Source organism: Mytilus galloprovincialis, chromosome 13 (genome assembly GCF_965363235.1).
Source record: "Mytilus galloprovincialis chromosome 13, xbMytGall1.hap1.1, whole genome shotgun sequence".
Taxonomy (NCBI): domain Eukaryota; kingdom Metazoa; phylum Mollusca; class Bivalvia; order Mytilida; family Mytilidae; genus Mytilus; species Mytilus galloprovincialis.
In genome coordinates this window covers 17,962,305-18,023,252 of record NC_134850.1, presented here as the reverse complement: position 1 = coordinate 18,023,252, position 60,948 = coordinate 17,962,305, and the positions used below count along the sequence as shown (strand labels likewise).

General features: G+C 32.7%; 2 protein-coding genes across 2 annotated transcripts; one reads left to right on the top strand and one right to left on the bottom strand.

The window, feature by feature from the left end:
* Positions 1-20,526: 20,526 nt before the first annotated feature.
* LOC143056795 (membrane metallo-endopeptidase-like 1) lies at positions 20,527-45,989 on the top strand. The gene is made up of 21 exons (XM_076229960.1): positions 20,527-20,675; positions 22,100-22,132; positions 24,099-24,260; positions 25,487-25,570; positions 27,735-27,949; positions 28,419-28,598; positions 30,015-30,110; positions 32,108-32,253; positions 33,128-33,221; positions 33,659-33,787; positions 35,319-35,417; positions 36,102-36,179; positions 37,482-37,585; positions 40,064-40,122; positions 40,471-40,522; positions 41,562-41,629; positions 42,163-42,296; positions 43,718-43,783; positions 44,501-44,599; positions 45,085-45,161; positions 45,654-45,989. Exons 1-21 carry the CDS (start codon positions 20,531-20,533, stop codon positions 45,751-45,753), a joined length of 2,220 nt encoding a protein of 739 aa, XP_076086075.1. The 5' UTR covers positions 20,527-20,530; the 3' UTR covers positions 45,754-45,989.
* A 4,193-nt stretch (positions 45,990-50,182) lies between these two features.
* On the bottom strand, positions 50,183-54,271 carry LOC143057795 (uncharacterized). The gene is made up of 2 exons (XM_076231202.1): positions 54,184-54,271; positions 50,183-51,466 (listed from the first exon to the last, which is right to left on the bottom strand). The coding sequence occupies exon 2, from the start codon at positions 51,449-51,451 to the stop codon at positions 50,255-50,257; it is 1,197 nt and encodes a 398-aa protein (XP_076087317.1). The 5' UTR covers positions 51,452-51,466; positions 54,184-54,271; the 3' UTR covers positions 50,183-50,254.
* Between the last annotated feature and the right edge of the window lie 6,677 nt (positions 54,272-60,948).

Below are 60,948 nucleotides of genomic sequence, written 5' to 3'. Positions count from 1 at the left end.
ATTTAGGTACCTGTAATTTACCTATCATATTTAATTAGTATGATTGTTTTGATAAGCATGTACTTTTGTTGTGTTTAACAGTTCAGTTCCGTTTCTTGTATATTCCTCCATTAATTGTGGAGCACTACCTAAAGGGTATAGTTTTAGCAACTATGTACACCTTAAAACATAAGGAAACAATAAATTATATACAGATGACTGAATTTGGTTATAATAATCACTAAATGATAAATATCATAATTAATTCATAGGATTGTCATCATAAAGTTTTAAAAGATATATAATAATTCATATGTGCTGGGTTGTAAGAAAATGTTAAGAAACAACTGCATATATTTACAAATAAGAATTAAAATGGTCTCAAATTAAAATTACTTATAATTATTAGATAAGAGTGCTATACATACATCGGGAACTATAATGAAAAACTACTTGCACCTATTCCTCGAACACCAACATAATTTTACAGGTAAATTGTCGGTAGATCAACGGATGTTGGCATTCAAGGAATAAACATGTGTCATATATCCTGCATTAACATCCGTATAAAAATCAGTATGGCCTTCCGTAGAAAAAAAGAATCTTCCTTTTAAATTTATTCTTTTCGTTCCATACGGGAATTGAGCATTTCGTGCAAGTGCTGCTGTGGTCGGTTTTAATTGTATTATTTTAGAATTGTTATAGTTACAGTATGTTACAATTTAAAAAAAATACGGATAAATTAATTTGGATGTAACACGTCTTTTGATTGGCTGAAAGTCTTTCGTGTCTGCTTATATGCATACTTTTGTCACGTGACCGTAATGTGATCAACGTTTTTTTTTATGATTTACTCCTTAAAAAAGAATGTGTGTAGAATTACATTGTAAGAAATGACTTATATAAACCTACATAGTGTCAACCATTATGACTGTTAAATATAATTCTCAGGAATAAATTACCATAGCTATCTTTGGAAACATCGTACCTTATTCACCCTTTTTAAATTGTTCCGTACCAGGATTATAATTTGATATGCCAGACGCGCGTTTCGATTGCATAAAACTCATCAGTGACGCTCAGATCAAAATAGTTATAAAGCCAAACAAGTACAAAGTTAAAGAACATTGAGGACCCAAATTTCCAAAAAGTTGTGACAAATACGGCTAAGGTAATCTATACCTGGGATAAGAAATCCTTAGTTTTTTTCAAAAAATTCATAGTGTTGTAAACAGGAAATTTATAAAAATTAAAACCAAAAAAAAAAATGAACATATCATTGATATTCATGTCACCACCGAAGTGTAGACTACTGGGCTTGTGAAACCAGCAGTGTCCTCCACCCAGTGGTGTAAATAGTTATCAAAAGTACCAGGAATATAATTTAATACGCCAGACGTGCGTTTCGTCTACATAAGATTCATCAGTGACGCTCAGATCAAAATAAGTTATAAAGCAAAAAACAGTACAAAGTTGAAGAGCATTGATGACCCAAATTTCCAAAAAGTTGTGCCAAATACGGCTAAGGTAGTCTATACCTGGGAAAAGAAAATCCTTAGTTTTCTTTTAGAAAAGTTCAAAGTTTGTAAACAGGAAATTTATTTAAAAAAAAAAATGACTATATTATTGATATTCATGTCAACACCGAAGTGCTGACTTCTGGGCTGGTGATACCCTTGGGGACGAAACGTCCATCAGCACTTGGCATCGATCCAGTGGTGTAAATAGTTATCAAAGGTTCCATGATTATAATTTAATACGCCAGACGCGTCTCGTTTGCATAAGACTCATAAGTGACGCTCAGTTCAAAATATTTATAAAGCCAAACAATTACAAAGCTAAAGAGCATTGAGGACCAAACAAAAATTCCAAAAAAAGCTGTGCCCAATACGGCTGAGGTAATCTATACCTGGGATAAGTGTCATTGCTGAATCTTTTCTAGATAAACATTTGAAAGGCTGATATCTGTTTGATTGTTTATATACATCATTACAATGAAAGAAAATATAAGCCTGATAGAAACGCAGAGGTCGAACCATATACAGTTAGGGCAAATTTGGAGACAATATTCCAGCTTGATACTGTCTGAATTTGAATTCAAATTATTTTTTTTTGACATAATATAGGTGTCTGACACACAAAAATAGTGGTCAAAGATCTTAGAAATCTATTGCGAAAAACTGTGCAAATGCAGATTTCCTATTGAAGCTTTTAGAAACATTATTTTTAAATTTGATAAATTTTAAGGAAACAAATATGAATCCCTTACAAATGTGTCCCCCCCCTCCTCGAACGTTGAACCTTCCACCTTTTGGAGCAACTACTTAAAACCCAATTCCAGCTGTCTCTTTGTAGTATGGATCTTGTAGTACAATTTTACAATTTAAGGTGGTACCCAACATTTTCACTAAAATTAATTTGGCTCGTTTAATTTTCATAAAATTTTGTCGAAGTATTTACTTTGACCCTTTAACAAAAATATAAAAATTTGAAAAATTTTGAACCAAGAGTTTTGTCAGAAAAATTACACTGGTTATATAGCAATTTGACAAACACTAATTTTGATCATTGAGAAGCTTAATATTCCCTTAACAACACAACGTAATTAAAACGTTCTGCTGATTTTACAGAGTTATCTCCCTGTAGTGTTAGGTACCACCTTAAGAGAGATCCTAACACTTGAACACAAGTTATTGTCTGGAAACTTCACAAATGCTTGAGTTGGCCCTTTTTTTGTCCCTAATTCCTACACTGTTGGGACCATAGCCCCCTCAATCAATTCCAACCTTCTTTTAGAGGCATTTAACCTTCTTGTAAAATTTCATAGAGATGTATTCAGTAAAATTTAAGTTATTGTCTTGAAACCACATGTGTCTTCGGACGACGACGACGCAGACGACGACATCATACCATTATTCGAACCAAAAAAAAACATTTTGCGTTCGTTTAAGAATTGTTTCGGAATGGATTTATAAAAAACTTACAAACTTTAAAGATGAAAAGCCAATGCATTACAAACAATACAATCTTTAGTTTTCATTGAGTTGTTTCTTCGAACACGTTAAAAAAGAACTGTTTTAGATGAAATTGAATTATATTTAAACAGTTCAAAGTTAACTAATTTTGAAAGCAACCACAGTCATACTTAGTTTTAATTTAGAAAAAAATGACACACAGCTCATAAAATATCAAAACACAGACAGATGATAAATATATAAAAGATATAAAGAAAATTGATTTACTCCAGACAGACATACGAATCGTTTATCAACTAATTAACACTGACATATATATTCTACTTATCTAAGATGTGTTGTTAAACCTTTTCAGAAATTGTTTAATTCTGCTTAGTAAAATCACATTCACGGTAGTATTTATATTGATTACAAGAAGAATCCAAACTCATTAATAGAAGAGGTACCGACAAAATCATATGGCTTACAATATTAAAACGAAGATACGACTAACAAAACTACCAACCACGTAGTCTACATCAAAATCTAAGCAACACGTACTACACCAAAAAACGTTGACGATCTCTGCTGAGGCCCCTCATGGGTATGTCCAAGTTGTGCAAACTTAACCTACATCATACATTTTAGAACTAAACATTTTGTACAACCGTTGCTCTGTTCTGTTTAAGTGGATATAGGAAGATGAAGTGCCAATAAGACAACTTTCCATCCAAATAACAATTTTTAAGTAAACCATTATAGGTCAATGTACGGCCTTCAACACGGAGCCTTGGCTGTATGAATTTCAAGATTTTTATAGCTACAGTATATTCCTTTGAACAATTGATAATTTTGTTTTGAATTGATACATGTTGGCCCTCAATTTTCTTAACCTTGCAAAACCAAAAGGTTTTATTCTCCAAAAAAACAGAAATTATACGATATCATATTAGAAGTAATCGAAAATAGAAGGGCCAATTAAGATAATTCTACGTTTGGGCTGTTTTTCAAACAAAAACATAAACAGAGGGGGAAAAAAATCGGAGGGAGAAGAATTGTCATTGCTTGATTATTTATTTTTTAATGAATGGTACGAAATACTTCAAAACATGTATATCTTATTTCCATTTCTATGTTTAAATTTGTCGACTTCTAATTTTGGGTGTGGAGGGAATGTTGTGATAGGGTTTTGTTTGCACCCTCTATCTTTTTAATATCACTAGTTAAAAGACATTGTGTCGACTTAATAGGTTTGTGTTTAACGTCCAGTGGCAAATATCAAATGCATATAAGGACGAGAGCACGTTGATAAGATGCGTATATGAACCCTTCTTTTTGCTAGACTGACACGATGCGCCGCGGATGTTTAATCCTGTAGTTCACATGGTTACATGAATACAGGAAGACATGCCAACCCATCCTCTGAGCCGACAATTCTTCACGATTACCACTAAATACCGCGTGCTGGGAGCAGAAGCAACACATACATATGTCCAAAGTTTTTGATTGACCATGTGCAACGACCTCCACACTACGGGAGAGCATGCTACCACTAGACCATCAAGGTGATGTAACAAAATAGTTAGATGTTATTTGACGTCGTACGTTTACGTTCAAAACATTATTGTAATACTATTTCCGGAAATTCCATTTTGTAAGAATGTCATTTATTGTATATAGAGAAAAAACAAGTAAATGCAGTCTTAAAATGCCGTTGAAAGTTATTTTCCTGCAGGACAACATTAACGTTGACCAATAAGTGACCGTTGTGTGTAACTAAATGACAGTTGTTCTTCTAGAAATTATTATTGTCGAGTATCGAGAAAACATTTGCAAACAACTAAACAAAATATAGTATGGATACATACATTGTACGTACATGTTTGTATTTTGAGGTTGAATTTTCAATTGTTTTTGTTGACTGCTTGTGGCTTTTTCTATTTCATAACATACAAACATACCATACTATCAACAACTCAGTTACCATCAAATAAATCATTCAATTGACACTAAGCAATGCGGTAATATAAATAATAAGCGATTCTTACGAGCTGTAAGAGTAATTCATGAAGCACCATGCGTACTAAATAACGCGGGAAAAGGTGTCAAACTTAACATAACAAGCACAACTGATAAAAATTATCAGAAACTGTATCACGAAGATACCGTTGCAATCTGTTTACTATTAGTAAGTAATAAGAAATATGTTCAGGACGATTTAAAACAAAGCGGATCGTATTGAAGAACGCAGGTAGGCCAGTGTGTTAACTTTTTTTTATTTTTTATTTAGCACCAAGATGTAAAAGATTATAAATTATGATTTTTATCTTTTTATTTGTGAATGTTTCATATATCTTTAATTATATCCTATTATCTTAGATGCTCATAAAAAATAACAAGATTGTTATTGGCAGGAAATGGCCACAGCATTTATTAACAGATATGATATGTACTATTATTTGAAATACAATTTGTGATATGATATATGCACTATTATATGAAATGCAATTTGTGATATGATATATGTACTATTATATGAAATGCAATTTGTGATACATGTAGATCTTTGAACTAAAATTAACTGATAAAAATGCATATGTGTCTTTGAAAATGTTATATGATGATCGCCGAATATGTTTGAGGTGGCAGACCATATATGAAAAGGGGAAGTTCAAGATAAGCTATTAACCCTGGAAATCAGAGGCTAATGCTATCATACGATTACAATAAGTCTGTAAACTGCAAATATGTTATCTAAGCGCAGCGAAATCTGCCATAAATCAAGCGACTAACCCTGGATATCAGAAGTTATCGCTACCAACGCAAAGTTTACATGTTTGAATGTAGATTTCTTTCCAAGTTATCCATTCAATTTCTATAAGCATGCAAGTCCACTCCTCGCCCAGGATTCGTCTTTTTTCTTGAATGACCGTCTCGTCATTAAAACTTTTGTACATCTTTCCACATTGAGTGATGGTTTAATCGATGTAGACAATACAATTCTGAAATAAACAAACAAAACAAAACAGCAGTATCTTCCGTAGGTATTGCATTCTACTAATTTGAGGGAGGGTGGGCGGGTTTTAGAAGATAAATCTATGGCTAAAAATGCGTCTGTTTTTCCTAAATGTCGACGTCAAAAGGAGGATTATGGGTAAATCAATCACTTGCAAAGATCAATAATCCAACTAGAAACCAAATACTATTACTTGACGAAGTAGTATAACGACGGACAGTGGTATGAGCACTACCGATAACTGATTTAAAATTTAGATTTTAAATCCTATTATCTTAGATGCTCATAAAAAATAACAAGATTGTTATTGGCAGGAAATGGCCACAGCATTTATTAACAGATATGATATGTACTATTATTTGAAATACAATTTGTGATATGATATATGCACTATTATATGAAATGCAATTTGTGATATGATATATGTACTATTATATGAAATGCAATTTGTGATACATGTAGATCTTTGAACTAAAATTAACTGATAAAAATGCATATGTGTCTTTGAAAATGTTATATGATGATCGCCGAATATGTTTGAGGTGGCAGACCATATATGAAAAGGGGAAGTTCAAGATAAGCTATTAACCCTGGAAATCAGAGGCTAATGCTATCATACGATTACAATAAGTCTGTAAACTGCAAATATGTTATCTAAGCGCAGCGAAATCTGCCAAATTGGCGGTGCTGCGACAATTTTAGCCTACAGTTAAAATTTTCACAGAACCGTCAACCGCCAATAAAATTGGGGGTAGCTGCGCATAGCTGTGCCATTTCCAGCAAAATTTGATTAAAATAATTTCTGATAAATGAATATGCCATTATATGGAATAAATTGTAAATTAACAAGCAACTACTTGTATTATTTATAAAACAGCCCAATAACGCCGATGTTTCGTTTAACTGTTCACTAGGATCATATATAGGCATTTTTTTACTGACAACGAGTCAAAGCATGCAATAGTCGTCTGGAAAAGTAATGCTACCCGTCTTACTAGAAATTATTGTTTCTAGGGCTCCCTGTATTAAGTTCAGAAAAAAATGTTCTTCTCTTTGTAAAATACACCCCATCTTCTGCTAGAGACTCGTGTTTAGCTTTTATGTAGGGATATCGAATGTAACATCCATGCTTTGTCATGTGGACAACAATGGAGCTGTTTAACAGACGCCTGCACTTGTCCATACATTACAATTCCCATTGTTTGAAGACCGTCATTGCAGTCTGGGCAATAAAACTTGAGACCAAATCAAGTTGTATCAGGCAAATCAATATATAACTTTGACATAAATTGAACAAGCTAATAATGAAAGTAACCTAGTTTGATATTTTATATGTATCATTTCCCACTGTGCACTATAATATAGCTGAGAGGATCTTCAAATCTTCGCATTATATCAATGCGATTCTTCACCTTAGAGATAGTTAATCCATCGGTAAAAACAAACCTACCATCAAATGTTCGCTCTTCCCGGTCGTTGTCTTGCTTCCAAAACACATTCTTAATAATTGACGACCAAACAATCCAAACCCTTATAGGAGAAACAGCAACATACACACAATTAAATGGGAATTCGTATAATTATGTAACGCAAATATGCACCCGCTTTCAAAACGACCCAAATATTTTTATTGGATAATCCATCAACGACACATGCTATCTCCATATATATATATAGGAAGATGTGGTATGAGTGCCAAGAGACAAATCTCCATCCAAGTCACAATTTATAGAAGAAAACCATTATAGGTCCATACCTATGTTGAATGAGTTCGACGAACAACGAGAATATTTAATACCTAAAGCATGTATAGATATTTTGAGTATTGCAGAAAATTGGTATTTAGTCAAACTAGCTAACCATCAAAAGACAAAATAGCGGTCCACCTACTACAAGTCTATCTGGCAAATAGTAAAGCAATAAAAGCCACTGGACAAATTGCCTAAGTGCGCAGGAATGTGTATAGGTAACCTTCTACCAAACTGATCGGTCTTAGATGAAACCAAATGAATTTCTACATATTTCTTGTAAATTTTGACATCATTCTTGTTTAAAGCGTGATATGTAGAACATGCATTGCTCATATTTTGAACTGTTAACTCCCGAACCATGATAAAAATACCACGTCAAGCCAGTAAAAAACCGCCTGGAATAGCCTAGCTTTGTATGCAGAACTTCGTATACCTGATAATATTGACAAAATACGATGCAATATTTCTCTTAAACAGTCAGCCTAGTGTCCCTCTGAAGCAACCTTGAACGCTCAAAACCATTGCTTACTATTAATTTTTAGTAAAGTCTTCATAATCATTTAGCTTATTGTAAATGCTAAGCCCGAACAAGCCTGATCGATGTGTACGTATTGTTGAATAAGCAAACCTAATTTAACATATATGCAGTAAGAGCAACAATGTCCAGCAAGGAGCCATACTTTGGCAAGACCGAAATCTTTCCTGAAACTGTTTAACAAATTTAAAGCCCGGGTAGACTTTTCTGTACTATCACTACCGAATTGTTTATTTGAAAGCCTATTCCAGTTTCGAAATGACCATATGAAAGTTCATATTAGGAATGTCTGGTATAATAAATGCTTCCGGTCCCAATGAACGGGAACGGATCACCCGAAAAGGAGACAGAGAATCTGCACCTGCATTACTTGAGCCTGGAATATACAACGCTCGAATCTGAATATATTTACTCTTTAATAACAATACTAGAGGACGAATCAACATCCTTACTAACTTTGTTTTGATATTTGCTGTTAATTATCAAATATAGTGCTTGATTTTAATATATTCTTAATAAATAATAAAAAAAAAATGTTGCTAAATTGAGAGGATTAAATTAACATTTAACAATTTAATAAGATTAAAAGTATCCGATCCCAGCTCTTGATTGATTTTCACACAATACGAATTTCCGTGCTTAAGACATTAAATTTATTTGCGGTAGTTCATATGATAACCTTAAGCCAAAAGTAGACCCCTCAGCCGGAGCTAGGAATCTACACTTTTGTATAACCCCCAAGTTGCATTCTTTTAATTCAGTTGTGTTTAATAGAGTCCACCCTTTATCCAATAGATGATACATCAGTTTGGATTCGAAATCAATACAATCCAAATTCTATACAAAATTAAACATAAGATAAATGTCACAAACATTCTCAATTTGATATCTCTTTAAGATCAATTGTAATTGCATTTGCTAAAAATTCACTTCATATTTTGCCCAGTATACGAGTTCGTATTGATGGGATACTGCAACGAGTTGCATACACGAGCCTTAAATCTCGGTCTAAACTGAGGTCTAATTTGCTTCAATCTTACATTTGCCTGCCTTCAGGACAACAGTCTTGTCTGGGGCACTGAATCATAAGTGGGTGCTGATCAAAACATCTTAAACAAGAATGAGTATAAGCACCTGATTGATTCACGCATGAACTTTGTTAATTGAATGCGTAACATTTTAAGCAACCCATACTTATTGCCAATACCAATACTAGACAGAGGATACATATTGAGCAGCCATAAGTCAGGGTCAACGAAAGCCCAGGAACCAGCTGGATCCTGTGACATTCTGAGACAATATTGTTCATCGTACGACTTCCATCCTAGTGCGCACCGCTTAGCGCCTAGCCGTATACTATGCATGTACTTGAGTAAATCTTGAAAAACAGTCGAGTGAGCAGTAGTACAAAATATACTAAATTATAGACTAAAAAACGCATCTGTCCAGTTACACAATGTACCTATCTGTGTATATTCTGGGGGAGGGGGAAGTATAACTGTCTATCTTTTTGGGTATAACTGTGCCGACAGCACTTTCCAAATCATACCCTGATCTAACTAGAAAAAAAAACAAAATTGAAAAAAAATCACTTGTTCGATCTAGACATGCTTAGAATTCGAAAATGTATACCCTGTTCTAGACACACTCGGAAACTGTATACCTTGTTCTGGACAGAGACCTATATTTTCTAGACTAGTTCAGAAATATAAAAACCTGTCACCAAACAGTTTATTAAGTAAGCAAAAACATACTTGTGTCAATATCCAGTATCCAATCTGTCCTTTTTAAATCGATTGTTTAAAAATAAACCTGTTCCCGACAGCAGGGCATAAAAAAAAACAAAAAAACAACCCTGTTCTTATCAGCAAGACATGAAAATAACGGACCCTGTTTTTGCGTCACAATCGTACATACAAAAATATAGGGAGAACCCCCCCCCCCCCTTCCTTTCCGGGGTATCAAAAGTTCATGTGAAATAACTACTTTCTAATTATCCCCACAAGAGGCCTGTGAATAAACTAGTGGTAAGGTCAGATCAACATATTCTCCTGAAATGTTTTAACTTATCGACAATTCTTTCAAGCTCATCATTGTCCTTAATACTACACGGAGATGAGTTTTGAAAAACTGGAAAATTACCTGATTATCATCAGCTGAAGTAGAATTATCGGTCGTGAATACCGGAGCCATCGTCATAGACATAACCTCTGAACTGTGTAAAGTTGTTGCTACTAGACCCTCTATAGATCTGTTGACACCGGAATCTCAATCAATGTTTGAACGCAAAAAAGTTTTCCTAGCCGATGTAGACCACATTGTCACCTCTTCCTACCAGATACCATAAGCAGTTTAAACTGAAAAAGACATGCTATGATAAATTATGTAAGAATTAAAACAATGCAAAAGAAACAAACAAAAACAACGAAAAAAACGTTAAAAAAACCATTACATCTGCTGATTCTGCTGTGGCCGATCGTGTCTCAAAGCACGAGGGAAAAAATGAATATAAGATTTGCAAATGGCCTATCCATCGTAAAACAAACACTATTTTTTATTTAGTAATCAATAATCCAGCCATCTTAATATTTTAACGTGCGTCTCTAATCAACCAAAAATATTGCTAAATTTAGATTTAGAAGTTTGCTCTAAATTTAAACTAAATTCAAATTGTCAAAATTGCATATCGGAAATAGAATTTAGAAATAATTCGATGAAAAAGTAATCTATTTTCTTCTCGGAATGACGACAAAACCTGACCATGCCGTCTGCTAAGAATCATAATTTTGCCATGACCCTTCAACAATTGTATCCATCGAGTCAAAATAAACGACAATTAAATCCTTGATAAAAATTATTTGAAACAGTTTTTAAAAAATTAAGGTTTTTAACAACTTATGTGTCAGATTGGTGTCGATTTTTTAGAAGATAAATCTATGGCTAAAAATGCGTCTGTTTTTCCTAAATGTCGACGTCAAAAGCTATTACTTGACGAAGTAGTATAACGACGGACAGTGGTATGAGCACTACCGATAACTGATTTAAAATTTAGATTTTAAATCCTATCAAAAAGTAAATAGACGATCTATCAATAATTATGCACAAAGTTTTTTCATCTTTTTCGTATTCTTAACAGTTAATATTGGTTATCTTTCGAATGAAAGGTATTAAAGCAAATATATAATCATAATTTAAAAAGTGTTTTTGTAATATTGAAAAAAATGCATTAAAAGAAAGAGGGGGAAACAAAATTCTTACAATACTCCCTCCACTTCCAATATTCAAAGTCGGCAATTTTAAACTTCAGAATTGAAAAAAAGGTAATTTCTTAAAACAGAAAAATGAAACATTAACCTCTCATGTATTTTTTTTTCATCATATGTTTATATCTTTATTATATATGCAAAAAAAAAAAAAAAAAATAAAGATCGTGCAACAATTATAACCCGTCCGAATCATCCGCGGTCACCCACAGTTTTTGGTGCGGTTCGTGTTGCTAAGTTTTCTATGTTGTGTTACATGTAAGTGTACTTTGTACAATTGTGTATTATTTGGCTGTTTTTCGTTTTTGCTATGGCATTGGCATTTTTTTTTAACTTACAAGGTTTAGTATATATATATCCCTTTTGTTCTCTTTCGCCACTCCTTTGACTAATGCGGACCATTCTTTTGCAGAGGTTATGCCTCATAATGTCACAAATAGCTGGAAAATTAAAAAATCCAAAACAAGCGGGTTAGACAATTATACATTATTAAATGCAAATCCCTCAACATTGCTAGAATAGTCAAATACTAGATGCCTGAGAAATCGCGGTACAGTTGGGCAAGTGTTGAAATTAAGAGTTTTTTTCAATTTCGAGGGCAGTATATCGACACAGACGCAACGTTAGATATTGCTACTACCACGAAAAATAGCGTTAAGTAAATATTTGACGGGAAAATTTTTATAGAAATGCTGAAATAAATATTTCAAATTATACATGACAATAAAGATTGATTCTTACATTTTTATATTAGGATAGAGAAAGAATAAAAATATAATATTCATAGGCTTAGGAAGACACAGATTATTCGAAAAACGTTTACTTAGCGTTGTCCCATGTAACAAACTCGAAACATAAAACTGGAACAATTCGCTAAATGTTCACGCAACTCTTCGAAATTTTGCATGAACATTGTATGACGTGATATATTTCAGTATTGGTTAACATGGCTGTCTCCATTTAAAATTTGCATGCATATTTTCAAAAGAATATGATGTACGGAAATGTCCCATCGGAAATTTAATTTGGAAACTTGAAACATTTCAGTTCAAAAATAAAATTTTGAGAGATAATTTTAAATTAAAATCATTAAATTGTAAGCACCATCGTTTTGTACTAAGTGTTAGCTCCCCAAATTCGAATTGAAAAATAAACTGAGCTACATATTCAATTCAAAACAATAGATTTACAATGTCTTGCGGAAATGTCCGAGTTAAACTTTCATGCCTTCACAAAACTTTTACGGCCAAAAAAACAGAGATTTGATTTCGAGAAGATTATTTTTCGGCTTTGATAACTATACCAATAAAAAGTACTTTTGAAGTTGAAGTTGGTACACCAAATAGCATTAAGATTACAGGGTTATCTATAAAAAAAATACGGATTAATATAAATGTCTTGCAAGTTTGTCCGTTATCATAATTTGACGTCGCCACAAGCGTAATATGGTAGTACGGACAGCATGAACTGCGTTCGCGTGTTCCTTCCTCCACTAAATATAAATGTCCTGCTTTCAACAAAACGAAATGATGCACACATTACAAAAATGCAAATCTATAAGACGATCAAAAAGTAAAAAAACTTCAGTATCATAAGTATAAGCTATTGTATGTCACTGCTTGAATAAAATCATACTCGGTTTGAATATATAATGCAGCAATATTCCTCCAAAAACACATAATTACTAGCAGTAAAATTGAATTTCCTATGTTAATTATAAAATCATATTGGATTGGATTCTCATGGCATTTATACTTGTGTGCTATACTTTACATTTACCCAAAAAGGAAAGCAGGAAGAATTAGATAAAGCGCGTTTCCAATTTAAGGTCATTTTTCTGTTACACTAAATGGTAGCAATATCTGACGTTGCGTGTAGCATTTATACGTCACATCACAAATATTTCCGACTTTGTATGGTTTCAGAAGTTTTTGAGCTCCTATGAAATCGGTCTCTTCCTTCAGTAGAAAAGATAATATTAATGAACGATACAATTTAGATTTCTTTGTTTTCATTCCAACGACATCAATTTCTGTTCAATTGGAATATTTTGTTTAAAAATAAATAAAAAGAATTTTAATCTTTAAATCAAAATTTAAACAAATCAAAATTCAAGAAAGTACACTAAAGTCCATAGAGTTTGCTGTGATTAATCGATTGTATTTCATCCGTGACCTAAAAATTGCTAAATAACAAGATGGAAGAGAGAAATGTCTTTTTTGGAAATAAAAGACTGTAACATATATATCTAAAAAAATCCATCCAAGAACTCTCCTGTCTTTCGTGCAAGGCCGAATTATAATTATCGAATCGGGAAAAGATACCATCTGATGCTTTACAGTAAACATCTTTAAATAAATGTTTGTTTTCGGTTTCTGAACTGTCAATAACTCATTGATAATTGTTTAGGTCGTTTCAAAATATATGAAAACTTTCTAGAATTAACCAAGCTTGGGCAATCGAAAAAGTTCAATAAAAAATAAGACACCAACATGGTAAAATATTAAAAACTGTCACAAGGACAAGCATTATAAGCTATTAAGCATGCACACCACGAACCTCTCTAAAAACCGGATATGCAATCAGGTGTCGAGGACCTGTAAGCAGCGATCGTCCCAGATGAAGCAACCATCATGTTGCTCCTTCAAATAAAATCGGTGATAAGTTAATTCCGGTTACCCAAAACTACGCCGGTATGGATATTTACACTGCACTCGTTCTATTTGAGCAGTCAAAACGCGTTGACTGTATATTTCTATGTCATATACAGTCACTGACCCGATATCACTTTTCCTCATGAATATTTAAATAGAAGTTGCCGAAATAATATTTAATTATTCACACGACCTCTTCAACCTGTTCTTGTTTCCAATGCATACAACCATGCGTGGAACGACTCAACCTTGTTTCTTTTGCAATTATTGAAAAAACATATATAATTTGTTAATATTTTATGTTTGCAACATATAAATCATTATGTTTTATGCTTATGTTTGATATTTTAGTCCATACTCAAACGATTTCGTTCACCATCGAGTGTGGATTAAAAATGTACATTTCATTGTGTTGTATATTTCTCCGCGAGCATGATATGAGGCCTTTTTAAAGGGGATTTTCCCAAATATTTAAATCAAATAAATAACCTAAAAGCATTAAACCACAATTGAAATGTTTTTTTAGATTGCAGTATAAAAACAATAATAGTGCATTGACTTGACATATCAACGATATAAGGATTCGGCCCGAAACGGGGAAATAGCTCGGCACAGCCTCGCATTTCCCCGCCGTTCTAAGCCTCATCCTTATAGCGTTGATATGTCAAGTCAATGCACTATTATTGTCTATTTATTTGATGTATAGATCTCATACGTAACAGTTAATGTGTGACAGTTGCTTAAAAATATTTAAATGACTTTTTTAGACAAGTTGCTTAAAATGTTCTAATAATGATAAATGGGTTAAACGAAGAAAACGTTTCTAAAGATACATATCTTATTTAACAAATAGATTAATATTTGTACTTGCCAATTATAAAAACATTACTAAACGTTCAAAATAGTAACAATTTACAAATGTGGGTTTAAAGTTGTCTAAAATAATTAATCCAAGAAACACTTCAGCCGTCACAATGAGTAATTTGGTTTTGACGGTTAAAAATATATCAATAAAGCACTGAGCATTCACCTTTTTCATGCTTGTATCACGATTTGCACAATTATTTCCATAATATCTCCCACTACATGAGGGTCATTATATTTTAAGGTAAAAAAAAATCAAAGTGTCTAGAACAAAAATAATTGTCTCAGATAGGAGAAGAAACAATGGTGTGTTTCAATTGAATATTAGTGAAAAAATCATATTATTCCTCTTGATTATCAAATAAACTATTTTGTTGTCAGTTATAATCGAAAGAAATGAACGCAAATACCTTGCAAATACTATCAAGCAAGATGAATGGACGAAAACACAGTCCTGGAACATATCAGTGGTGGATCAAGGGAGAGGTTTCCAGGGGTTGTTACCCCGTCTTTTTTTGGGACGATCAATTCATTTGATTGGGGACATATAGTTACAACCCCTCCCCCTTTTCTCCTGGGTTTGGACCCCCCTTTTTTGACAAATGGCTTGATCAGCACCTGCATATTGAGTTCAATTGTTATTCCCATGATAAGTCTGTAGTCACGATGAGTAGCTGGACATAAATTGTTTGTTGTTTGATCAATATCCAGTGGCAAATATTTCATGCATTTTCAAGACGAGAACATATTAATGCAATAGGTTTATGTAGGTCTAAAATTTGGAATGCTGCCTTTGAAAAAAGGGTAATCTATGTTGGATAAGTACATAAATAAGCATTGCAAAATAAACCACCTGCGGACATTGAAGAGGATGGTTGAAAAGGTTTTAAAACGAACAGAGAGTGTTGCGCTCGCCCTTTACGAGGCTATGTATTTCGTTTTCCCGTTAAACAAACCGTGGTTGAGTATCTATACATTTCGTTTAACCAAACAAACGCCCTATTCAACTAAGGCTTTTACTGCCGGACTCAAGATGTCCAGTGGTCGATCCAAATCTATACCCCAAACAAATATCGTGTTTTATCGTTTTTTTTTACCATTATATTATTTACAAACGAACAAAAAATAGTATAGATATACGATACCAAATTTTGCAAAAAAAAAACCAAAGAAATGAGAGTATCTCAGAGTTCTATTTATAATGTATCTATCAAGTATGATTAAGTTGATTAAAAGCATATGATTAGTTTTTCAACAAAAAAAGCGGCAAATCGGTCAATTAATTGCATAATAACACAAAAACTTAAAAGCCAAAAAACATACAATCTTTTAAATCGGTTAAAGTGACAAAAGCAATTGTTCTGAAAATTCAAAGCGAGGATGAAGTTAATAACTTTTGAAAATAATATATGCTGCATTAACTTTGAAATGAATACCTATGACTGCTTACAACCATCAATTTGTGAAATTTAATGGATAGTTTTCTTATTTGCAATCATACCACATCTCCTTATTCTTATATTGAAAGATCTTTACGTGCCGAGTACCCAAATATTACCTCTTCTTCTGGTGGGATTTATAAAAAAAAATACTCGCGTTTGCCTTTCTTAAAATTGAGTTTTCTGAAATGTATCTTCTTGCTTTTTCATTTTCACAAACAACACAACATTAAGGATAATATTTTGGGTTATTTTTGTATGGAATCAGTAACAACAGTTACATGTCAGGGGACGACTATCATCTTTTTGAAGGGAGAAGGAATTTTAAAATGAATATCCTGCCGTTATAAGTGCAGAACCGAAATGAACAATGCATAAGAAGTGATCAAAGTTTGGCTTTCTATGACACAAAATTCAAGAGACAATTGTGTTAAAAACTGGAAACCGCGGGAAAATAAGCATGCGTAGCAACAGACGAGATAGTATATATTCAATCCCCAAAAATATCTCATGTCTCCCGCCAAAATATTTTTTACAATATATTTCATATATAAAAAAAGACATTTTAAAGAAATGTATTGGAATTATATAGATTTAAACATAACCGTTTAAGTACAGTACTTTCTACAGTAATAACAAAAGCTGTTTACTGTTCATTTAAATTGTAAAAGGGTAACCGGTAGTATATATGCATATGCGATTTGATGAAATTCAAAATAAGTGTCAAATGTTCCAGAACTTTCTGTTTTTATACTAGCCCCAACTTTTCCAATAATATATTGTATCATGGGGTTCGTGTTGTTTATTCTTTAGTTTTCTATGTTATGTCATGTATACTATAATATTGTTTGTCTGTTTGTCTTTTTCATTTTTAGCCATGGCGTTGTCAGTTTATTTTCGATTTATGAGTTTGACTGTCCCTATGGTATCGTTCGTCCCTCTCTTGTATCAGTCATGTTTGCAAAGGAACAAAATACAATTTAAGCTAGTAATCAACAGCTAAACATTAACTGTTTATACAATACAAACATCGCATACTAGTACCATGAGTACTGAACTCGGGGTCAGACCTATAATCCGACAGTCCCATAATCTGAACTCACCGACCGTATAGCGCAGTTCACGTGACTTCATTCCAACGGGAGGCAAAATGTACCCTTTGTATGACCCATTCTATCAATTAAATGTTCCATGAATGCAATAGCTACATAAAATCTTGATTGTTGTAACATTTGTTTCAAAATGTATATCCAAGAATAGCCAAAAGATATTGATGAAAAAACAAATATTCATCAAATTGTTCTTCTTATAATACATACATCAACAGCGGTCACTGCTCCGTTCTTTCCTTCATTTTCAAAAGTGTGTAAATGCATGTTTATCAAGCTTCGTGCACGATTTTACAAAACGGAACAATTATGTAATTGTTATCTTATTTTTCTCATAAATACAACATCGTTGACATTTTTGACGTCAGCTTCAATTACGTGTAAAATGTAGAATTCTGCGTCATTTACATTATGTTCTCAGGTTTTTGACCTAGTCTTGGTTTACTTTTAACTTTCCACATACACCATTCCATAAGTGCATTTGTACGTAATAAACCATACTACATTATACAATACCCGATTAAGGCTGTTTACTCGGTATATGGACTGTATTAAAAGACACAGACACCAATTTTCATTATGCTTATATTTACACCATATCTATACACGATTCAATGAAAAGTGTAAAACATTAAAAGCTTCCCCAGTTTTTCACCAAAGTATTTGTGATTAAAATTGATCGTAACTAAGTTATACTGAAATATGTATTTCTCTTGGGATTTTTTCGTGAAAAGAGTCACTGTATTGCAAAGACGTAGGCACCATATTCCCAAATTACGTCATATACCATAATCTATGAAACAATACGCAAATAATTGAGAATATCAAAAAGTTAAGGAGCTGTATAGTAAATTCACATGCACTATTCAGAATTACGCCATACGCCATCACCCATGAGACCATGCACGTATAAATGAGAGCTTTAAAATGTTGTTAAACAAAATCGCAGGCACAATTCCCGATTACCCCATACAGTCACTATATATCCCCATGAGACCGATCACAATAAATGAGGAAATTTTCACTATTCAATAGATGCATGTGTACAAAAAATCATCCCAAGTCAAATGTAAATAGAGTCAGCTAGTCTAGCTCTGCTTTTAAACATAAACCTTTATTTGACAGAGACGCTGCTACATGTAATACATTTGTTGACGTATTTCTTATAGTTATACATATTCGTAGTCAATAAAAGCACGGAACCACGGACCACGAGAAAGGCTGGTATAGACTGATTTCACAGTAAAGATATAACACTATTAGAAATAAAAACTAGAGTAACTTTAGGGACGACATCAAAAGATCAATGTAAGATAAAAAAAATCTTAATTCAAATAGTTTGGGGGTGGGGGTTGAACTGCTGCAAGATTTGGTTATCCGACATTGATTTTTACATATATACATATGGGGCAATCAATTTTTCCCAAATTAAGTTAATAGGGGGGTAGGGGGTCAGTGAAAAAAAATTGAATTAAGTTTTTTATCCTTCATTGAACTTTTAATGTCGTCCCTTAGTTATATTCAAAAAACAAAAAAATCAACTATTTTCCGTGGTATGAAATAAAACTTCTAAAAGAAAATAGCATTGTAATTTATGAAAAATATTTCTAGAATCTGGGGTTAATTTATCTTATCGCAGATATATCAGTATTTCTGGATGCTGCTAACAGCTGAAGATAAACCCGTAACAATACCTCATAAATTAAGGAAAAGAATTACTCATATCATTTTGATGTTCATTTCACGTTATCTTTTATGAATATGGTAATTAGCCAGGTGGGATGAAACTCATTAAAGTCATCATATAATATCTGCTTATGATTACCTACTAAACGTATATCAAAGTGCCAGAAATTAATTAGGCAGGTATTATTACCGTTACGGTAGCTCTGTATTTCTGCCAAGAATTAATAATATAATTATGAATTAGCTGTTCACTCGTGTGTTTAATATAGACAACTTTTTAAAGGGTCCAACTGAGGCCTACTCCCAGTTGTTTTCGCTGTATTGAAGACCCATTGGTTCTTTGGTTGGGTTGTTGTCTCTTTGACATATTAATCCCCATTTACATTCTCAATTTTATTTTTCATCAATCATTTTTGTTCCGACTTTTGACTCAGGACAATATTTTTGGCTGCATGATAATCTACTCATTTATTGAACCTTCTGGTACTCCGGCGGTCAAGTAAGTACAACTACAAGAAGTAACATAGAGTGCATTTTTTTAAACTTTTTTTTTGGGGGGGGGGGGGGGTACTGTTTTCCGATGATTTTGTTGTCCGATAATTTTGTTGTTTTGAGGAACATAAAAAACATTCAACAGAAATATTTTCTCCAATTAAATAACAAAAAGTGCAATTTAAATTGTATTTGACCCATATTGTGACATTTGTCTCAAGTTAAGCATATGTCGTTGGTGTGTTGTCTCAAAGTCTTAGTCCTCATATTATTAACAATGAGTATACAACTTTCGAATACACATTGTATTACCTTTGAAAAAAATATCATAGTACGTACATAGCACAAAATCTAAAATTTAAGAAAAAATATATTTAATTTAGAAATATGTTCAATTCAGTATTAGCAATCGACGACGGGTGTCAAATGTGGAGCAGGATCTCCTACGTTTCAGGAGCACCTGCTAACGCTCCGGTTTTTTTTATGGGGTTCGTGTTCCTTTGTCTTTAGTTTTCTAAGTCGTAATTTTGAGATTTTTATTTGTCTTTGGTATATGTCATAGCTTTTTTGCATTTGTGGCTGTCATGGCATTGTTAGTATGTTTTCAATATTTGAGTTTGAGTATCCGTTTGACATTTTTCGGCTCTCTTTCTTAAATAAAACGTTATCAAAATCGCGCTCTGGAAAGGCTGAATAAAAAATATTTAATTATGTATGTCTGTAACTAAACATCGAATTGTAGTATAAAAGATCGGGAATTATCTTATCTTACTTTTTACAGGATTGAAATGGAAGAAAATCCATGTGTAAAACGATCGGCTGCCGAGAAGATTTTATGTATTTTATTTACTGTTTTGCTGTGTGTTACATTCGTTCTGATAGGAATTGTCATTTTCTTTGCAACAAATAGAGCAGATCAGAACGAGGCGTCAGGTAAGCGTATATATTTTGAAAAATAAAAAAAAATATTTAATAAGAAATTGTTTCACACCAAAACCTTATTAAAAACGTTCTTTTATAATTTTTCTGAATTAAACAGTATCAAAGTTTTATTAATGCACTTATAACAAGTTACTGTGTGTACATTTTATGTATCCAACTCATTATAACATTAAATTATCTATACATGACGTTCAGTTCTGGAACATAACATTTTTAAAAATATTTTAAGGAAATAATATAAGTTATCTACGTTCATATCCGTAGATATGGATATTTTAACACCCTGAAGTAACCCAGTACACCGTGAGGCGTAGCCGAAGGGTGTACAGGGTACTGAAGGGTGTTAAAATATCCATATCTACGGATATGAACGTAGATAACGAATTTATCCCCGGTCTCAGTCCGAATCGGGCGAGTTTTATTGAAATTCGGGTACAAAGTGTAACGTGAAAACAACGTTTTTTTTCATTATCTCAAAAAGTTTTATTGAAATTTGGAAATTTTACATATTTTTTACGGGGTGTAGGGTAATACTACCTTTGGTTTGGTAGAACCCTACAGGTAGTCAAATATAAGACGTTTTTAATACGGAGACATAGAAACTGGATTGAGTCAAATTTGGCGCTCAATGTTGTGAGCGTTATGCCATAGATGGTGTGACGTCAACGTGAGTCGTTTGCATAGCTAGGTCAGAAGTCCCATTCCTTGAAAATGTGGCAGTCGAGAGCTGCATTTAATGAAATGAGTGTAAATGATTGGCATAATAGGACAAAATCGTTAATGAATTAAATATTTAATTACAAACATCATGGTTAATCTACAGAATTCAATATTTCACAAGGAGCAATCATGGAACTAAGGAAAACTTGCGTGAAGTTCCCCGGGATAATGGTTAGCAACGTCCGGGATATGGGTTATAGCAACACCCAGGGGCTATGGGTTTTGTAACGACGTGCGTAAACCAATCAAAATCCTAGATATATACTAAGCCTGTGATATGTAATCACACCTTTATTGTACTCTTTGAATAGATGCTCTTTCAATATGATGGTATTACTTATTACTAATAATACTATGTGTTTCATTTTGCGAGCCAACATGCACAATGGGTTATCAAAAAGACGTGTAAATGAAATGAGGTACATGTAAAAGTGTTTTTGTAGCATATAGATTGTAAACTGATGAACGACCATATACAGAATCTAAGACCATTTTTAATTTGATGAACGTATTGTTGATTGAGAATTTTCGCAACTCTGTTTCAAAATAACAAGCTTTTTAAAAGACTGTTTTAAATTGATAGTATATAAATAAATAAACAAAAATAGCAGAAAAAAAAAGGATCCGTGCGCTTAAAAACATCAAACAAAATAAACAAAAGGTGTAACATCAAGTCCATACATTTATAATTTCAGGGATTTGTACCACTGCTGCCTGCGCAAAGGCGGGTAAGTTTTATGTATGTCATAAAACATTTATAAATTAAATTAATAAGTATATTTTCTGATAAAAAGACCTTAATTTGGTCCACAGGTGCCGCGCATTAATTGATGATAATATAATGGCACTACAAAGAGTGTTTTCTTTTTTAAGGGAAGTTTTGAAATTGCGATACTGTTGTCAAGTCATTAAAGATTGTTGACTAAAAATGGTTTCACTCATAGGATCTTTGCATTTTCTTTCTAAAACCGGTTTTTGGCATTTTACAGGTTATGTTCTTCTCATATAATTGATGATACCTGTACTATGATACTAAACTTCTACACGTGGAATAAGGTCGATTTTCATTTCATCTGTTGGTCAGTTTAATTGGGGTATGGAGCTTGCATGTCAGCAACAGATAGTTGTCCTTTGTAAATTTATGTTTATCATTGCCAACTTAAGCTTGTCATTAAGAACAATATATTTTATAGATTTATAAATTATTGTGTGTATTTTGTTGGTTGAGACCTGTTCTGTCGTTAATGGAAGATGTTCGTTGTTATTCTGCGATTTAAATGTTACTAAATTGTACTTTTATACTATTAATTTATTTATGCGTTGCTCTGTCAGCTGGGTGTTCTTCAGTTTGTTTGTATCGTATTTCTTTCACGTAGTACTGTCACTTTAACGACATTTTTTAACATTACAATATAATCGTGAGTTTTGGTTAGCCGTAAAACCAGGTTAAACCTGCCTTTTTTCTTAAAATTGCTCGTACAAAAACAGAAATATGACAGTTTATGTCAAATATTCTGAGTCTATGTATATATTAGGCATTTGTTTTTTGTTTTGTTTTTGTTTAGTTTAAACATATTTATTTATAGTGGATAGGGAAACAAGTTATTGAAACTTATATTAATCCCTTTACACTTTGCGGGTGCGAGTGCTGCCTTGTAGCGGCATTAGCCTGCTCTTTTTTCGAAATCTACAAGGGTGTCTTTTACGTGCAAGAGATATGGCTCTCTCTTACATTTTTTGTAACACAGGCCAGCAATTTATCGTCCCCTTCCGACGAAATCTCATCGTTTCCTCAAGACCATATTCGCAAATGGTGTCAAGGAAGAGCCGAAAATTCAGTCCCTGAAATTGTCATCCAAGAACAGGAATTAAACCAGGAACCTTTGTGTTAGTAGTCCGATGCACAAACCACTACAAAACGGCTCTCGTTTTTGTTTAGTTTTTGTTTTGTTTTTTGCTCTTCCGTTGTTCGGTTGTTTTCCTTTTAATTGATCTGTTTTCCTTGGTTTTAATTTGTAAGGATTGCTTTTAAACAGCCTTTATTTCTTATTGCGATTTGTTTAAAAGGAATAAAATGTGAAATTAAATATTGCGATTTTATCTACGATCAGATACATGTATCAGTTCTTTCAAATGTATTCAAACGGACCGTAAACATCCACTATAACAGCATAATATCTTTCGGAATTTTACAATACCCATCTGAATATGATAGGAGGCAATGAAGATGTACTGGATACAGTGATGCATAGAAAACACAAACAAATAGAATCATCGGTGATACCAGGGTTAACATCTTTTATGCTAAACGCGCGTTTCGCCTATAAAAGACTTCTTATTGACGCTCGAAACAAGGATCTTAAATAGTTGAGGAACAGTCTAAAAATTCTAAAATGGTTTTATTAAATACAGTTAAGGTAATCTATCGAATTCCCCAGTTAGAAAATCTTAAGTTTTTTGAAAAGCTCTAAGTTTTGTCAATAGTTAATTTACAGTTTTTTGTAAGCAATACAACAAACGAAAACAAAATATGAAAAACAGTAATTGTACATGCGCATACAAAATGGGGTTTGCACACGTTCAACCTTAGCTAAGATAAGTTAAACCATGAACAGTGGAACCTGTAACAGCACTACATAAGAAAAGAATGTCAAAAGCCTATTTTATTTTGTGAATAAATTATTTAACTTACAGCTTCGAGGATACTAACTGCAGCCGACTTTTCTGTAAAGCCATGTGACAATTTTTACGAGTTTGCCTGTGGTAAATGGATGGAGAGGAATATTGTGCCAGAAGATAAGTCTTACCATGCTACATTCACAATACTAAGGGATGAAGTTCAAATTATTATAAAAGGTTAATGTTTATATAAAAAATACATGAATGGGGATGTGGGTGGGATAATAAAATTGAGAATAATGTATATAAAAAGAATAGAGAACAATAAGCTAAAAAAACCGAATATAGATTAATACGGTTCTTAAATGTAAAAAATATATATCATAAAGAACATTTTAGAACAAGGTACAATGGGTTAAAAATTCAATTTACATAAGATACACCAGTATCCAAACCCTCACTAGTACACATAAAATTATTTAAATGAGTACAGTGTTGGCGGTTGATGTGACGGTTTTTATCATATTGACGGCGATTGTTGATATTCCTTTTGATGTAATTTTGAATGAAAATTGAAGTTTTTATAAAAAAAATCAAAGAAAAAAATATAGTGAGGTGTAAGTTAAGCGTCAATGGCAACACCCAACAGTTCAAGTTCACAAAAAAAAAACCATTACATACCGGTCATGCGTAACATTAAACGACGGAAGGTATGTTTAACTTACGACCGGCCGAAAAAAATAAAAAAAAACTTGCTTGCGATGAATAACATTGTGGTATAAACATAAATTCAATGCTTTCATTTTTATCCTGGTATGAAGGTTTGGTTTATATGAAAGGAGATTAAACCAAATCGAATCAAATAGTTTATAACGAAAACATTATTATCCAGGATAGGCATTTCTTTTATTTAAGAATTAAATGCTTCTTTTTGTAAATTTATTGGAGTGTAAAAGCGTTGACCGAAGTACTTCATTCATAAAATTTGCGCACGGTCAACGCTTTTACAACCCTATGAAATTACGAAAAGCAGCATTCAATACTTATAATTACATTTTTTCACAATGATAATGAAAACACGATTACTATCATTTGTTTTTATTTTATTTACCTGTGCACTTTACTGTAGAAGTTTGAATGATTTTTGAAATGATGTTGATAACGCGATATTGCAGTTAGCCAATCAGCCTGATTGGAATAACTTATTATGATGAAACATACATCTAATTTAATTATAAGCCTTTATAACAAACCATCGACTAATCCCAAAAATGTAAAGAAAAGGTTTAGGAAAAAGATATAAAAAAAAAAACTATATCAGATATTTATCAAAATAACCTCTTCCTTTTTTGTTTATTTATTATTTTGAAATAGATTATTTGTCTGTTTTCGAAAAAGACACTAGAACTACTAATTTATGTCGTTTTCAGAAAATATAAACCAAAATCAAAATTTTGTTTCAGGATTACTTGAGAACAACAGAACAGAAGATGATATAGAATCGGTTTCCAAAGCAATAAATCTGTACAAGTCTTGTATGAATACAGGTAAGGAATATCATTAATATTCCTGTCTGAAAACAGGTAGGGAAATCAATATCAGTATACCATGCGCACATATAAGAATATCAATAACAGTCTCGTATGAATACAGGTAGGAATATCAATACCATTCTTGTATCAACACAGGAAGGAATGTCAATACCAGTCTTTGCAAGAATACAGGTAGGAATAGTAATACCAGTCTTGCATGAATACAGGTAGGAATATCAATACCTATCTCGTATGAACACAGGTAGGAATATCAATACCATTCTTGTATGAACATAGAAAGTAAGAATATCAATGCCAGTCTTGTATGAATACAGGTTGGAATATCAATACAAGTCTTGTGTGAATACAGTTAGGAATAGTAATACCAGTCATGAATTCAGATATGAATATCAATACCATTGTTGTATGAACACAGGTAGGAATATCAATACCAGTTCTGCATGAATACAGGTAGTAATATTAATACTAGTCTTGTATGATTACAGGTAGGAATAGTAATACTAGTCTTGTACGTATACAGGAAGGAATATCAATACTAGTCTTGTATTAATACAAGAAGGAATATCAAAACTAGTCTTGTATGAACACAGGTAGGAAAATCAATACCATTCTTGTATGAATACAGGTAGAAATAGCAATACCAGTCTTGTATGAATACAGGGACAAATAGCAATACCATTCTTGTATGAATACTGGTAGGAATATCAATACTAGTCTTGTATGAATACAGGTAGAAATAGTAATACTAGTCTTGTACGTATACAGGAAGGAATATCAATACTAGTCTTGTATTAATACAAGAAGGAATATCAAAACTAGTCTTGTATGAACACAGGTAGGAAAATCAATACCATTCTTGTATGAATACAGGTAGAAATAGCAATACCAGTCTTGTATGAATACAGGGACAAATAGCAATACCATTCTTGTATGAATACTGGTAGGAATATCAATACTAGTCTTGTATGAATACAGGTAGAATATTAGTTACATAGTGTGCTAGTGACCTAATACGGTATATATGGGGTCAGTAAATTCCATATGGGGTGAGAGCGAAGCTCGAATCCCCATATGGAATTTACTGACCCCATATATACCGTATTACGTCACTAGCACACTATGTAACGAATTTATCTTACCGACTATCTTAACGTGTGAAATTAAGACTAGTGATTCTCAAAATGAGAAAGTCTACTAAGAAAATACTTCCATTGATCCTACAAAAACAGATGCCAACAATAACGACTTGTAAGGTTTAAATGTGTTTTATGAATTTTTTTCAATCTTAATCATCAATTTCTTCGTCTGTTGGAACTTTTAAGATTTTTTCTCAGTACCGTTTTGTTTTTTATAAAGGGACATAACACCTTTACTAACCGTGTATGAAATAAGCCCCGCCCCCTTCTTACCTAATAAGGAATATAAAGGGACGTAACTCCACTACTAACCGTGTATGAGATAAGCCCCGCCTCCCTACTAACCTAATATCAAATATACACGGTTTGCACGCGGACGCTTTTAACCAATCATATTCCTGGAAATGTATAGGAGGTAAGATAAATATCAATACCAGTTTTTTTATGAATGCAGGTAGGAATAGTAAAACCAGTCTTGTATGAATACGGTAGGAATATCAATAATAGTCTTGTGTGAATACAGGTAGGAATATTAATACTAGTCTTATATGAATATAGGTAGGAAAATCAATACAGTCTTGTTTGAATACAGGTACATGTAGAAATAGTTATACCAGTCTTGTATGAATACAGGTAGGAATATCAATACTAGGCTTGAATGAATACAGGTAGGAAAACCAATACCAGTCTTGTATGAATATAAGTAGAAATAGTTTTACCTGTCTTGTATGACTGCAGGTAGGAATATCAACATCATTCTCGTATGAAACAGGTAGGAATATCAATACCAGTCTTGTATGAATACAGATATGAATATCAGTAACAGTCTTTCATGAATGCAGGTAGGAATTCAAAATCAGTTGTGTATGAATGCATGTAGAAATTCTCCTCTTTAGGTGTTTAGAGAGTGTTCGTTTGGTTTTTGCGACTGGCCATGGTCAAAAATCGGTAAACAATATTTCCGGTCGCAAAAAGACGAAGAAACAGCGGTCAATTGCTACTCATACTTTTCTTTATTTCAGACTTAATAGATAAACGGGACATTTCAGTTCTATTTCCAGTGTTAGAAGAACTCGGTGGTTGGCCTGTTCTTGGAAATTCTACAGGCGGTAGACTAACATTTGATGATTATAGCCTAAACGAACTATTAGGGAGACTAATGCGATATTATAATAGTCCACTCATTAGTATGTACGTATACCAGGATTATAAACAAAGCAATAGGAATATCATTTATGTAAGTATTCAAAAATCATGCAATATTATCAATAATTTTTTTTTTGTAGCAATGCACTATTTCGTATTTAACCTTTAATTACCGAAAAAAAATTTGGATACACATTTTCTAAAGACAATTTTGATAGGAAAAAATCGGTTGCCGTATAGGTTCAATTGAATATCGAAAATAATCTGTTTTTCACTGTACATGCTGGTTTTATTGTCTTATTCTAGATTATTGGTCATCCTGTCAGAGCACGTGAAATCAATCTGTCTTTAGTTTGTTATGTGATGTTTTGTTTTTTCTCGTCGTTTGTCGTTTTTCGCCATTCATTTCACCAATCACTTTTCTGCTTTTGGTATATTCTGTTACTTGTTTTTGCTTTTTATTATTCTGTTATATTTTCATTTTCGTGTGTTTTTACTTTAAAACCTTTGATTGATGTGACTTCAAAAACTTCTAATAGTTCTATGAATTTATATTATAGATGGACCAAGTCAGTTTACTCCTTCCGAGTAGAGATTACTACGCCAAAGGAAAAGATGACATTGTTATACGAGGTCTAACAAAAGTTATCACTACATTCTGTAATCTGATTGGCTTACATACTGATGACGTACGACAAGATGTATCAGATATGATTGATTTTGAAATAGGTCTTTCCAAGGTAAAATTTACTGTATTTTCTCAAAGTATTATATTTTTTTTAAATGGTGCAATGATAAATAAAACGAAATTGCTAATGAATGAATTTCTTCTTTTTGTTTCTTCAAGGACACTACAGATAAATGAAAATAGCTTTATAAGTTTTTTACGTTCCTAGCCCTTTCTGGTTTTTTTCGTCCCGAACGCTCAAAACTAGACGCTTAGTTATTAATGCTTGAAGATCTGTATATGATATTCATTGGGAGATGAAAATTGTCAAACTTCAATTTTAGTTAAATAGATATTTGACAGATGAAAGTATATTGGGCATTGGTCAAATGAATATGTCGAGGATTTTGACTGCATTGACATGATGGTATAAATTAGTTACGATTCTCACATTTAAAAAACATTCCCCTATTACATCTTTTAACTTTAATGTGTGAGATATTTGAGATAACCTAGCACATACTTTTATTAACCGGATTTTTGTGACAAAAACGTCAGTTATTGATTGGGGATGTACGGCGGGCGGTCGGGCGGGCGGCAATCAAATGTTGTCCGTGCATTAACTCATGAACCGTTCAACCAAAGCTTTTAAAATTTTAATATGTTGTTACTGATAACTAACTGAAGGTCAAGTTCAATAATGGCGATTTTGACTTTTACCGTTCAGGAGTTATGGTTCTTGAAAGATTGAAAAATGGTTTTTCCAGTCGTGTCCGTGCATTTACGCATGAACTGTTCTACCAAAGCTTCCCAAATTTTAATATGTTGTTACTGATGACAAAATTGAAGTCAAGTTCAATAATGACGATTTTGACTTTTATCGTTCCTGAAGGAGTTATGGTTCTTGAAAGATTGTAAAATGGAGTTTCCTGTCGTGTCCGTGCATTTTCTCGTGAACCATTCAACCAAAGCTTTTGAAATTTTTATATGTTGTTACTGATGACAAAATAGAGGTCATTACACAAGTTCAATAATGACGATTTTGACTTTTACCGTTCAGGAGTAATGTTTCTTGAAAGATCGTAAAATGGCGTTTCCATTCACTTTATTGCATTTACTCATGAACCATTCAATCTAAGCTTTTCAAATTTTGATATGTTGATACTGATGACAAATTGGAGGTCAAATTTGATATTGACGATTTTCACTTTCACCATTCATCAGTAATGGTTCTTGTGATATTACCAGGACACAAATAAATGATTATTTTGGCGGATTCATAACTTTTGTCAATATATTTGCATGTACACTTATAAATTGGCGGAATTTGATTTGGCGATTTTGTTCTATCCGCGAAAATTTACACATCGCGAAAATAACCCGATATACGGTATCTTTTTGTTTTTGGGACGTTCTGATAGGGTAAACAGACACCTATTTGTAGATTAACAGACGTATTCATTAAATATCAACACATCTTTGTTTGCAGATTCTGACGCCTAGAGAGAAGAGAAGAGATTATGAAAAACGATACAATCCGTTCAAAGTTGGAGACCTTAACACAGAATTTGGAATATCATTAAAAGTACAGTATTCAATAATATTGTTATCTCCTTTCAACAAGGCACTCCCGTCAAAAATAACAGGATAATGAAACATTCTTGATAGACGATACCCTTAACAAGATTCTCTAAAGAGCGTGAATAGCTCACCTATATTTCAGAGGAGAAGATTTTAAAATGTTAGAAAACTTGTAGATCTTACTTTGCTGAACATTATTGCTGTTTACAGTTTAAATCTATCTATGAAAATATTCAAGATTATAACAAAGAACTGCAAAATTTTCCTTAAAGCTACCAATTTAGAGACAGCAACTAAACAATTGGTTGTTCGATTCGTCTGAAAGAGGGACGAAAGATACCAAAGGGACAGTCAAACTCATAAATCTAAAACAAACTGACAACTCCATGGCTAAAAATGAAAAAGACAAACAGAAAAACAATAGTACACACGACACAACATAGAAAACTAAAGAATAAACAACACGAACCCCTAAAATTATGGGCTGATAGATCCTGACCAATTGAACAAGTTTACCCCATGTCAGATTTGCTCTAATATAGATTTAGTTTTTGAGATATAAGCCGAAAACATCATTTGTCCACTATGTTCTATTTTTAGCCATAGCGGTCTTGTTTGTCAATGGATCAAAATTTCGGATACAATTTATAAACTAGATACCCTAAGGAACATTTAGTTAACGTTTGAAGGTATTTGGCCCAGTAGTTTCAGAGAAGAAGATTTTCCAAATAGTTTACGACGACCGACCACGACGACAGACGACGACGGACCCCAAGTGATGACATAAGCTCACATATAGACCTTTGGGCCTCGATGAGCTTTTAAAAAGGCAGAACATATAGTGAATTTGTAAAAAAAAACAAAGGTATCACAAAAATACCGAACTCAAAGGCAAATTCACAAATGGGACGACCATAACAATTGACAAAATCAAGCGTTGTTCTTAAACATCATTGATTTGTTGAATATGTAAGTTGATACATTTATATAATTTTTCTATTATTAAATTCAATCATTGTTTTAAAGAAAATGTGTCATGTCTCTCATGAGGGTCTGGATGGGGTGGTCTGTTATTCTGTAAACATTTAATTTTCACCCCTTTTTTCTCTAATCTTTAAAAAAAATAACCCCTTTTTTCTCTAATCTTCAAAAAATTAACCCCTTTTTTCTCTAATCTTCATTTTTTTTGCCCATTATTCTCTAATCTTCATTTTTTAAGGGGATTATTCTTTAATCATTTAACCCCATCCAAACCCTCTCTCATTGCAGATATTGACATAACATATTAAGATGGCAATAACCTACAATGTATTATATTTACACCGTGAATTTGGTAATTTTGGTTTCGGGGTATTGTTGTTGCATTGGCCGTAGAGGAGATTTTTTAATCGGGCATAACGTATTCTTTTATATTGCATTTTTGTAATACATTTCGTGGTAGTTATCTACTGTGATTAGCACAAAAATAAGACACACTCGAAAAGTGAGCAAATAAAAAAGTTAAAAAAACAAAAATACCGACTTCCGATAAATATTCAAAAAGCGGCATAGTTTTATATACAGCTATAAATAGCTTTTCCTTCGTATAATAACATTTTTTTTCTGCAATGTGCTGTCTTGTTAATTAACTCATCATCGATACCAGGAGTACAATTTTACATGCCAGACGCGCGTTTTGTCTACAATAGACCTCTGACATGAAGATAAACACTATTTTAAGAACTCGCCGACGTACATGTATCTTTTTTCGAGCTTCATTTCTAAGGGAATAAACACACAAACGTAAAGATGCAATACACAAATGATTTTTTTATAAACGGATACTTTACATCCGAAATGAAAAATATCTTACAATTTAACATATATATTCGTATCAAAGCTTAATGTTAGGTTAAGATATAATTATTTTTTGTAAAACATGGAGCTTGTTTGTTTTTGGAGACGGGTGAATGAAAATGTTTGAAACTAATACTTGCACATGTTTTTATTTTTTTATTTTAGCATAATTTCAGTTTAGAGGGTTACCTTAGGGAGACGTTTTCCATGAAAGGTGTAGATATTGACCTAAACGATGAAGATACTGTAATTATACATGACATGAATTACACGTCACAATTTATTGACTTTTTGGATAGCTATCCTCCAAGGTAATTTTTTCGTGTATATCATTACCAGGTAATCGCTAAAAATCATATATGTACTCTACAGTTTTGAAGAAAACACTTCAAACTTGTTTTAATCTACCGTTTTGTAAAAAACACGTTAACTATTTTTGTACCTTTATGTGTTTTTAAGAAGTTCTAAGGATTTTTATTTACTCTAAGGTAATACCGAAACTCTCTACTTTTTGTGGGGGCATGTCTATACAATTTTGTAAAAAAACATTTTACCATTACTTTTGCACTATACAGTTTTAAGGGAAAAACTTCAAACATATTTTCTCTTTATCATGTTTATAGTTTTGAGGAAAACGCTTCAACTCTATAGTTTTGTAGGGAGGAATCGCCGTTATAATTTGGTTTAAAACAATTAAAACATATTTTCCTTCTACATTTTTGTAGTTAACACACAGAAGAAAATTTAGTTTAATATACTCGTGGAAACCCAACAAATCTGATAGAAATAAAAACAAAGAGACAAATGCCAATTTAATTCATCGTAGATACCAAGGTTGAACTTTTGGATTTGCGCCAGACGTGCGTTTCGTCTACAAAAGACTCATCAGTGGCCCTCGAATAAAAAAAAGGTTACAAATAGCAAATATAGTACGAAGTCGGAGAGCATAAGAGACCACAAAATTCCTAAATTTTTTGCCAAATACTTCTAAGGTAATCTATTCCTGAGGTAGAAAAGCCTGAGTATTTCAGAAATTCAAATTTGCATGAACAGATGATTTATAATTATGACCATTTCAATTATAACTCATGTCAACAACATACAACTATAAATACAACAAATATATTGTTATATTGTCTAGCTATACACTATTCACATCTTTACTTGTCATATTGTGTTTTTTAGAACGGTTGCAAATTATGTTATCTTAAGATTTCTCCGAAATAGATTGAATAACTTACCTAAGAGATTTACAGATTTAATTTTAGAGATATCGAAGGTAAATAATTATTTTACGTCATTCCTAAGTCATTTCTATGTCATTTCTATATCATTTTTACGACATTTTCACTTCAACATCGTGTAAGCAGAAAACGATTTCTATGAATCTGATTAAATGTTGTGAAGTTTTTATTCAGTTACATTTTAAAATACGATAAACACATATTCTAAATTTATACAGAATAGAATAATTGACAAACAAAAAAGGTAGGAAAAGAGTAAAATGGCCTTAATATTGGAGAAAACAGACATAAAGACCCCTTTATCCATACTTTCATTAAGTGTTGGTATATTACACTGGGATGTATATAACAGTGATAATTGTATTTTGATTCAAAGTCTGAAGTAATGTTAACAGATGAATAGTTACGCCCTTTTTTGTACGCCTCGCCCAATACATGCCAAATCAAATTGAAATAGACATTTTTGTTATAGTTAACAGACGGAAGAACAGTTTCGAGACCAAGATGGCAGAAATGTTCTTCATTAGTAACATCTTACATTGGACTCGCAGTGGGACGTCTATTTGTAAAAGATAATTTTGCTCCGGACGCAAAAGTTGGGGTAAGCATGATAACAAAAAACTAAACATACTGTGTGAAGGCAGACTTGTTAAAATTATGAATTAAAAAACGTAATTTTTAGGTATATGGAAAGCCTCCTCTTAAAGCACGATTACCATAAAACTTTACCTCATAAGTCAAATTTAAGCAAAAAGTCATCAAATGAAAGGACATGACTAACTGTTCGCTGATTTATATTTCTGACTATGCAGAAGGATTTTCAAATGTTACAGGAGCTTTAATTTCTTAAACTATATGTCAATTTAAGTACTGTGGATTCATTTATTTTCGTGGTTACCAATTTAGTTGATTAAGGAAAACTTACATGTTCGTGGATATTTTGTTTCGTGATTTTGCCGAAGTCTGCATACACGCCTATAGAAAATTTGTTATTCGTTGAACATTTTATTTCTTGGTTCACCTGTACTCACGAAATCTCCAGGATTAGTATCCAACGCGTTATAATGAATCCACAGAAAATATCTACACAATTTATAAAACCATTTAGAGATAACCAAGATGTTTACAACATTAGACGAGTCATCTTTAGTTCTACAGATAATATAATTATGTTCAGTCTTATTATATGGAAAGGGTTGAGATGTGGGATTTTAAAGCGATATTCTAAACATATAAAAAAGAAGATGTGGTATGATTGCCAATGAGACAACTGTCCACAAGAGACCAAAATGACACAGACATTAACAACTACAGGTCACCGTACGGCCTTCAACAATGAGCAAAGCCCATACCCCATAGTCAGCTATAAAAGGCCCCGATAAGACAATTTAAAACAATTCAAACGAGAAAACTAACGGCCTTATATATATAAAAATTGAAAGAAAAACAAATATGTAACACATAAACAAACGACAACCACAGAATTACAGGCTCCTGACTTTGGACAGGCACATGCATAAATAATGTGGCGGGGTTAAACATGTTAGCGGGATCCCAACCTTCCCCCTAACCTAGGACAGTGGTATAACAGTACAACATAAGAACGAACTATAAAAATCAGTTGAAAAAGGCTTAACTCATCAGATGGACAAAAATACAAGTGGACGTGGACGGGTACTTACAATATGTTTGGTTATGGTCAACTATAAAATTTACATAAATAAAAAGGATGGAGATGTGCGGTATATATGCTTTGTTGAGACAGTTATTCACCATAACAATTAATACAAGACATACATTTAGACATTAACAAGTAATCCATAACAGTTACAACAGACGAGTCTTATCTAGTATTTTAGCTAGTATAATTATATAACAGCTGCCTGGATTTTGTAATTAAATAAATGAAATCCATAGACATGAAAAGTTCAACATAGTAATGACTTATAGTTTATAATATGCCACTTACATAATGAACAAAAACATTTATAAAATTTAAGACTTGCTGCAAACGATCGGCCATCAACTCAAAATACCGCAAAACATTTGTATATAGTAAAGACGCTTTTAGACTATTTTCTTTGAAAAGTAAGGTGGGTTTTATTTGTGGGTGTTTTAATTTTTTTTTTTAGATGAGCTCTATGATTAAATATATAAAAGAATCGTTTAATGATATATTAAACGAGCTTGATTGGATGGATACGGATACAATGACTGTGGCTGAGGAAAAGGTAATATGATTTCACAAGATAATGGACATACTAGTATGCATTTCGACAGAGCATTTCATCATGTACGGCCAGTTGCAAAAGTGCAAATACCAAAAGCACAAAAAAAAACCAACAACTGAAAACCTAAAGACATTCAGAACTGATAGCATGGGTTATACTGTTTAACGGTAAAAGTATTTTGTATGACAATATTTCTAACCCCCGGTTGACCCTTAAAATTACAATATATTCTACATACTTCAACAATTACACACATGTATCATGAACTAATTTTAGATTCAATAATATACCCAGACTGTCTTTGGCATTGCAAAAATAAAATCAAATAGAAAGTGACTACTGTCGAAATCTGATTATTGAATATAAATTCATCATAGATACCAGGATTACATTTTGTATTTACGCCAGGCGCGCGTTTCGTCTACAAAAGACCCATCAGTGACGCTCGAATTGAAAAATTCAAAAAGGCCAAATGAAGTACATTGAGTACCAAATTTCCTAAAAGTTCTCCTAGTAGAGTTTGAGTAGAGCATAGCTTCCTAAGTAGCAATCAGATTCCTCAATTTGCTTCTTGTATTGAGAAAACGTTTTTCATAGTTATCAATAATCATAGTTTATTATATTGTATTTGTTAAAAATATCAATGCAAAAAAACGAAGTTTGTTAATTATTATTCTTTTTCAGATTGAATTTATGGACGTCAAAATAGGATACGATGAAGATATTTTGGATGGCGAGTTGTTGGACAGGCGCTACGAAAATGTATAATTATCGTAAAATTAGTTACTTTAAAATTATTATAACGTTGATATAGTAGGTTACATGCATGTAAATCATAAAAAATCATGAACATCTTCTGACCTAATTTTCATTTCTCTGTGCATATTTTTGTCTCGAACCGAACTACTTGCTCAAACATACTTACAAGTTTTGACAAAAACGACTTGCCATATATGATACATCTCAGAGCCCCATATTGTCATTTCTCTTTTCTGTTTTTTCCTTCCCTTTTTCGTTAATTGTTCAATTGAATGATTTTTTCTTAAAGGGACATTAGCTGTCAAATTCATGTTCACCAATTTGACTTGAATTCTCATATTTGATTTATAACATACTAAACAATTTTTCAAATTGGTAAATGTTTAAAAAGTAAACATTTTAAAATGCATAGGCATGTATCAACGGTTTGTGATTATTTAAGTGTAGACGCCACTCAATTAACCATCGAGGTGACCCTTGAAGACTTCTGACAGTCATATAACTTGATATAAACATAAATATAGACATTCATAGCTATAGATAGCAAACTCGAGCTATTTGATTTGTATAGTTCTGTTTCATTTCATATAATAAGTGAAAAATATATTTAATCGTCGTGTTTACTTGTATAAGAATGAGTTTTTGTGGATGGAATCGGTCAATCAAATGGCTTACCTTTGTTTCACTTTTAATGTTGATGTTGTTTTCCTTTAAATAACTAATCTTTACGTAACCCATATCTAGCTAAGGGGTTGAATTGAAGGTCACATTAATACAGGTTTAATGAAATCGAAATATTCACTTGCAAGTGAAAATATATTGGCGATTATAAAATAAGAAGATGGCCAATTTCTTAGCTTATATTTACAACATTGAACAAAACTGGTTGTTACATTGTAAAAGCGACTTATTGTTCCGACTCTTTCACTTCCATTAATGATTGAACAAAAAACTCTTTTTTGTTTATATCTTGCAGCTAATCCCCTTTTACATCAAATGAAAAGTGTATGACGTGTACATGCTCGAAACAATAAAACCTTTGAGCCCTGAGCTGTTATTTGTTTTAGTTTTGTTTTGAAGCTGTTAACTGACATTAAACACGAGGATACAACATTTTTTCAAAATTGAATTGTGTCCACAACAAAATCATTTTTTTTTTTCTAGTGCCCGATTATTCTCTATTCTTTATGTTTTTGCTATTTTTCTTTATTCATTGTAATTTTTTTTCGTATACTTGGTCTATTTGTCTCTATTCTGTAAACCTCATCCAGACATTCAAATATATAATTTCAATTTTTATTTCAGGTTAGCATTGATCCTAATTTTTACTTTGACAATATATTAGGATTATTAAACACGGCTGTTAAAGAGAACTTGATCAAGCTTCGATCAAAAGTATTTCGCCTTGGGTAACTATATTGCAATTTCCTGTGTGATGCATGATGTATGTTCAGTGTTTAAACTTTCGAATAAAAAAAAACGTGTGTTGTGAAAAGGTGTATTCGGATGATATTCGACGGGTGTGGCATGAATAATGAATTTGGCACAGTGTATGAGGCGTTTTTGTTGTGTTGGTTTTTTTTTTTTGTATTTTATCACTTTACTAACAGATATCTATTGAAATTAACAATTCCTCTCAAACACATTGCATTGTGGACATTTTATAATAGTGCGACTTCGCGTATGATTCAAGTAGGAATGAATAAAGGGGAATAGTGAATGTCGTTAATGCCGTATGATGTATGGTGTAATGGTACACGTTGTATGGTGAAGATGAGAAGTGTTAACCATTCAAGGACTGATTAAAATTAAGGATGTTTCAAATTTTCCTTAAATTAACCTGAATAAAATAATAGCCCCTCATGTTTTCCCTAAGCAATACATTACACAAGTTTGACTTGTAACTCCCTTAATTCTTAATACGTTTTAAAAGCATGTGTCTAAAAGGCGCACATGCAAATGTTATATAATCATCACCCATGTCTTCAAATTGTTTGCCTTGTAGTTTTATAATATTGAACTTTTTTTAACTTGACCTATAGAATCAAAGATAGCCTCTGGTTGCATGCCGTGTTTTACGTCCAATCGAAATCAAATGTGTTTCGCTTGAATGAACCCTTCCATACACGATTTGCCGCAAAGATTCCTCAAAATTATACCAAGTAAATTCGTAAACGAAATTCATAATGAAAAGTTTACGCACGACAGATGACAACAGAAGATGAAAAATCAAATAAGAATTATCCTCAAAACCATTCATTAACCGATAAACACATCATATAGATGTGGGTTGAATTCATTATATATCTAGACAAGCTGCTCAATATTTTCCAATATACTATATTGTATGAAAGAATGTAAGCTATAACTAGTCGTTAACAAGATATCTCTGTCAATATAAGAAGGTGTAGGTAGTTGTCAAGGATATAGCACCCTATACGCCATGCACACAACCATCATCAAAAGTGAGTTTTATTTATCAACATCTTAAGAAGCACAATCATCCTATTTAATATTTAACAGTTCAACCTTTAGAAGTAGTAAATAAGCAGCCTGGTGAATCTCATTGTACGATCACGGTAAATTATTGAATTAAATTGGATTAAAAAATTACAGACAGTCTACCCTCTCGGTCTTAATGATAATATCATGGGAATTGGTAATATATATCAGGAACCGATTCTGTTAACATTTTGGATATAGTTTCTAAAACTGTTCGTAAAAATCGTTCTCATGGACGAAGAAAAAAATCGCAATCAAAGAAAATTTCGGACCAACCATACAAATATTTCGGACCTAATTTCTATTTCAAAAAACAACGGCAGACATTATCTGTTAACCAAGCTCTGTTCTTTACCTATAAATAAATTAAATAAAATTTTATAGGATTGCAACACAATTTCATATTACAGTCCTAAGTATGAAATTGTTCAAATTATAGTGGCATATTGTTATTCTAAACTGTTTCCCAAAATTGATCGCCCGGAAGATCATAAAAAACATTTTATTAAAATAAAGTATGTCAATAAAGGTTTTGATTTTGTAAATATTCTGTTAAAGACCAAATTCCTGGATATTTTGATAATACTGAACTCCCTCTTATTTGTAATATTTACAAGAAATCTGCCCGGAAATATGTGTTTAATTATAGCCAATTGTGTAAGGAAGTAAATATCATTGAAAATACCACTATGTCATGTAATTGCAGTAATTCCGAATACACTTATGGCCCCATTTCCCATTTGGCATGACACGGGTTATGTTCTTCTCATATATTTTATGATAGTATGATACTAAACCACTAACGCGAGGGATTTTGCCTGATATTCATATGATGAAGACATACTCTTTCAATCAGTTTAATTGAGGTCTGGAGCTGGCATGTCGGTTAACTGCTAGTAGTCTTGTTATTTATGTATTATTGTCATTTTATTTATTTTCTTTTGTTACATTTTCTGACATCGGACTCGGACGTCTCTTGAACCGAATTTTAATATGCATATTGTTATGCGTTAACTTTTCTACATTGGCTAGAGGTATAGGGGAAGGGTTGAGATCTCATAAACATGTTTAACCCCGCCACAATGTTGCGCCTGTCCCAAGTCAGGAGCCTCTGGCCTTTGTTAGTCTTGTATCATTTTTAATTTTAGTTTCTTGTGTATAATTCGGAGTTTAGTATGACTTCCATTATCACTGTACTAGTATACATATTTTTAAGGGGCCAGCTGAAGGACGCCTACAGGTGCGGGAGTTTCTCAATACATTGAAGACCCATTGGTGGCCTTCAACTGTTGTCTGCTGTATGGTCGAGTTGTTGTCGCTTTGACACATTCCCCATTTCCTTTCTCAATTTTATTTAACTTACAGATTTTTTCCATGTTTTGTAGTTGGGAAACTTCTCCGTCAACTGTCAATGCTTACTACAGTTCTACTGACAACAGGATAAGTAGGTACATTATTTTTTCTTTACTGTTTTATTTTTTGGCAGAAACTTTAAGAAAAGAACTTTGTTAGAATGATATCTGATAAAGAAAAATAATTTAAGACTAATGCCTACTTGTCGAATTCGTACGAAACTTAATTTTATTGGATTTTTTATTTTTCTACGGAAAGCTTGAAACCTTACAACAATATATGTTTCAACTTTATACGAAATATTTCTACGAATCGAATGTACATGTATCATCAATATGATATGTAAGGCTGGCAAAGCATGTTTGAGTCAACAATAATTGTACAAGTTACAATTACGTAGGTTTCAGGATAAGAATATATATTTTTTTTCTATTTATAGTATTTCCTGCCGGAATTTTACAGCAACCATATTATCATAAAGACCAGTTGTGGTAAATAGTGTTGTATTTGTATTGTTATTGTGTCCTTATTAAGCATGCAAACATGCAAAATGTCCAGTTGATATTCAATCTTATGTAATAAATCTATTGCAACTATCCTACTTTGGTGGTACATAAAACTAATGGGAAGTAACTCTGCAAAAATCAGCTGAATGTTTTAATCACGTTCTATTGTGAAGGAAATATTAAGCTTTTCATTGGTCAAAATTAGTGATTATCAACTGCTTTATATCCAAAGATTTTCTTGTGATAAAGAGTTTGGTTCAAGTTTCTTGATTTTTTTGATTTTTGTCAAATTGTCAATGACAGTAAATTTTTTGTCAAAAGTTTATGAAATTTAAACGAGCCAAATTAATTTTAGTCAATGTGTTTGGCACCCCCTTAAAGTCATATGCTAAACGAATTACAATTTTGGGACGCTCAAATGATTAGTGGTGCCAATGTGTGTTTTCGATTGATTGACTGATGTTTGCCCTATGCCGCCTCAGTGTGAATGTTATTGTTTTTACTGAAACTAAATTCCATGACAAATTTAGGAACTTTTATAGGGGGTAAAACCCGTGGCAAGGTATATGGGGGAAATTAGCCAATGAAAGGTATAAAAAATTCTTTTTCACTGACAGACTATATCTTTCATCAAGCATGGTCTTTTTGCAAACCCTTATAATAAGTTAATTAGTTAATTCGTTTTCAGTCTTGTTATGTTTGCCATATTTACCAATAAAGAGAGGAGAATGCATCAAAAATATATTAAAACTCATAGCTGAAAACAAACTCACAATGCCATGGCAGAAAAACTAAAAAAAAACAGTATACAAAAAAACACAACATGGTTCACCTAAAGACTGAACAACACGAACCTACAATGTAATTTGATTTGGTAGTGAAAACTATCTGAAGCTCCGAAAGGGGAAGCTTTAGCTTCATAAATATTCATTCAGTTGATATACTTCTTCTACAATATTTCTCAGGTCTTAGTATTTTGTACCTTCTAATTCTATAAGATATTTTAAAAGAAATTTTATAACAGGTCTCTGAACTTCGGCGCCATCGGAACTTTGATTGGACATGAAATAACACACGGATTTGATGACGGAGGTATGAAGGATAATTTACATTCTTAAATATAGCATGTGTAGGGAGGAAGTACTGATGTATATCAGCTCCATAATACTTTTATAGAAACAAAATGCATTATATCGAATAATTCTGCGTCCTCTAGTCGATGACAAACAACCAGAGTTAGTGTAGCAATCGGAGATAAGTCGGAATTTAAGGACTGTTATTATTCGGTTAAGACATGAATAGACAGAATAGAATAATGGCCGAAAAAAATTTATACTGCACAGAAAGTCCAAAAATCAAATGGTGATTGCAATATTGTATACGAAAAAAAATCAATATATCCTGTAAATGATCTATCTCAAACCCTCAACAATCCTATTGTTTCACATTTCAAAATAAACAAATTATTTATACTTATTTCTTAGTTCAATATCCAACTGACATTGTAAATGTAAATGTAATTTAATGTTGACGCCAAGCACGTGTACTTCATATTTCGTTGGAATTAGAGCAAGACTGTTTTTACATATTATGACATATACCATGTCTTTTAATTGATGTTGAAGGTCGTCAATTTGATAAAGATGGTCGACTTGATCAATGGTGGAACGATAGTGCAATTAAAAGGTTTAACGAAAAAACGGATTGTTTTAAGAACCAGTATGGTAACTTTAGATTACCGGAGGCAGGTGGAATCAAGGTAATATTTGATTTATGGTTGTGAGGAGACAGGTAATTTGTTGTTAGGCAGTATACTAACTTATAGGATGACTTTCAATTCGCCGTTTCAGAATCTAATGCATTTTAGGTAACATTTTCAAAAGCAATCACCAAAACGATGTGATTGGTTTAAAACGTTTTTAACAATTGAAATACAACCAATGACGTAACGTGTTTTTTTCTATTTAGGTGTACGAACCACGGGATTACCCATAGTCCTTTTGCTTATGAAAAGGCGAATAAGCTAGATTTATTTAGTACTTACCGGGCAAGGTTAATAAAGGCAACAGTAGAATACCGCTGTTCGAAAGTCATGAATCGATTAAGAGAAAACAAATCCGGGTTACAATCTACAACCGAGGAAAACACATTAGCTATAAGAGAAAAACAAAAAAACAACAGAACACTGAAGTGCAACAAAAAACAAACAACAATGCAACAAACATAATAACGAACTTTATTTTCTTTATTCCTCGGCCATACCAGCAGATAATCAATAGTCTTCCCCTAATCTGTTCAGAACAACGGGGTTAAGGTGCAACATGTTATTTAAATTATTAATGTAATGTTTGTGGTCATGTCTATTGGACATTCATTATTGGTGTTGCTTTCTATAATTTTTCTATGGTACTGTCTATTCGTCTCCGTGCACAATACTGAATTCCACTTTAAGGATCACACACTAAAGTTGTGTGCCTGTTGTAACAGTCTTTATAACGAAGAATATTCCTATAGAAGAGTGGCGAAAAATACCACAGGGACAGTCAAACTTTAAACTGACAAGTTCACGGCTTAAAATGAAAAAAGACAAACAGACAAATAATAGTACACATGACACAACAAAGAAAACTAAAGACTAAGCAACACGAACCCCACCAAAAGTGGGGGTGATCCCAGGTGCTCCGGAAGGGTAAACAGATCCTGCTCCACGTGTGGCACCCGTCGTGTTGTTCATTTTATTACAAACCCGGTAAATAGTCTAATTCGGTAGGTCACATTCATGAAATGGGAAGGGGATTGTAGTTAGGACATAATCCTATTGATCTTTTTTTTTTAATTGTATCGTCACAAAAAGTAGAATATGTATAAAAGAGCGGTAAAATAAGGGACCCGTTTAAATCATTAAGTCATATATTGGTGTTATGAACAACATGACAGGTGCCACTAGTTTAGTGGAGAAAGATTTGCTTAAGCTGTGTTTTCCTTGTTGTTCCGTCAGTGTGAAAGAGAGACGAAAATTACATGTGATAAGATGCATTTTATTTTAAGCCATTTTTAATTAATACCCGAAACATTTTATTAAATTGTTCAGACATTCAAAATAAGACTTGTTTCTTTGGCTGTAAATTAAGCATAAAATGTGTAATGAAAAATAAAAGAGTTTCTTTAAAATTATTTCAGATGAATGGTATCAACACTCTTGGTGAAAATATTGCTGACAATGGTGGCATTAAACAAAGCTTCCGTGTAAGAAATACTAAATCCAAACTTTCGTGTAGACTGTTTAAATACAACAGTCCCAGGCTAAGAACATTCACCTGTCATTTTCAAGTGTTACGATGAGAATACGAAGAGATTGAAAAATAAATTCAACGTTGAGTTTAAAAAAATAAATTGCTTCTATATGTAATTGCAAAAGTTGGATTTTTTTTTGTTAAAGATGGACAAAAAAGGTCCAATCCGATGACAAATTCTTAAGTTCAAATGTCTCATTTGTCATAGATTCTAGTACTGCGATGACTACTTATTTCAAATTCTAGGTAAAAGTCTAAAAATGAGGCAGAGGACTGTCTATTCTTTAATTTGTAGTTCTTTAAGATATATATTAATGAAACAAAAATAGGGAAATTTGAATTTAGCCAATTTCGTGGCGTTATTTTCTAGTCTTTTGTAATCTTGAATATTTTTAAAGTACGACGTTCTTTCAAATTTTAACCGCAGTGGAATCTACCTCATATACATAAATAGTAAAATTGAGAATGGAAATGGGGAATGTGTCAAAGAGACAACAACCCGCCCAAATAAAAAAAACAACAGCAGAGGGTCACCAACAGGTCTTCAATGTAGCGAGAAATTCCCGCACCCGGAGGCGTCCTTCAGCTGGCCCCTAAACAAATATATACTAGTCCAGTGATAATGAACGCCATACTAATTAGTGTTTATCGATTTTAAAATCAATTTCAGGGATATCAAAAATGGCTAAAGCACAATGGTGGTGAAGAAAAGTTATTACCTGGAGTTAATCTGACCAATAATCAATTGTTCTTTATAGCATTTGCTCAGGTACGTTAAATATGAAAATGGTTTACAATTACTAGAACACCAATCTACGAAAAACAATATCTCCAACTCGGTTTACTTCGTTCTGAATATGCATAAAATATTTACCCCCAAAACGTTTAGTAAAGATATTTGCTAACTTCTACGTCCATTGATCTTTGGTGGGATGTTGTCAATTATAACTACCTGTTTTCTTTTATTATATTCAGACCATATTTTGTATTGCATCAATACAGAGCACAGGAAATTTACAACCACTGACCTCAATTGTATGGCGGCTGACCAAATTATTTCGAGTTTGACATTATGATCCGTTGATGAAGACAGTGTTTTAAACACTAACGTTTATGGTTGTTTTTTTACCTCATTGAAAAAATTGCTATTTGAATTCAGTTGAAATTAAAAATTCCAAGAAATATACGTACCTCGTAGAATCTAAATTATAATCATTTAAAATATGAATAATATAAATTTCAATATGATTTTAGATTAGATGCACAAATATGAGAAAGAAAGATGCCATCGGCAGTATACTGACTGCTGTTCATAGTCCAGCAAGGTTTAGGTAGGTTTGAAAAAGACTATTTTTATATCTATATATATTGATATTGATAGAATTTTATGCTGAGAGTCTTTAAGTAACTTCCGGGGAGGGGTATGGTTTTTCCTGTAAAAAAATAGTCTGATTCCCACATTGATAAAAAAAAATATTCTGTTCAAGCAGAGGACAAAAAACAATTCTGAACTCAGATTTTCCCCAATTTACTTATAGTGTAAAATATAGAAAAGAATAATTTGATTGAAATCGTTGAAAAAGTAAATTTAAATAAAATTGTTCGCCAAACAAAATTCTGACTCAAACAAAACAAAAATAACACTGCCCCTTCTCCTCCCCTTGAAGTTATCTGGTTGCTGTCTAAGATCGAGTTCTTTTATTATTATTGATGATGCAAAAAGTAAATATTTTTTTATTTGGTGTTTCTCTTTCAATTAAAATATACCACGATGTTACGTTTTTTTGTAATTTCGTATTCTTAAGTATTTATGTTTATTTTAGGGTTATTGGCACTTTGCAGAACTTTGCAGAATTTGCAAGAGTTTACAATTGTCCTGTAGGGAGTTTTATGAATCCTGTAAAAAAGTGTTCCGTTTGGTGAGGATATTCTGTACAAGGCAGTAGATCGGAAGCTGTAACAAAGCTCGTGGATATAAAATAGCAATCTTCGAAACAGAGGCTACTGGTGACATTTGTACAATATGATACTGGTTCTCTCTTAAGCTTGTTCTTACGATCGGACAATAATCAATTCAAAGGACCAGACAGTGGCCTATAGCATTATCATTTTGTTTTGTTTTTTCAAAGAGAAAATCATGTGGAAAATATTCCTGAAATTGACGATTTTAATTTTCAACGAGCAGTGCATTTTTAAATCGCAAACGTACCCAAATTAAAAAAAAATACCCTGTAATTATGTTATGATAACAATTGATTGGAATCAATTTGTTCATGTTACCTTTCTTTAGAAATATGTAGAAAAAAGTGAATTCCGACACAACATATTCAGACGTAGAACCAGTTACTGTACATTAAAACTATTATAAATAAATGCTTGGTATGTAAACATTGAGCACATGATATAGCGTACGTTATAAAGCTTCAATATGCATCTCAAGGATTACATGTCTCACATGGATTAATTTAACTTTCTGTTTCAAAGGTTGTATGGAAGTGTGATAATTCAGTGAATTGGATTACAAGATGCAAATGCAGATGAACATTTACATTTTGAATATACAAATACAAACATAAAATGTCATTTTAAATTGCATCAACTAGTGCCTTTTTCATTATTCAAATTGAACTCCTCATTATTCACAAATTAAACCGCATGTCTATTTATTGTAGTGTCAAACGAGCACTTGATGTTGCAGATAGAACATTTGAGAAATGATATGTCATTTTAAACAGCATCAACTACAAATATAGTGCTTCGTAATTCAAATTGAGATCATTATCATTTAGAAATTGATGTATGCTTATGTATGCAATGTAGTGTCAAACGAGCACTTGATTGATGTTGCAGATTGATCGCGCAGAGAAATAATACGTTGAGCACAGTCACCTGTATTATATATGCAAATAATGATTTCTATAATCAGGGGCGGAGTCGTAATCGTTTTTTTTTTGTAAAGACTTAGAGGGTGACATTCTAGCAACGAAATACGTATGGCAAGACAATAGTGGGACGATTTAAGGATAAAGAAAATCATGTAAATCGTCAGATAATTGTTTGCGAGTGAAGGACAGCGCGTACGCCCTCAACGCCTTTCACTTGGATCCATCACTGATATTGTAATACAGATTTTATTCAACATTTTGTGAATTTCAGTGGTAGGAACTACCATCATTATAGAATTCTGCAAAACTACACAATGTCGATACTTGTTCAAGAAATATCACATTTTTTATAAGTGTTTACATGATTAAGTTGCCATGAGATAGTCCTATATAATTAATATTTTTCATAATTAAACCATACAAAGTATTTTCATCTTGTTGATAAAATATCAAAAATGGCGGAGATGATGGGCAACATAAGTAACCATTGAACTGTCTAAATAGGATATAACATCTCGTGTAGAGAATTGTCTCATATGCCGCATCTTCTTCTTTGAATTAGCAATTATTCTTAAACGAATTGGATTACCAAAATCAATCTTCATAAAAAAAAACCAACGAAAAACGAGAAACACTTGTGAACCACATCAACAAATGACAACTACTGAACATCCGATGCCTGACTTAGGACAGGTGCAAACAATTACAGTGGGTTTGAACGTTTTAATTGTACCAAACCTTCTCCCTTTTCTAAAACAATAGTATAACATTACAAAATATAAAAACACACTATAATATATCAATTGGAACGCTTAACTCCATCAAAAAACGCAAATTAACACACATTGAACGAATAAATTTGATCCGTGATACCCGAATGCAAATAATAGTTAATACAAATTATATGAAATAAATAATTGAGGTAAAAAGTAAATAAACAGGTTTAAACAAAGTTAAAGTATGATAACACTGTGAAACGTTAAACAATTTTGAAAAAACCGTGCGCCATATTATACACAGGTAAATGAAAATAATTTTGTTGTTTAGTATACTTCTTCTTCTGTGTGTATAATCTTCGGTTTAGGACTACCAAGAAATTTCTTGTTAACTTTATCAATAAAACTAATCTGACACTTGGTACATATGGAGCGAATATCAATAATAAAACTATACAACTGGTGCTAGATAATTATAAAAACAGCCTGTACAGGTGCCAAAACAGTATTTAAGGAGAAATGAAATAATGTTGATGTTCGTAGTACGAAGAAGTGAACATTTGTAGTAATTTCAAATAACCAAAGCTGGTATATAGACAAGATCCATGTTAACATTAAATGACAAAAAAGCATAACAAATAGTATCAACAGGTCAAATTAATACGAAAGTACAATTTGAGAGTACTTGCAGTTACTGACAGCTAGTGTAAAGCCAAAACAATTAATAACAAAAAGTCATGCATCAAAGACTAAAATCAACGAAAACCGTGACTTCCCAGGGATTTAGTATTTTAACGTCATGAACAGTCAAAGAAGACATGACTTGTGCAATGCAATGCACAAGAAAAAGATACTTGTTTTTTAGGGAATACATTTAAAAAGTGATCAACAGAATCAAAAATGCAAGGGAACATCCATGTTTAGGGGTGGGGTAGGAAAACTGAATTCGGAAAAAAAAGGCAGGACAGGAGTTTTGCATGAGTAAAAAAAAAGGGAGAAATGATCAACGTGGAAACAATCATGATGACATTGTATGTGGAAAAGTGGGATAATCTAATACTAAATTTAAAAAAAAAAAGGCAGGACCGAGATTAAAACTAAAATGAATAAATACATGTACCACATATACCGAGGGTCTGGATGGGAAAAGGTTTTATTTAGGTTTTCTTTAAATTTGTAAATCTCTTTCGTTCTCTTATGCTTAATATTCCCAAATCTTTATCGTTTAATTCTCTATTTTGTTTATTGTAAATTCTTCTATTTTCAGACCCTCATGTATTATATAAACATGATAAACCATCTATTATAAATAATGTAATTTATGGAGAGTGCTTTATAGATATTTATCTTTTATTCATTTAAATGAAAAACAGAATACACCGATCATAACCAGAAAGTATAGTCATTTTTTGTCGATCTTTACCATCTCCATAAGTGACCCCTATATACTAAGGTTTGTTTGTACGAGGGTGGAACATAACATTTTACTGACAACGAAAGAGCTGACGACAAGAGAAAAAATATTCGTGCGTAATGTTTATTATTATTAATTGTAGCAATCTTTTTATTGCATTGAACTTAAGCTTAAACTTGATATCAAGTTATTAAATAGGAATATATCCATGGGACACAGACGATGACCACACTTGCGTAAAATGTAAAGGAATATAACTCAAGACACTTAGAAGTTACGCTTCCCTTTTGAGGTAAAAAGCATTGTTCATAAGATTCACAACATTTGGTTGAGGCATACTGTACTTCGTTAGAGAAAGGAAACGAAAAATTCAGCATGTTTTCCATTTGTAAAAGGGGATAACTCTAGAACGGTAAAAGTTCAATATTGATCTTTTTTGTGGTAATAAGCATTGTGTATATAGTATGAAATTCAAAACAGTGTAGCTGTGGCCATTGATTGACCCATCAAAATCATCCATTGACTGGGACAATTTACGTGAACGTTTGTCTGTAACAACCACTGTTCATGACGTACCTACGATAGACATTTAAACTGTGGGGTCAACAAAGGTTTCTTAACGCCTTTAATTATAAAATAATTCGAAAAATTAATCAGGAATAACCTTTGTGTTTTGATTTATATAATTGATATAAATCAAAATATCGTGTTATTTCTGATTAATTTTTCGAATTACTTTATTTAGGTGTGGAGAACCTTTGGTGACCCCATAGTTTAAGTGTCTTTAAAAAGTACATAGTGAGCATTGGTCGTTACATACAAACGTTCACTTAAATTGTCCCAGTCAATGAATGATTTTAATGTGTCAATCAATGGCCACAGCTACACTGTTTTGAATTTCATACTATTTCAAATCATTTAGTTAAGGCAAACTAAAGTTAGAGAACGGAAACGAAAATTATAGTCATTATTCCATTTATAAAGGGGCATAACTCTAGAACGGTAAAAGAAGTGACCCCATCAAACTTCAGACTCAATATGTGTTTTGTGGTAATATACATTTTGTATAAGTTTCATAACATTTGGTTGAAGAAAACTAAAGTTGGAGAACGGAAACAAGTTTTGGGACAAACGAACGATTGCCAAAGGAAAATAATTTGTAATTAAAGTGCCGTTATAACACAGAAAAATGAGCTACATACATAATGTAATTCGGTCAACTCTTCTTGCTCAAAAAGATTTACAAAAAAATATTCAATTCCTAAATATTAAAAATTGACCCTTCAATTCAAGAAACAACCGTCAAATTGTATTGTTGATTTTATTTGACATTCTAACAGATCAGCGTTCTAGTCTACATAACTGTACACATTTTTGTACAATCGAAAAAGTTTACGAAGTTATTCATGTTATTCATGTTGCTGGTTGGCTTGATGCAAATGAAAATCATTTTTATTCAGGCATAGTTTGTTACACACATTACACTGCCATGGATTCGACTGTCCGTGAAGCGAAGTATGGAGTATGTACAATCCACGGTCTTCAAACATAATGCAACAATGGTGACAACGGAATATTTTCCCTTGTGCCTCTAGATATGACATTATTTCCCTTACAGAAGGAATATCTGACCTCTCAGATGTGAACTGTGAACTGAAATCACGTGTATGTCTCGGTGGATCGACGTTGATTGAAAGACGCGGGATGGTTCGTGCGTTCAGTTCTTCAGATGATCGAATACACGTGTGGATCCTTGCCAAGACTTCCGCCAAACCACTTGTTGAATCAGCAATTCCCCCTTCTCTGGACTGCGATGAATACGAACGTGGAGTGGACACTCTATCATCACTAACGGAATGAATATCGGAAAAGTTCAAAACCGGGTTATCTTTTTGAACGCTTTCAATAGCACTAGTGCTCTCTGCATTATGTAAGTACATGTCAATCTTTGGCGACATCGGCTCTGCTTTAATGATTACATTCTCAGAATTGCTTTGGCTAACTGCAGAAAAGGGAGCGTTATGAATGATTGCATCGTCTGCTATTGGATGCTGAAAATCTTGTTTGAAAGTTGGTAATGAATCTGGGTCAAATGCCTGTTGTCTAGAACTTGATCTACGACGCAGTTGCTTTCTGTCATAATTACCAGGAGTACTAACAAATGCCTTTTGTTTATTCAATTCGGTCGCGTGACTTGTGTGAATATGGTCATTTAACGTAATTTGATTTGGAGTTGAAAATGAACACAAGTTGCAAGATAGCACAGTTCCTTGGTGCCCCTTTATGTGTCTTTGTAATGCGTCCTCGCTTAGAAAACGCTGTGGACACACCGTACAAGATAGAGGGCGCTTATGTACAGTTCTGTGCTGCACGAGATTAGAGCGTGCAGCAAATCTTTTATCGCACAGACTACATTTATACGGTTTGATACCAAAATGAATATTTTGATGCTCTAACAGAATATTTTTGTATCCGAATCTACGATTACATATTTCACATTCGTACTTTCTTTCTTTAGCGTGTGTTAGTTTTTGATGACGTAGTAGCCCATTTTTGTAATTGAACTCTTTACCGCACTGCTTGCAAGTTAATTCCTCAGGTTCCATGTCAAATAACTACTTCTGCAAAATAAAATAAACAGTTAATATGTTACATACTAGAATAATTAAAAAAAAACAAAAGTTCAATATCTGTATCTAAAAATAGGCAGATTATACATCGCGTTTAAAATACCACTGAAACTTGTTCCGTTTCATGTGACTCCAATAACACCTATTACGGTACATATGTCAACCAAGCGACAGCAAACTGACTCAAACATATAAAATAACAGTACCAATGCCAATGAATAACGGAAAACAAGCTGACGCTAATGCAGTACCGCTGTCAATCAAATACGAACCACACGCCGACTCTAATGACAGCATCTATGTCAATCAAATACGGACCACAAACTGACTCAAACCAGCCAGACAGACATACTTATAGTACACGTTTCAATCAATCACGGACCACAAACTGTTTCAAATGAAAGAAAGTATATATGTCCATCAATTACGGGTCAACAAACTGACAGACATGGGGAACAACCAACACCCGAATAACAGCCACACAAAACAAAACGAACAACACACGGTCTGACTTGGAAAATGCCAAAATTCGAAGAGTTTGGATGATCTTGGACGTACGTGCGAACAAATCTCCCCCTTTTATGTACATTGTAACTATCAAGACCGTTCATCATGTACATATTACAAGTCTTAAAATAAAAGATAAAGAAATAAATAAATACTCTTAAAAGTGCAGCTTCGAAGCGTATGACCACTTACTTGAACAAGAAAAAAGAAAAGAAAAATGTCTCCAATGATTTCTCCAATGGACACTGATGCCCCCCGTTTATAAATGTACGGCATACTGCATTTAACCAATTCACAAAAGGACATCATGAACCCACAAACTGCGAAAGAGTTGCAACCCAAGTTCGATCTTGATCTGTGTTTGGTAGTATTATGCGTTGTGTATAAGTTTAATTACATTTTGATTGACGCAAACAAATGTTAGAGTGTTAATTTTACATTTATAAAGGGACATAACTCGAGGACGGTGAAAGTTACGCTTACCACTTCCAATACAAATCTGAGATGTGTTTGGTGTTTGATGGTAATCATTATTGTGTATACGTTTCATAACATTTGATTGAGACAAAATAAAGTACGTTTGCGGACACTGCAAATTTGTTTTTTTTTTCTTTTAAGAAAAAAGGTCACAATAATTGAATTACTCAAGAACGATGAAAATGACGCCATCCAAATTCAACCTTCGTAGTTTTATTTGTAACAAGCATAATATTTGCAAGTTTCAGAAGATTTGGTTGAGGCAAACTAAAGTTACGAGGAACGGAAACTAATTTTGGGACGTGCATACAGACAGAAATAATGACAGACGTATAGACGGACAAGGAGTGGGTCATAAAAGTAGGTTCAAAATGTGCTCGCTATTACATGTATTACATGTATACATGTCTTTATGGAAACATTTCTTGCTTGAATGATTCTTACAATTGCAAATAAAGTCTTATGAACATGATGAAGTCTTTAAACAAATTAAAAACATATAATTACCTGATAGCCAAATAACGTAACGTTAAAAACATCATATGAAGACTATTGGTTGTCTGCACTCAGGGGCGGATCCAGCCATTTTAAAAAGGAGGGGTCCTAACCCAGGACAAAGGGGGGTTCCAATTACATGTCCCTATTCAAATGCATTGATCGTCCAAAAAAAAGGGGGGTTCCAACCGCCGGAACCCCCCCCCCCCCCCTTTCTGGATCCGCGCCTGGCACTTCAAGCGTTATGGTAAAGACATTAAATTATGTGTACATTGTAAAAGATCGTATGTTGACAACTTGATTGTGTTGTATTGTTGAGTTTTCCGTCTATTAACTATTTCAATTAATATCATATCTCAGAATGCTAGCTAAGATAATGATGCAATTTTGAAAAATAATTGATGATAAAATGTGATTCCATAAATAAATTAATCGATTAGATAGTCACACTTAATTGTTCAACTTGGATGTAAAATGATTTGTTTTGTTTGTTTGTCACTTTAAAAAAAAAAATATTTCCCATTAAATTGCCCTTTTCGCAAAAGAAAATATCATATTAATGCCATGCATGTTCCTTCGAATGATAACACATGGAAATAGTGCATTAACCCCAGGCTACACCATTTGTGTATGTACATGCTTTAGTATAAATCACGACGAAATATTTATATGTTAAACATATATGTTTCATGTTTAGCGTACTGATATGATTATAATGATCTATTATGAATGTACATGAAATATATCTATAACGTAATGCGCATGCAAACAAAGAGATTTCTTTCGATAATGTATTTATAGATTTTTCATCTCAATTCCATATCAGCTTGTGCCTGCATGTGGAATACACATGATATAAATAATGTACAATGCATTATGAAAGCAGATACTATACAGAAATGCCCACACATAGAAATTTAACAACACGATAATATAACAATAAACATTATGTTAATGCATATTTTTAGAACTATCAGCTAAACAAGGTATACATAATGGCAGACGCTATATTTACGAAATAATATATCAACCCTGCAGATCACCTCAAATCGACAATAGTGCAATTCAATGAAGAATAAAAATGTGGGTCACATTTTTTGTGTTAAATGTATATAAATATATTATTTATAACAGAATGGTAGACATTAAATTGCATTGTTAAAATTTAAATCTGATGAACTTTAAATATAGTTGCATACTAAATATATATCTAAAAGTAATAAACTTACTTGTGTGAAATTGATTTGATCAACCGGTCTTTGTAATTTCTTTGTACATGAACATGTTTGCATAACTATGTTGATTCACTGATGGGGCGCTCGAGGGTTTTCCGATATCATATTATATGACTGTAATTATTTTAAACTTAAATTTTAAATTGGGGACTTCATAATTTTGGTGGAACTCCGAAGGGTGTAGCTTTTAAATTACGCTGAATACCCAATATATATTTTAATTGGGATGGCAGTCCTCTTATTTTGCCGGTTTGTGTATTAAAGAAGGGTTGTAAAGTCAATGGAATATATAAATACGATGTCGATTTCATTGAAAAACGCGTGCAAGTATCAGTGTATGATCGATTATTTTCCCGATAATTCTGGAAATAATGAAGCACAATATAATGGATGCTTGTGCTTTAGTCATGTTAGTACTATAAATGCAAATCATACTAGATAATTTTTTATGTTTAATTAACAAAAAATAAATTATAAAAATTTATACATACAATCAATCATATTGCAAACAGACCCCATTTTAATTAAGGGGTGTCTGGGGCCGGTCACAGTATATAAATATGGTCACATTAGTTTATGTCTTCTGCCGATCGACAACAGTATAAGACCCCATAAAAATTTGAGCGTCCGCTGGGTAAAAGCTGTTCGGGATTTTTAAATTCGCGGCCACGCCCGTTCACGGAATGGGAACTTTATTTGACGCTGCATCGTGTAGAGAGAAAAATAAGTATAAAATTGAGAATGGAAATGGGGAATGCTTCAAAGAAACAACAACCTAATCACAGAACAGACAACAGCAGAAGGTCACCAACAGGTCTTCAATGCAGCGAGAAAATCCCGCAACCGGAGGCGTCCTTCAGCTGGCCCCTAAACAAATATATATATATATATATATATATACTAGTTCAGTGATAATGAACGCCATACTTAACTCCAAATTGTACACAAGAAACTGAAATTAAAAATAATACAAGACTAACAAAGGCCAGAGGCTCCTGACTTAATTGGGACAGGCGCAAACAAGCGGCGGGGTTAAACATGTTTATGAGATCTCAACCCTCCTCCTATACCTCTAGCCAATGTAGAAAAGTAAACGCATAACAATACGCATATTAAAATTCAGTGGCGCTTCGCTTTATAAACCTTTACCAGGAACGCAAAATCATTTAGATATTCTATAGCATAAGGTGGCACAGTAGTATTCAGTCGGAAACCAGGTTGAAATAGAACAAAAGAATCGAAGCTCTTTGTTAGAGAAGGCGATAAATGTTTACTGTATTGTTTACTATAGTGACAAAATTTTTAAAAGTTAATAGAAACAAACAAAATTGCAATTTTCTTCTCAATTACGAGGTGTTTTATTTTAAAAACACTATTTGCATTAGTTTTCAATTTATCTAGTTCATAGTTAAGCAGAACAATTAGATATCAAGTCGACGACATGGGTATCTTTCAAGTTGGATGACAAAAATGCATAACCTCCGATTTTTTTGAAAAAATTACCACGGACGGAAACCATATCAATCTATTTCTTCAGTAATTTTCGTGTCTGCCCTTCCATTATGTGACTGAAGAAAAAATTCCAAAAATGGGTAACAATTGTATCGAACAGAGAAAATCGAGTGCACCTTTTTATGTTAGGGCGTGTTTGAGTTGAGTACTTTGTCTTGATATCGTACAAAGCAAGAATATTTCATACATCGTCTCGCTTCAAATTCTATCATTTTTATACATTAAAGCTACATGTTGACGTTATAACACAAAAAAAATCACAGTACTAAAAGATGAAATATATAGGTCAAGTGAAATACCTATCTAATGAGTCACAAAAACAGAGAAGGTGTGTTCGAATAGCTATTTTTTTACTGAAAGTACTTGACGACAGTCTTTCAAGTTGGATGATGAAAATGCATATCTTTGAAAAATTCCAATTTTTTGTGTGTGATAACTAGAGTTTATAGTCTTTATACACTAAATAAATCTAGTCTGCCCTTCCACGAAATATTTATTTAGAATTTTTTTAAATGTTTATGAATTTTCGAAAATTCCACCTGACAACCGATCAGACAATAGTTTTAAGTTGAATCAATGCAGACAAGATTATTAACTGATGCTCATTAGCTAGTTGATACATTTGTCTTTAAAAATACAACTGACATATAAGGATCGTAATGGTGCAATATGGAAAAATTTATCGGTTTCCAAGAGCAAAATTGGTAGCGCGTCATCCCTTCAATGGCTTCCGTTTCTACGATTGTGAAAATGAACTGGCGTAATGGGGAGATAATTTTGACGAAGTAGGATCCTGACTGTATTTGCATTCCAGAATTTAGGTTGCTCTTTTGGGTACCTAAGTCAATGTATCTGAACAGTGTGATTGGACAAAAAATACATTATCAACTGAACACACTTTCCCAAACTGAGGGGTGAATCAGGTGTAGAAAAATATGAAATAATTTTACAAACAGATGAAAATGAATTTTTGAGAATTTTTGAGAATTGTGTATTCACTGCATGATAAAAGACCTAAAAGCACAAGTGACCTCAGTAGGTTTTTAAATATAGCAAAAAACGGTCATGATACACATTCAAATTCATTTCTGAATAGTAAAATGAAAGTACTTCAGTAAACTGTGAATGTAGAATTTTTTGCAGTGTTAGAAAGTGGTGAAAATTCTAAAAAGGCTATTATTATCCCTTATGGGCCAGAAGACCCGTCATATATAGTAAAATGTAGAATACAACGATCGTCGATTCGGAGACAAACCGGCCGGCTAAACCACCCATTTGGTCTACAAATTTAATAGTTACAGTATAGAAATATAAAGGCCTTTTGATAAAATATGGAGTACACCTGTTCATACTTTTCTGTCATTTTACTTTGGCATGAATATATTCTTTTATACTATATATGAAGACGTTATGAAATAACATGGAGCTATTCATGATACCTTTTTATACTGATTTCTAATTTTATACTATACATGCTATGCCACTACGTCATGTTACTGTCTTATTAAGAATAAGAATAAGAATATTATGATAAATGTGTATACTATACATTGTCAACCATCTCGATATAACATAGAGCAACCTTATCATTGCTTACTGAGCTTTTCATACTTTTCTTTCATACTACTATCTTACGACGATAAAGTTCACTTGTGTACTACAAAGACATCTTGGAACCATATTTGCATACCATCTTATCACCTCACTATTCTATTCCGACAGACTACGATTTATCATAATGATGCATCTTTATACTATAAAGACGTTATGATATAACAGTAAGTTTATTTTCAAAAGAATAAAATTCTAAAATTTGGATTTGATAGTTTTTGTTATAAAGCACACTTCTCAGGTAATATGCAATAACTGTTGTTAAAAATGATATACTTCATATGATGAAGACTTAATCTTTCAATTAGTTTAATTGAAGTCTGGAGCTGGCATGTCAGTTAACTACTAGTAGTCTGTTGTTATTTAATATATATTATTGTCATTTTGTTTATTTTCTTTGGTTACATCTTCTGACATCAGACTCGGACTTCTCTTGAACTGAATTTTAATGTGCGTATTGTTATGCGCTTACTTTTCTACATTGGCTAGAGGTATAAGGGAGGGTTAAGATCTCATAAACATGTTTAATCCCGCCGCATTTTTGCGCCTGTCCCAAGTCAGGAGCCTCTGGCCTTTGTTAGTCTTGTATTATTTTTAATTTTAGTTTCTTGTGTTAGTATGGCGTTCATTATCACTGAACTAGTTTTTATATTTGTTTAGGGGCCAGCTGAAGGACACCGGCCGGCCTCCAGGTGCGGGAATTTATCGCTGCATTGAAGACCTGTTGGTGACCTTCTGCTGTTGTCTGTTCTATGGTCGGGTTGTTGTCTCTTTGACACATTCCCCATTTCCATTCTCAATTTTATTACAATGAATATGATTTTCCATGTTCTAAAAGTCTGTTACAAAAACATAGCTATTCACTAAGTAAGTTAACCTTAACTTGATTGGCCAAAATCATAACTGGGGTGCAGTTTGAAAAATCATATGTTCGCCATGACTGCGTCTGCAAACCAAAATGGCCGAAATGTCTAAATATAGATTATTATTAAAGGGTAAAATATCAAAAAAAAATTGTGCCAATGAGACAACTCTCCACAAGAGACCAAATGATACAGAAATAAACAACTATAGGTCACCGTACGGCCTTAACAATTAGCAAGGCCCATACTGCAGTCAGCTATAAAAGTCCCCGAAATGAAAAATGCACGTTTTATCTACATGTATTATATATCTTGAAAATCGAAATAGAGAAAATCTAACACGGGGGCAGAAATGTCCCGAATTTTGAGATCAATCAACAGTTCATTTACATCAAAACTGTCAGACGACTTCTTTTAAGAGTTATTGGCATTATGTGACAAATTATACCTATGGTTTCCCTTTAGAATTAAAACATAGGATATTGGGTATCCATGGACATAACACAAAATCAGTACATGCACAGGAAGACATTGCTCGCATTGTTGTTCTTCATCTCAACGCCACATTGAGGCCTTCCACACAGAGGCAAACAACTTAGTGCAAGTTTAAGACAGTCCCTAGAACTGGCTTGAGCGAAATTCATTTACAAAAATAATTCAGATAGACTTTGTAAGATATGACACCATATGAGCAGGCCCGGCCAATAAGAACATTTTTAAAAGTAGTACACATTTGAAACAAAAAAAAAATCCTCCGCGTAGGTGTAAATTGAAAACTGTTTGGAAAATATTTTGGTTAGGTATCAAATGAAAGATGAAAATGCATGAAATATTTGCCCCTTGATATTAAATATCCGTCTGTCCAATCAGTTCAGTCATGACGTCGCGTACGGTGTTAGTGTTAGATTTGGTAACGTTAATTTGACGTTATTTTCATGCATTGTATAAATTACGTCGTGATTCTTTCTTTTCGTGTCGATAAAATAATGATTAAAGTATTGTGCCATTGTGGTTTTTTTTTTAAATTGCTGAGCAAGTCTTTTTCAAAACTATTTTTTTAGTTCCTACCGGTTTCACTGTTTCACAGATATTCATACAACACGTTACAGTGAAACCGCTAGGAAATTATAAGGAACATTTTAGAACAAAGTCTCAATAGACAAAATATTAAATTTCAATATTGAGTGCATTTTCAGCCTCATTTTTTACCCATAATATATATATATTTGTCATGCAAATATATACTATCCTATCCCAATGGAACCCCATATTTTTAATTATTTTAGCCCATGTTAAAAATTTTACATATTTCTAATATTTCGACTTTTTATTCAAATTATCTATAACACAGAATTACTCTTTTCAACACATTTAAGTATATTCTGGTGAATATCTTCAGAAAGTTTAACTTCACCACTACGTACCAAACATCAGTGCATAAGCATGAATTTGAAGGAACGAGCCCATATTTTCGTTTAACCATTTTGAATGAATGGAGTAAATATTGTAAGTCATGTACCACTATGACCAGTCTGACACGGCGTTCTACTTTCGTGTGGTTGTACCATAAAATAAAACACATTTATAACCACAGTGGCTATTGATGTGTAATAACGACAGCATTAACGGTACCATTGGTACTACACAACTTATGCGCATTTCGACTAGTTATGTCTCTTCGGTGATGCTCCAGGCCGGAACACTACAAAGAACTAACCAATTCAATTCTTGAAAAGTTTGAAAAATCTAAAAAAACGATCAAAGATAAATCAAAACTCAGACAAGGAATCACAACGACTTTTATTAGGGTCTGGATGCGGGGTCCTTAGTTTCTGTATCTTACATTTTTTTTCTTTATCTCTAAAAATGATGCTTATTCTGTAAAATTATGAGAAGATGATTGTAACTATAAACTTTTTGTGTAATTAGGTGATTTCTTTATTCAATTATCGTTCTTTATGTAATCAATATAATGCATTTGTAATTCTTTTATTTTCAACAGTTATTCTTTAAACTTTTGAACCCCATCATTCTATACTCTTAGACTAAACATTTTTGCTAATTTTTTTCTATATTCTTTACACCTTTTTTTGCCCATTTTTTCTCTATTTGTTATCTTTGTGCAATTTTTTCTTTTTGTATTCTCCATTTTCTCCATTCTCCTTTCTAGACCCTTATTATTGAAATTGTTTTAGTCCTCTGTCCAGTTTACACCTCAGGAACCTCAAGAAAAATGTGTTTATTCCTTATAATTCTAAACTAAACATTTGCTAAATCTATCAAATTCAACTCTCTTGGAAGCCTAGGACTCCATTTCCGCGCATTAACATATCGAATCGAAATCGACACACTTGTCACGAAAGAAGTTGCGGCAAATGGTCTATCTAGGTGTAAATAAATGGAATAATAATAACTGACCAATCGCATTCAAGTATTTGAAAATTTGCACACACAAAAAACGTATCAAAATATTAAAGATTATCAGAAATTGACTGAATGACGTGCATGTACAACGTACGCGTGTATCTTACACATAAATATAGCATAAAATATGTCATTATAATTACGAACGACAAATACTCGGTCAATCTTAAAGACGAGTGTGACTGTCCTTATTATAATTTTCACATATTTGTACGTTATACTTTATGATACCAAGCCAAACTGATAATTTTAGAAAATAATTTTTGAATTGGATCCAATTTGTAATAATTTCATTATACACCTGTCTACAAAAGTCATCAATTTGACAAGCAATTTGTCGAAGTAAACA

Excerpts from the sequence above, each read along its gene's own strand:
- LOC143056795 (XM_076229960.1), top strand. The coding sequence starts at position 20,531 with ATGGAAGAAAATCCATGTGTAAAACGATCGGCTGCCGAGAAGATTTTA. Across the intron at positions 40,123-40,470 it reads TTCTACTGACAACAGGATAA|TATTTCCTGCCGGAATTTTA; the intron begins GTAGGTACATTA and ends TTCTATTTATAG. Across the intron at positions 41,630-42,162 it reads ACACGGATTTGATGACGGAG|GTCGTCAATTTGATAAAGAT; the intron begins GTATGAAGGATA and ends TTGATGTTGAAG.
- LOC143057795 (XM_076231202.1), bottom strand. The coding sequence starts at position 51,451 with ATGGAACCTGAGGAATTAACTTGCAAGCAGTGCGGTAAAGAGTTCAAT.